Here is a 72,089-nt window from a genome sequence, read left to right as displayed (position 1 = left end):
TGCTCATACAATGCAAGGATTGCAAACTAATTTCTTTTTATTTGAAATAATGAAGAATTTACATTCAGAACACTTTCATTATGATCTCTTTTAAAAATGAAAAAGGTAATATTTTAATTTTAGTTTCTTGTGTACAATTTGGAAATTAGTATGGCGTTTATTATCACTGAACAAGTATATATTTGTTTAGGGGCCAGTTGAAGGACGCCTGCGGGTGCGGGAATTTCTCGCTACATTGAAGACCTGTTGGTGACCTTCTGCTGTTGTTTTTTTTTCTCTTTTTTCTATGGTCGGGTTGTTGTCTCTTTGGCACATTCCCCATTTCCATTCTCAATTTTATTAGTAATTTTGAATCAAAAGGATTTCCTGTTTTTGATAATTTCAATCCTGTCTTGGTCCATTATTCATGAACATTTTCGCTACACCTTGTATCAGTTTAGTAGAAATTTATTTCTGTGTTAAAATAATTTGGTTACAGCAGTAAAAAAAATTACTAAAATATAAATATTAAATTAACTCTTGGAATAATAATATTATGGCACATAGGGCCTATTTCACTGAGACTGAGTTCTGAAAAGTGATGAAATTGTGTTTCTCTAAAAAAAATTTAGTCCTTGGTATCAAAATATATTTTATAAAATTATTTTAATAATATCCACATGAAAATAACAGCATATGGTGCTTAAGGTGGAACCCAATACCTTAGCTAAAATTAATTTGGATCGTTTAATTTTCATAAAATTTTAACAAAAGTATTTACTTTGACCCTTTGACAAAAATATAAATTTCAAAAAATTTGAACTAACCGTTTTATCAGAAAAATTACACTAGTTATATTGCAGTTTGAGAAACACTTATTTTGATCATTGTGAAGCTGAATATTCCCGTTACAACACAACGTAATTAAAATGTTTAGCTGATTTAACAGAGGTATCTCCCTGTAGTGTTATGTACCACCTTAATATAATAATAGTTTGTTCATGCGAGTGTCAAACAAAGGGACGTAACTCGTAAATTACTATCGGCCCCGCTTCTACAGAAATGTCGACACATCGAAGTGGCAAATATGCGTATTACAGCGTATTAAGTGGCACACTTTTGACATATCATAGTCCAAGTTATGTTACATAACATAATTTAAATTCAGCAGAGCTTCCCGAGAAGTTAAGAAAGAAAATTAAGATTTTAAATTCCTGTGACCGATTTGTTTGGTCAACACCTAGTCCAAATAATTATGACGTCTTGAAAGGCTATTATATTTTTTTTCTTTGACGCCTTGCTTCGACGTCATAACGCCAAACTCATATTTTCTGTTTGACTTTGAGAGGGAATTTACTGCTTTATTAAAACGTTTAACTGATTCCTCCTCAGGATGCTTCATTTTAGGAGTATAAAATATATTTTTGAACCAAACTCGGTACATTTTGACGGACTTGAATTTCCGGATAATGTACAACAAAGGTTCCGGAAATTCGGGTCTGTAAAAATTTTACCGAGTTTGGTGTAAGAATTATTTTATAATCTCCTAAAAAGAAATCAGATAAACGTTTCAAAAAATGCAGTCGACATGTTCCCGCCTCGGATGGAATTGTTACTTATATTATTATTTCTGTAGGGATTAATAGGAAATATTTTGATCAAACAAACACATTAAAGGTAAGAATTTTTGTATATGCAATTTTTATTAGCCTTCAATGAAAATTTGATGGCTAAATTGTGTCTCAAAGTTGAGAGCAAAATATGCTCTCAAAGTCCAACCAAAAATGGCGGCTTCAGCATTATGACGTCGAGGTAAGGCGTCAAAAAAAATATAATAGCCTTCCAAGACGTCATAATTATTTGGACTAGTTAACACCTAGCCTTTGAAGACACATTTTGAGAGAAAAAATTAGTTTAATCCATAATTGAGTGGATCAATATATATTTATTATATACTTAAGAATGTTAACTTCAAAGCAAATTAGTTTTAATTCATGCAAAAAAGTACAAATTCCAAAAAAAAGAGCATCCCTTTTTTGGTAAAAAAAATGCCAATATATGGTAATCACATGACTTCCATTGTTGCTTTAAGAAATGGGATAAAACCGGGGTCAGCTTTCCGACTGTACGAGAACATTACAATTACACATACATCATTTAAAGGCACGCTTTATTTCCAGCGGTTTAAAGATTTTGAGTTATACTCGGATTCTAAATGATACATGTCAGTGCAAAAAATATGAAAAAAGTACAATAAATTAGTACAATATTCTGAAAATTTAGATCGGTTTAAATTTCAACTTATTAGAAGCACCTCATAGAAAATCTGCGTCCTAAGGGAAGATGGTGTTTTGACTTGCGCCGTTCTGAGTCTTTTTTCTCTCGTAAAAAATCTAACGATTGAAATTGATCTCAAGTTATACTTAAGACTTACGACTATGTTTACTCTTCAGATATTTTGTGAAAAGGGTCTCTAGAACAAACCCGTTGAAATTCCGGAAGAGAGTACGTGAATTGCGAGATATCCGATCTCACCACAAGTAATGGATTAAAAAGGTTCAAATTCCGAGCAAGGGTGATTCTTACAAGGCACTAAAATCTAATTGGTTTTCCTTAATCTAAACAGGCAGTTTTCTTGGCCCGTTACAAATTAACCTACATGTCTTGGTATTTGACCATCTTTACAAGAATAATTTATTTTATTATAGTTTCTTTTTAGAAATAATATTCCTAATCTCATGCTCCCCATTTTTTCTCCTCCATTTACCACCTTTACATACTATTGGAGTTTAATATAAAGAAGCAATAGAATAGTTGTAAAAAGTAAAATATTCTAATATGACGTGCTCCCTTCGCTTTGTTAATAAATCCATGCTCTAAATCCAATAAAATTGGTTTGCACATGCGTATATTGAGTACTGCAGACTAATGAATTTTATCAAATTGGCATGGACTTGATATGTTTCGTTGACTTAAAACACTTCCAAACTCTTTTAAATTATGCACATGTTGATACTAATTCATTTATTATGACTGTAATGTGTTGCAATCGGAAATTGACATATTTGACCTAGACACGACATCCGTGCATGCTGCCTGCTCAAACTCCTCCCTCTGTAAAATCACAATGCCAGTCATTTGTTTGTTTACAAACAAAAATGGGAGTTTAATGGAAGAGCCTACACAAACCCTCTTCACTATAAATACACATCGGACATAGAAATTACCTTACTTGTCCTAATCAGAATCGAAATAATTGATACACGATATTCTTTATTGTAGTTTTAACATGGGTATGCATTATAATGGTGTTATTTTAGCCCTCACTATTCACCTTCTCTAAGGACGCAAAAAAACAATCACGAATATAATGCCAACCCATGTTAAATTAAGATAAAGTATAGCTTGCATCAATTATTCCTTTAACAAACAAAACAATTCTCTAATGAATATTCAAAATTTATAGTACCAATTCAAAAGGCAAAATTAAAGGCTCACACACATTTAAAGGAATGGATAACAATTGCTATATTTCTGACTTGGTATAGGCATTTTCTTATGAAGAAAAAGTAGCAGATTTTAGCTGGTTTTATAGTTAGCTATATCCCTTCACTTGTTTGGCAGACTCACACAATTCCATTATATTGACAACAATGTGTGAACAAAACAAACAAAACATAATAGGTTAAAACTTGAAAAAGCTGTACATCTGTAAACATTGTCGTGTAATCTTATTCACTATGAAAGCAAACAAATATGTTAACAAAAAGGCATATACATAGACAAAGCAAATAAGCATAAACGAAAGACAGAAATGCACAAACATAACATTGGTATCAATAAACAGTTAGCAATTAAGCTGAAATTGGATCACTAAGTGCCGGAACTTGAACAGGCATATAGACAATGCAATTTTAACATGAATACTAAAACATATATACATATTTAGAATCTTATTTCCTATTCCCAATCATTTAGTAGAAAGTCAAAACTAAATAAACTAAGTTCACTATCCATGGAAACATATGGTGTCAGTTTTCTTATATACTGTGAGCCCCCTCCCCTTTTACTCCCTTTGCAGGCTTAAACATATCTTTGGACAAGAATGCCAATGAATATCAGACATAAATTGTTTCAACACTGACATACAGCCTTCTCGAAAATTGGATAAAAGTGGGTGTTTTTTCTTTCATTTTTCTGCAAACTTCCTTTCAAAAGTTCGTGCTTAATTCACATCTTTCCAAAACAGTCAACAAATGCTAATATAGTTTCAGAGTCATTACTGGAATGGACATGAATATGAACACGAAATTTACACTTCCTAAGAACAAAACACAGTTTAGTCTCTTCTCTGGAATCATACCTTTCCATTAAAACAACTTAATAGCAACAATTTTCAATACTAAAATGTGAAACTAACAATTCTTATTGTGTATTGTTTCCAAAGCACAATAAACCAATGACGTGATGTATGAGTACCGAGTCACATTAAATGGATTCTACCACAAATAGACTTAACCTAAAAAGAAATAATTTACCAAGAACAATAAAAGAACACTTTAAAATGTAATTAAGACGAGAAATAACGTCAGTTCCTAGAATCTTAACTTCAAGACCTTCATGTATTAGTTATGAAGTTGAGACGGAATATTTATCAAACAAGGTCTTGGTCAGGTATCTTACGATGAAAATGATGGTCTTTACGTTATTTGATAAAACTCGGGTTCGTCTGCTTTCTACTCATTCACTGGTGAGTTTTACAAGGTCTGAGTAGCAGCTGAACCATTCCCTATGTGAAATCATAATTTTGAAAATACTTTGAACGACACAATTATTTTATATTTTTCCTGTGTGACGTTTACTTTCTGACGTCATGCAAACACGCGACTCTACACTAGAGTTAATGTGAACCTTGTCATTCAGTCACATGACTTAAAATATTTCAATCCTTTATAGGTTGTTTTTAAAATATATCTTTAAGTAAGCAATGAATGTCGTTGTTAAATTTGAGAGATGCTTTTTGTGCTTCGTTGTTAAATATTTGTTTGTTTTTGTTCTAATTGAGATTGTGACAGTGAAGACTGCTGTACCCTTATTTAGACAATTGTACCTATTATGTCTTTTTTTCACGCATCGTTGTAAATTTAATGGAATTTGGTGCAACTGTCAAATAAATGAGATGTTCAGCGCTTTAAAACCAGGTTCAATCCATCATTTTCTACATTTGAAAAGGCATGTACCAAGTCAGGAATATTACAGTTGTTGTCCATTCGTTTAATGTGTTTTATCATTTGATTTTGCCATGTGATTAGGGACTTCCCATTTTGAAATTTTCTTGGAGTTCAGTTGTTTTGTGATTTTGCTTTTTGAATACCGAATGAGTTGTGAAATATACATCGCATATGCAGATGTATTTGTTTTATTACTACTAAGGTGGGACAATTGGTAATTTCGAAATTAAAATCGTCGTAAATGAAATTAAACCTCTTGATATGAATTATGTGCGTCCAATGAGCTTTCCTGAATTCACTTTCTCCAAGGACGCTCAAAATAAATCAGTTTTACCCAGATGGTGCATTCTTATCAAGTTCCATGCCAGAGAAGATAGTGGGTTTTTTTTGCAACATTTTTTAACGAAGTTTATTTCAGCAACTGAGATCCAAACACCCTTCAAAAATGAGAAACAAGTCAAACCGTATAGTTAGATATGTCTGGCAATGACATGACAAAAAAAATAATTAAAAAACCCCAGATAAATAACAACGACAACAACTGAAAACAGATATTAAACATATTTGTGAGCGCTCAACCCTTACCTTAATCTGGGAAAGTTGTTCAAATCAGTTGCAAATTACCCGGTAAGTATGAAGCACACAAGCAACTTATACAACGAAACGACAAAACACAGAGGGTATCGATCTCAGAGAACTCGAAAAAAATACATGAACATATAAGGAACTTTACTGTTCGATGGAACAACATATCCAAATTCATATAAGGTCAACTGTGCTTCTGGAAGATGGAACCTACATATATGACTATTTGGTTAGTTAAATCAACGGTTATAAAGTTATGAATCAAGTCAATACTGATGCAATAACTATTGATTTAAATAAAATATGTTGCATCCTAAGGAAATAACACGCAACAAGTTCTAGTTATTGACTCGACGTTTGAACAAATACACGAACAATCTAAGTAGACAACGCAACACATATTGAACTGAAACAGAGGTGAGAGACAATGATTAAGATGCAAATGAACATTCCGTCAGTTAAAGAAACCATCCTCTTCATCCCTCAAAATGTATTTGGACATAAGGCTACATGTAATACAAGGCTCTGATATTTTTCCTGTTCAATATGTTGGTTATTTTCCTGACGCGTAAGTGGTGTTTCTTTTTCATTAGAAGTTTTTGGTACATATGCATATCTGTTAATTTTTTCACCTCTTCGACTGTTTCGGTTCTGATAATACTCCGTTTTCAAATATTTGGTTTGAATGTACCTGATGAAAATACTTATAGAAACATATATCGGACGTTTGAAATTATTTAACGTGTTGTTTTTACTTTTATAATCAATCAGCTTTTGAACAAGGGTTCATGAATTCCTGTAGGTTTTTTCTCTAACAATTGATACTAGGAATATATGAAATAATGACTGATTATGTGTGATTATAAAGCCATATCGATAATTAAACTTTGCGGGTTTAATTAATTTTCAACAGACATGCTGGAATCAAACAGTTCAAAAATATTTCAAACATTTCTCTTATTTCTCGGTCGTTATCACACAACGTCAAAATACGAGAAATAACATTCACACTGTATTGCATAATCACGGACATATAAAAAAAGGTCACAGGCAATTAGCTTGCTTGATCGGGTTATTTTATCGTCATTTTTATTAACATCATTTACTGACGGAGCCACATGGCGTACATGCATTAACTGAATTTTGGCAGAATGACGATTTCGTATCGAAGTTTTTCCCTGAACTACAGATGTAAGTGTTGAGTTTCCATTTACACAAGTATAGTAGATATCAAATCGTCTCTGATTGTTTTTGTAGTTATCGTTTGGCCGACCAGAGCAATCAATACCATATCCAACATTTTGTCCAACCTGATAATTAGGTTGTGGTATTTCAAAAAGGTCTTGACATTTGCCATTGTATGGTGCCATGTTGGATTGACTAGGATTTTCACAAACATAAATATTTCTTTCATCCCGACATTCAAAATAGACCTCGTATTGATCCGATATATGTATATTTCTTTATAATCCGTCAGAGAATCCTTCGCAGTTAGGTGTGACTGCAATGCATGCTCTGCATGCATGCTACGTAACATACACAACCATCCGCAAGGTAGTCACCTAAATTAAAAAAAAATGTTCAATGCTGTAAAATATAACAAATAGCATACATCATCTTATAATGCATGATATAGATTTTTGTAATTCCTAACCGTTAAATCCAATCAAAACGATAATTATGGTACAAATAAACAGACTTATGTTTAAATGATAGGAACATTTAACTGTTTGCATGAACTTCTTTTATGATTTTTGTTTTAAATTTATTTATCATTTTTGAATATGCATTCATATAACTTTTAACATTTCAGCACACTCAGAACTTGTAGTTTCTCAGAAAAAAGTAAAATCACAAACATACTGAACTCTGAAAATCTAATCGGAAAGTCCATAATCACTTGAAATCAAATGACAAAACACATCAAAACGAATGGACAAGGACTGTCATATTCCTGACTTGGTACAGGCATTTTCAAATGTAGAAAATGGTGGATTAAACCTGGTTTTATAGCGCTAAACCTCTCCCTTTGACGACAGTCTTATCAAATTCCGTTATATTTATAATGATGCGTGAACTAAACAGGCATAATAAATAAAATAGTCAAAATATTGGTACATCAGTCATCATCGTGTAACAATTTTAAAAGGAACAATTTAACAGAACACAAACACACCTATGTACAAACACGTTCATTGATTAGCGCCTTTGACGTCAGAAAAATTTTAAACGTCGCATATATTTGTCGTTCAATGTATATACAAACAATTTTAAAAATTCACATTGACAATATTGGCATACAGGGTTAAAAAATCAAAAGTATGTATAAAGTAATTTCAGAAATGGACTATTATTTGAAATAGTCCAAAAGCAATAGAATCTATAAGAATCCACAAATAGTTCATTCCACTACGCGATTGAATAATTTTGACGTTTGTGGTTCAACGTATTTTCTGATTCATAATAGAAATATATCATAATGACATATAATAGAACAATATCATACTGACGGGTTCTTTGAAAGTACAAAGTCAAGTTACAAGAACCAAAGAAACACAAGAAGTCGCATATACAAAACACACCAGCAAAACAAAAAATGAAAGATAATACAAACACATTGACGGGATGTTTAAGTACATGCTAGAGCAGTATTTTTGTTCGCTTCTTTTCAAAAAAATCCTACACACAGTGATATATATTCATTTGGGTATATATTTTTTTTTACTGTCTCATCGAAATACACCCAATATTTCTTTCTATTCATATTTACTTACATGTATTTTTGGTTTCATATCTGGATCCACATGTTACATCTGAATCATTTTGACATGACCGTCACGGAGTTGTTGTTGAGAATAGTTCGGGGTAATGGCATTCTTGAAGGTAGGCAGGTCTTAGAATTGCTAGGCCTCGTCTGTTCTCTTTCGGTAGGGGAGACACTGATTGACTGCAGTTAAAGTAGAGTTGGCATGTATTTGGGTGTGGTATTGATGTGTCGGCGTTAGACTTGCATGTTTGGTTGACATCTAGAAAAAGGAATATGCTTGTAAATAAGTGACAGATTCACAACTTGTTGGTCTTGAACTCCTGTTCATAAAATAATGTCAGTATTCTAATATTCTGTAATGCCGTTGTGTGAAGATGTTAATCAATCAGTAATGTTGAAGAATGCCAATGAGTGTCATTTTACATATGGAATGGTCTAACTTGTTATTATTTGTTTGGGATTATTTTTTATCGGAAAGAAGGTATCTGGCATTTCAAAATAAATTCGAAATACAATATTTATAATAAGCAAATAAGCTTTTTTGTATAACCTACTTTTTTGTATAACCTATCCAAGTTTTTATTAAGTTTTTGATTTAAAAAAAAACTAGGCTTCCAACATCACTGCAGAACAATAAAGTGTTGAAATGTGCATCTTCTGTAATTAAATTATTGTCTAAAACTTTTTTAACCCACGATAGCTTAAGTGATTTTATAAAGGATTCAATATGTGGCATTTTTACACCACCATCCTCGTAATTTGAGATAAGTATATTTCTTTTAATTTTGTCCCCTTTACCATCCCACACAAATCTGTATACCATAGCTTGTATCTGCTTTAATATATCAGGGGATGGGTCTGGTAAAACAGTAAAACATTGAATTAGAATTGGTAGGGCAAAAGTTTCACAACTACAATTTTTCCATATATAGTTATTACTGTAATATTTCTGAATGACCAATCACTCAAAAGATTTTTTACTTTTTGATTTTTATTCTAAGTAATTATCAATTCTTTATCAAACGTGACTTTATAAAAAAAGAAGATAAATGGTAACACAGAAACAGACTAAAATTCAAACATTCGACCAATGAAAATTTGAATAACAATTTCAGGTCGTGTGTTTTCTGATACATTATTCTCGTTAATGAGGCGTCTATTTCGATGTTAGTTGGAGTACTTATAGTGACATTTTGACTGAGTGTGTATTTGAATGGCTGAGGATGCATGCATTGCAGTCGACGCTTACAATGTCGACTCACCCGATCTCGATCATTTTGGAGTTCGTGCGATTATTCCAGTTTCTGTTTGTTATCTTGAATTGTCTCTTCAGAACCTATGTACGAGATTTGAACATCAGTAAACTACTGTAGCCAATTTTTTTTTCTAATGTGGATTTCGTCATATTATAATCATTTAGAACCTTTCCAGTTCATTAAATTATGCAGTAAGAAGTTTATGAAAATGTTCTTTTTCATCCGATCATAGCTTTAGATTTCATAAGTAGTGCCGATCATACCACACGAAACTACGGTTATTTGCTGAATGGAAACTTTTGTAAGGTGTACAGGTGTACAAAATCATCATTTCTTCCATAAATATATATTGTGTTGTTTTGTATCCATGCCACATAATCTGTTCTCATTCTTGGAATAATTGCGCATGTATGTTTCTAACTATTGGCACACAGAGAAAAATTATTCTTAAAAGTTCCTTGGATTATTTAAACGTAGAAACGTCCAAAATCCCTATTTAAGCTTTTAGCGTCCGTCTTCAATATTTATATAACATATTCTTTTATTAATATACATGTACGCATATAATTTATAATTATTGCATTCTTGGTGTTTATCTATACAAAAGTTTGGAATACTGTGTTACGTATCATATTACTCTTAAGGTATGTATTTTCAATTGTCACAGTTCACAAAATAGAACGTGGTAAAGATGCTTTATGACCTATATGTTGCAAAGACACAGATATGCATAAAAATAATTTGTCAATATTTAATATGAAACAGTTCCTTACAATTTTCCGATTATGTAAAAGATAGTATATGTACAGCTTTGGTACTTTCAATGTGAAGTGGGAGTTGAGTACTCAATAAATCAGTTGTTCAGGGCAACATTGTTCAGATGCCGTTTTCTAATTTATGTAAGTGTTTGGTTGCTTTTCGAATTTATGCATACTTATACTTTATGTATTCCAAAATCGCTGTATTCAATTCATTGTGTTATTTAATACAATTTTTGATAGGTATTGGCATTACATTTGCATTACACTTAGCTTGCAAACCCTTAATATATATCAAAGATGCTAGAACCATACCCTGTTACCGGCTACAGGTACACCAGATGCAATCGTTATAACATTCATTGGACGTAGTGTTTTAGTACGGAGTGACAGATATTCGTAAAACATAAGCAAAAAAAAAATAGAGAAAATGTGAACAGATCTACCTACCGGTCGTTCAGAACAACATTTGTTGGATTTATTGTATCGATTACATCTACCATGAATATAGCCGCTAATAGGATGTGGTATTTATTCAAATGAACTGAATACAATGGATTAAATGCCTTTTTATTTATAATGTTAGCCGTTTTGATTGAAATTGCCTTGTTTATTCCGTTGGATAGACGGTCAGCAGAATAATGGCATCAAATGTTTATCAATTGTGTACCACCATTTCCTGATTTTTTTTATAGTCTGATGCAGCATAAAAGGATAAAAAAAATTGTTAAGTAAAGTCTGTATATTTTATATTAACCAGAGCTACATGTGTATAGTTGGTGTGCTTTCTTCGATAATAATACCTTTTAAGATATGTGACGGTCATGTTATCTATTCCAATCACCTTGAAATTAAAAATACAGAGGAATCAAGACAGTATCCTTCAACAAGACACCAATCAACATATTTACTCTACAAATAAAATTTAACGGACTTAATACATTTTATGCATATTGGAAATTTTCCGCCTCAGCGTATATAAAAGCGAATAGTTTACAGCTCTGTTTTTGAAAATGAACAAAGTGAAGATCAGCATCGCATGCGTGGTGTCAGTGACTTTAATGTATCGAAGACGATACATATAACATGTATAATATTCCAGTCTTATCCATCATAACCTGTTTCATTATATTTTCCGTATTTGCGTGAAAAGGCAAATTATATAGTATCCCTGTGTTGTTTAGTTCACAATACGAGCACTGATATTTATCTATGTGATAAATGTGGTAATTTTTTTACCGATACGTGTATTCATGCAATCTCTTCGTGTGACTACTTATCCGATATTCGCGATGAATTTTGTTGTGTGTTACTATGTATTAACAAGGAATTGTATATTTGAATATACAATTCGTTGGTATTAACCCGATCTCTTTTAGTACTTTTATTGGTTCCTTAGCTGATGAAGAATTATGTTATCATATACTGTCATGCGAAACCGGTTACGAACCAGAATGTAAGCAGAAAAAACGTTTTCATTTTTTGTGCATCACCGACGTTTAAAAATTTAGCTAAATATTTTATCTCTCCTAATTGACACTATGAACTACGTTTAAAATTTAAAAAAAATCTGTTCAAACTTATATATTGTGCTTTTTTTTTTATAAATATTATATTTGTATCACAATATTTCCTAACGGAGGATAAATAAAGATATATAACCAGCTTCTATATAAAGACTAATACGATTGGCTGATAAATATGTACGATAAAAATTTTTTCAAATATTTCAGATTATAGGACAAAAATGTTATAAAAAAATTATCTCTCCACAACCAAACATTTACTTATTATAGTCAGCTTGTAATTTATTACCTTGTTTTAATCTTTGGATCTGTATTAAACAATTACGAAGTCATAATAGATCAGCTAGTTTTGTAAGTACTCGAACCTTAACTTTTCTTAATTATCAGTAGTATGTACAGAGCTGAGAAAAAGCGTCGTAAAAAAAACCACTCGACTTTAATAATATTGGTGTTACTAGTTTCTAATGAGATATTTCGAGAGAATGTTTGTACATTGTAATACTTACAAAATGCAAGCAACCAGTAAAACGAACTTACCTGGCTACAGGATGTTTGTAGATTGAACAGTTAAAGACTTACCAGTTTTTTTACCTTATTATGTAATGAGTCTTTTTCTGCTGAATTAGATATAATGCGACTTATAAATGCATGTACATTTCCCATTATGCATATCTTATGTAATCTTATTCATTAATACCACACTTCCTCATGTGAACGTGACAATGTTGTGGAAACGGGGGGAAATAGAGTTGAAATTGTAGAAATAATTAAAAAGATAAAATAATTGTAGTTATAGGTGAAAGTGGTACAAAATGTTGTTGAATAGGTAAAATTGATATAAAACAATAATATTTCAAAAAACTTTTAATATTGAGAAATATGTACAATATATATTTAGCCCCTTTGTGTGAGTAAAGGAAATGTGTTTTCTCGGTCAACTTACATAAAACTGCTACTTTGTTTACAAGACCGTGCAAACGCCACATTAACTGCTTTCAGTCCTAAAATATATTTGCATTAATCGAATTAAAAGCAAAGGGAGGTATTTATCCCCGGGAATTGAACTGAAAAAAAATTCTTATGACCAACTTCGACTATACATTTTCAACACCAACGTGCCGTGCGTTGCCGAATATTATCTATTTTTTTTTGTTGTTGTTGAAAAATTTGAAAATATTATTATTTATGAAATATTGGAGAAAATCTTTTTTTTCTTAACCTGCTTTTTTTTGTGTGCCAAAATTCAATACATTCTGTAAAAGCATTGACTTGCATCTCTGCCCTGATAACATTATTTTGAAAAAAATCTTTAAAATTCGTAGCAATCTTATCATATTTAAAAAAGTAAAGGTACACCTTTTATATTCAAGCTTGTCAGGGTCACCTGTTTCGTGCTTTAAATGTTTTATACAGAAACAAAGAGTATATCATCTCGCTTCAAATTTCATTATTTTCTTATTTTAAAGCTATATGTATATATCAACATTCAAAGCGTGTTTGAATATAACAATAACATTGTGCTTGCATTTAATTTCATTTGACATACTAATTATTTTATTCATGAAAATGTTCTTTGAAACAGAAGTCGGATTCCCTTTATATACCGAAAAACTTGACGAGCCTTTATTTTTTTTAAATGAATAAATATTTTCAGTAACTATTAGCCTACAACCTCTGACATTTTCTTGTCTACCCTTTCATGCAATATTTTCATATAATTTTTGAGAATAATAATGTTTAATTAATTTTTGAGAATAATAATGTTTAATTGAACTTTCTAAAATTCGTCGTGACAAACAATTATACAATAACTTTAAGTTTTATAAAGACATGTTATAATGCTTACATTGATTGGTTGAGTTAAACACAAAACTTTGTGGGTATACAGATACGTTGGAGGAACATACCATTTGTGATGTTGTTATTTCGTCAGCTGTTCGATACGTATATAAGCTTCACAGGAAGGTTTCATTTTACTAGTCGTGCTAATCAAGTGGACCTTGCTCGGTTTCAGTGTACTCGTATTTTACCTTGTCAAGAAATTCTATACACAAGACCTTTTGGCGAACGACAAAACACTTCTGAGATTAAATGTCAGAGTTCGTATGCAATATAAATAAATAAATAAAACTGCTAAATAAGCAATGCAGTTTAAAATTATGATCTTTTATATAAATTTTCATTTTAGAAGATATAAAATCCAAACGGTCTCTTCAGGAATTTCAAACTTTGCCTTAGTCGTGAAAAAGTTCAAAGAAATACTACTTTAAAACAGTACTACACTTATCGAGTGGCACGTCTTATTTTTACACATCTTTACTCCTTCATGTAAGGACAAGGGAATGAAAAATCGTATATATTACGAATACATGTAATACTTGTTTTAGCAATATAAAGAGCTTTGCAAATGCTGCATACAAAACTATTCATTTACATATGGTCATAGACAATTATAGTTCTTCATAGTCATATTGAAATGTATTGTAGCCTGGAAATTAGATATTTTTCATTTTGTTCAAATATTTGCTGTGGATAGAGCTGATTTACGGAACATATGGAAACTGAATGACAGTTATAGCTCAAAATTCTACAAAACGTTCAAATTTCATCCGATCATTAAGAAAATTCAGAAACCAAATTCGATACATCGTACAGTAAAAACAAACGAACTTCGATATAATTTATAATTTTGTGTTTATTGTAATATTCTGCAATAACTATTTAATAATAAGTAAAAATAACTTTCTCTGAAACTGCAAAAGTACAAACAAAAGTACTTAAAAAACAACAAACCACGTACACACAATTATCATATATGCTTCAGAATGTTCGTAATCCTGTAAAGGAACTGAAAAATTGCGCACGATGTATCTATTGCTTATTCGTGCTTCTAAAACGATTAGTTTTGAAAGGAAATGAAAATGACTTTAAGTAGTGAATAAACGCAAATTATGATAATAAAAACGATCCAATTTGTTTTAACACATCAACAGCTGTGACTTCAGTGCCTATTTAAGTATTTGTTCTGTTGGAAGAGGACAACTTCGACGATATATTTCTACAACTTTTCACTATAACGTCAGAAAAAAGGGTAAGCATTTTTGTAAACCATTTACACTGTTATCAGATTGTAGTACAAGAAAAAAAATCAAAAAGGGTGTAAAGATAAAACACTGCTTACATTTCATTCACGGGTATCTAATTAATGAAGCAATCATTTGACCTATTTGTGCCAAAGGTTGCATACTAGTAAGATTCACTTTGAATTGTGACATGGTAGTTTTGACATTCGTATAACATGCTGATGTAGTTATATATACATTGGACTTCCTCTTTTTGAATTTGCCTTGGAGTTACTTCCTCTTTTTGATTTTGCCTTGGAGTTACTTCCCCTTTTTGAATTTGCCTTGGAGTTACTTCCCCTTTTTAAATTTGCCTTGGAGTTACTTCCCCTTTTTGAATTTGCCTTGGAGTTCGGTATTTTTGTTATACTTTGATTGTATAAATAATCGAACGCGATCTGGGTAGTACATGTATAATGGACGTTATTGTTACATTTTGTTAAATTTATTTATGTGACTCATAACGTTAATTTGAATATCATTATTTTAACAACTTTATTCTATTTGTATAATAAGTATAATAGCACACGTGAACTTTTGGACTGGTAAGCATTGTCGTGTAAAAGATGGTTTATTGATATAACTAAGTATTATGAAGATGAAAACAGCTAACAGATGTTAATTAAAAGAAAGCGTGATCTTGTTACTTAAAAAGAGGTTTCAATTGACACCAATTGATTTAGTTTTGACTCAATACTTTAAAATTTAATGAGGCCATTATATATTTATATGCATTGGTTCGTTCCTATTTTCAAAAATACCGGAAATAATACGGTATAGATTATAATTTTTGTCATTCCTTATTTCTAAAGACCTAATTCCTTCGAATGTTGTACTATTTACGAATGTCATTTTATTTTCCCAAACAATATCAAGTTTCAGTTGTATTTATCTTATGTTTGGTGAGGATACACATTAATTCAATATTTACTGATAACATAAGCAGATATTTGACAATACTTTTTCTAACTTTATCTGTTTTTGGTAGACGGAAATGAACCAGATATATAAATAAACAATGTTACTCGGAAAGGCTGTGCAATCTTTCACTATCTCTCTCCTGCTTAAGGTACGATCATAAGTGACGTATCGGATATTGGACATGTTTAAAACAGCTCTTGCTGTACAAGTTCACCAGCCGAAAAGCTGTATTAGTATCAGCACTTTTATCGTATAATGTGTGATTTTATTATTTAATTTACTTGATTTAATCTTATTTATAGTTAGTCGATTTGGGATAAAAAAATTCAGCTTCATATATCCAGAAATATGACAAAATTATCAGCAAGTCTACTTATTTTACTAGTAGCCGTTACCATTACGGAGAGTAGACTACCAAGTAAGTATTTATTGAAAAATAAAATAACAATATACAAGCAGTATAAATACACCGTTGACAGTTACCTTATGATTAAAGGTCACTTAAAGCACTTTCATTTTTTGTAACTCGCTTCCCCGAAAATAAGGAAGTTTTTCCTTAGTTTTCCTATCATTGAAACGGTGTTATGTAGAACACATGCAGTCATATAATGTGTATTTTATTAGAAATTAAAATACAATTTTGAAATGTCTCCTGATTGTTTCCTGCCAATCAAAATTACGGAATCTTATAAACATTTATATAATGTAAATATAAGATGATAAACATCATATCTAGTATATTATTCATGATTATAGTTTAGTTATATAAACATTGTATGCTATTAATATGAAATGCAAAAGTTAAATGTATTATTGAAATAAATTTGGATGACACAAAGTTGAACTCATAAACCTAAAACAAATTTTAAAATTTTAAATGTCAAGAATGTAATAACCAATACATATCATAGCTCGGTGAACATAGTCAAAATTTTAAATATTTAATCGTTAGAACTACTACACAGCTTTAACATATATCATTTGATTCGAAAGTGTGTGTATTCTAAAATCAATTCGGTTGCCAAAGAAAATATTGTGCATTTTTTTTTCAGAAATCATGACCAAAGTCAATAACCATTTTCATGAGAAAAAAAAATCATGGAATATTTAATTCCAATTTAAAAACCATTTTGTTATTAGAATAATTCCAAACTTGCATCTATTTTCCATTAAAAAAAATAAGTGGAAAACCATCATTAAATGAGTTTCCCGAGTAAACGTCTTTTAATTTTACAAACAGAGGGGTGATTTTCATTTTTAAATTAAAGGATGTACTTGTTAAAATAATTTAAAAAAAAGTGTATCAACAAATATGAAAACAAAGAGGCAAAAAATCTTTCAAAACAGACTTATATTTGAGTTTAAACAATGTCACGACTTTATTTTAATTTTACAAACAGAGAGGTGATTTTCATTTTTAAATTAAAGGATGTACTTGTTAAAATAATTTAAAAAAAAGTGTATAAACAAATATGAAAACAAAGAGGCAAAAAATCTTTCAAAACAGACTTATATTTGAGTTTAAACAATGTCACGATTTTTTTTTAAGTAAAATGTATCAATAGGAAAATAAATCTTTATAAAATAGCAATTTTTAAAAGGCATTTTGAACACATTAAAACCGCCTTTTATCCGTTTAGAAATTGTGTAAAAATCTCTTCGAAATAGGATAGTTTAACATCAAACTAAACAAACAATAGTCAAACTAAAAACTTTTACTTAAATAAATAATTCAGACCTCAAATAGCTTCTGTATTACGGAAAAGTTATAACAAGTTTCTAACTTTTGGTTGAAACGTTTATATTCGTACATGCAAGGTTGATCTAAATTAATCCCTAATATCAACATTGGTCAAACATTTCACTATAGTGGTTAACTAACACAACACAATTCTTTACTACAAATCTTAATAATATTGCGTTCTGCAATGGAATAGATCTGGTTGAATGTTTGTGTAAACATGTATCGTGCTTTTGTACAGCTTCATAGGTCATTCCAAAATATTTCTTCATTGCAGAATGAACTTTGTGCATATAAATAAAAACTTGTGTATATGAAAAGAGAAATATTTTGTACCTTTACAATTTGTCATCAAAAGGCTTTCATGATTATCTTTTTCTATTAATGAATAAAAAATCGAGTGTGATGTTTGACTAAAATAAAAACAAGAAAGATATTCGAATGCAACCTTTAAAAATTAAGTCAAACTACATGCCACCAATAATCTGCATTTTCAATCAAATTTGCAAGCTAAACGTTAAAATAAAAATTTAAAAAAAATGCACCAATCGACGTTTTTGGTGACCAACCTTAAATTCAAGTAAAATCATTTTTCGAGGACTGTGTAAATTTTTAGCCGTGTAAAATGAAGTGAAATTAAACTCTTTTCCTATTCCGTCACCTCCTTTCATTTTCAGTATTATGTCATTCTATTTCAGAAAAATTTACAGGAAACGGAGATGTGATTTTTATTCTTGACTCGTCAGGCAGTGTTGGAACCTCAAATTTTCTAATTATGAAAAGATTTGCAAGGTTTATAACTTTGTTTTTCAAGATTGGAAAGACATTGACACAAGTCGGCCTAGATGTATTTTCCTCAACCGTAACGACAGAAATAAAACTGAAAGAATTCAATACATGTGCAGGCTGTCTCAGAGCGAAAATATTACGTGCTAAGTATAAAGGGCAAAATACAAATACTTTTTTTGCCTTAGACCATGCACGATTTAACAGCTTTTCAACACACTATGGTATGTAGATAATTTGTAATCACTTACTATATGTAGATATAAGGTCTTCAACACGAAGCATTGGCTCACATCGAACAGCAAGCTACAATGGGCACCCAAAATGACTAGTATAAAACCATTCAAACGGGAAAACTAACGGTCTAATCTACATAAAAAACGAGAAACGAGAAACACTTATGAACTACATCAACAAACGACAAGTACTGAGAACGGGTGCAAAAAAATGCAGCGGGTTTAAACGTTTTAATGGGTACCAATCTTCACCCTTACCTGAAACAATAATGTAACATCACAACATAGAAAGATACACTTTAAAATATCAATTGAAATAGTGTTTCTCAATCAAAAGACATATTAACACAAGTGAACATACACTGAACGAAACAAATTGATATATGACTCAATGTAAATACAAAATCAATAAAATAAGGGGTGAATAAATAAAGGCAACAGTAGTATACCGCTGTGAGATGTTAAATAATTTCAGAACGTCAACTATAACCTTGAACAAAAAGCCGCCAAATAGAATAATGTACACAGGTAAATGAAAATAATTTTGTTGTGAGGTATACAGTATAAATGGAGAACCGAAATATTTTTTACAAAATAAATAATTTATTTGTTCATAGTACGAGGACAAAAGTGAAAATGTATAGTCATACCCAACACTTATCAAAGCTGGCATATATTAAAAATAGAAAGACGAGATATAACCCTAAAAAAGTAAACATTAAATAACAAAAAACATTACAAATTGTATCAACAGCTCAAGTTAACACGAAAGTACGATTTGAGAGTACTCGCAGTTATTGAAAGCCAAAAACAATTAAGAAGAAAAAATCATGCATCAGATACTAAAATCAACTAAAACACATCCCAAGGATTTAGTATTTTAACGTCATGGACAGTCAAAGAAGACATGACGTGTGTAATGACAAAAATAAAAGTATCGACAGGCAGTAAGATAGTTAGGAGTTAACCTCATTTTAGAAAAAAATAAACGTTTGAAAAGAATACAAATTTAGTTATGTTTTAATTTGCTGACAACAAAATTGATATTTGTGCCAATGTAAACTATATTCAAAGATCTAGTTACAACATTTGTAAGGTAACCTTTACTAATAAGTTTGTTTAAAGGTTTGATGAGTTTACATGGATCACATAGTGATTTCCGCACTTTTAGTATAATGTTACCGTAAAGTTCAGGTTGTAAAATACCGCTTTTGTTTTCTACCGGTACAGCCAAATTTAATAATCAAATCTTTGTATTTTTTAAAGAATTTAGTAAAGGTTTAAGTAATTTATGGTAACGAAATCCCTGACTTAATAATTTACCAGTGATGCATTGATTATGTTCGTTAAAATCTATGACATCAGTACACACACGGGCATACCGAACGAGTTGGGATATATAAACACTGTATGATGGAGCCAAAGGAACATCGCCGTCTAAAAAAATGAAAATTAACAATATGGAATGAAAAATCGTCTCTTTTGTCGTAAGTTTTAGTATGGAGTTTCCCTTTAGAAATTGAAATGTCTAAATCTAGAAAAGGACAACTAATGCTGTTTTTGTTAGATTCAGTTAAAGTAAGTTTGTTTGGGTTAATTTCGGTAGTATATTTAGAGAACTCTGGATTATTTAACGAAAAAATATCATCAAGATAACAGTAGGCATTGTTGAATGTATCAACAAATGTAACAATGACGGGTCTTTACTGAGTTTGGTCATAAACCGAGATTCATAGCAATACAGGAATACATCTGCTATTAAAGGGGCGCAGTTAGTGCCCATAGGAATACCTACTACCTTTCGATACACTTTATCGCCGAAACGTACTTAACTGTTGTCCAGGAGAAAATTTAAAGCTTCAATCATATTTTCACATTTCCAGTTAGTGTATCTCGCATACTTTCCTCTTTCGTTACAAAAAAGGCTTTAAATGAGTTACAGTAAATAATTTTGCAATGAGATTTTTCAAAAGACCGTTTAATTAAATATGAAAACTTTTTCTTGATAAGATTGTGTAGAAGTGTAGTGTAGAGAGTAGAAAAATCATAACTGTCAACAGAAATAAAAGAACCATCAAAAGTATGTATTTTATCTGAAACTTCTAAAGAAATTTTAACACTCCAAAAATAATTAATACCATTATTTCCATAAGCTTTATTACAAAAGTTAATAACAAGTTCTTTGATAGTAGTAAGGGATGTAGTACGAAGCACAGATATATTAGTATTAGAACACTTAATTACCAGATGCGGAGATGAAACGGAATTTAAATGGTTGTTTGTGCCATTTAGGTAACCAGTACATGTTAGGGACTTTTATGTACATGAACATGTACATGTTTATCCTGTTGGTAGCTTCACCGTGTAGGTTTTTAATTGGGTACGTTTATTTTAGGACATTGTTTAGATTGACAAAGGGTGGGATGTGTATGCATGTAAAACCTTCACATTTTCGGAGGTCTGTTGTACTGTGTGGTATTTTTATTTTGACAATATCATTTGTCCTCCTTTTATGTATAATATACAAACTTTTTGAATCAGTCAAATTTTAGAGAATTTACATGCACCGATGGTTTATAAACTTAGAGCAGAGGCGCTTGGGGCATGGATGCCCTTTTCTAAACAAAAATGATTTAGTGGTGGGTTTTTTTTTAGTAAATATTCTTTATTAGTATGGTGTTCATTATCACTGAACTAGTATATATTTGTTTAAGGGCCAGCTGAAGGACACCTTCGGGTGCGGGAATTTCTCGCTACATTGAAGACCTGTTGGTGACCTTCTGCTGTTGTTTTTTTCTATGGTCGGGTTTTTGTCTCTTTGGCACATTCCCCATTTCCATTCTCAATTTTATTTTAAATTAATCTTTTATATTATTTTCACTTATCCAATATGTACGATACATTGCCCCTCTGTTTTTATTTTCACGAAGGCAGGACAGATTGAAAATCTAAATATCGAAGATCTGCTTGGCTCCGGCATATTTTGTGCATCATATTTCTAGTCAATAAGACAAATAAGAACATATGTATCAACTCAAGAAAGACTCACCTTTTAGTTTCGTTTCGTGGTTGGTATGTACAATCACTCAGCGATCCAGAAATTAAAAATTTTTAATCTTTGTGGTAGCTTTGATTTCGTCAAGCCCATTACTTGTGACGGAAGTAGACGTCAAACGCTTGCGATTTTGAACACATCGGATTTCAGTGCATTACATTTGGAGTTCTACAGCGCGTTTGACGTCCACTCCCGTCATAATTTATAAAAACTACTGTAATTGTTATATCATACAGATACAGCAATAACTCATTAAATACGTCAAATAAATTAAGTATTAAAGAATATTTACTACAAACACATTTTTTTAAATATATAGAAAAAAAGGGGAGTTTGTAACACAAGCGTCTGTGCGTTAGACATGAAATATTCAATAAGTCTAATTCGGTAGGTCACATTCATTGAAAAGAGGACGTGATTGTGGTTACAACAAATTGAACATATTCGCCGTCATCTGTGAAACAGATATTCCATAACGGTTAACCAACTCGGGATTGCATGCACGTGGTATTAATATATAAAAAAAAATGTGTAATGATAATAAATGGCAAAAGATAGGAAATTCTTTTAACTAAGGTACATTCAGAGTTTTTACACCTTTTTAAATTTTATTTAGCATTTATATATACATGCATATAACTGAACATCATTTGTTCTTCAAAGTGTGTGTTCAAGTGTCCGATTGACCTTTACAGTAGAGGAAAGACTAATAAATGATAGTTTTGAGAAATTCCTTTCATAATCTGTTTGCAGTTCTAAGAAAGTGAAAAGCTATTTGCATGATTTGTTTTTCATTAAATGAAAGATGACACATTCAACTGAAATTGACAAAAATATTTTGTGCATATTTCACGTATACAACACAGTTATTTTCATATCTGAATATAAATAAGAAGATGTGGTATGAGTGCCAATAAGATAGCTCTCCATCCAAGTCACAATTTGAACAAGTAAATACAATTTATTACAGGAGCTAGAATTGGTGTGCCTAAAATCGCCATAGTTATGACTGACGGGAAATCTCAAGAAAAAGATAAAACTTGTGAATCAGCGAAAAATCTGCGCAATTCTGGAGTAATCATCATTGTTATCATTATTGGCAATAAGGTTGATATGGAAGAGATTCAGTGTATAGCATCTGGTCCATCGTTCATATTCTCTGTACGAAATTTTTCTGGACTGAATAACCGTGGGTTCAGGGATAGAGTTGCAAGGAAAGTGTTTAGTGGTATGTTTTATTTAAGCTATTTTATTGACTTATTTGTGACCTTAAGAAAGTCTTTATTCATTTAAACAACATAACAACAAAAAGTCCAAAAAATCTACACAAAAAAGCGTTTCATGGGGAGGAAAAAAAAATCCTTTATTGTTTAATACTATCAATTTGATTGAAACGATACATTTTCTTTGGGAAAAAAAAGAAACTGACTACAAGTATTACAAGTTCAAGTTTTCTTAGGGAAAGTAAGAACACTCTTAAGAATTGTCTAGAGATAACTCAAAATTATAACCTCAAAGACAGGCAGGTAACAAAAAAAGACGACCACATTCCCTCACAATTTTAGCACAAAATGTACATCAAATTTAAACTACCTATACAATCGAAATAGTATAAATAAAACAAATTCGTTTCACGCCTTTTAGAGGTTCCCTGATTTGCTACCGTACCAACCGTAGTACGAAATAAGAGCCGTCATTGAAAATAATTAATATATACTCTTAATATTGACGTATGTTTTATGAATCATAATCAAAAGTAGTTGGAGAATTTTTAGCTGCAACTTGGTATTAATTTCGCGTGGATATTCTAAGTATTTATAGCAAACAATATTGTGTGTACTTGATTATCCTTTCAAGTAACCGTATCACGAACGGTTTATGACTTATGATTTATTTCCCATGAAATTGCGAATGCCAAAGGAAGCTAAAATATAAGAAACTTGTATGTTCTTTCTGATTTTCGCCTGTTATATTATTATAAAAAGTAAAATTATAGTGAAAATAGCAGAAATATCGAACTCCAAAAGAAAATAAGAAACGGAAAGTCTTTCATCAAATGGCAAAATCAAAAGCTCAAACACATCAAACGGATAAAAAACAACTGTCATATTCCTAACTTGGTACAGGCATTTCCTTATGTAGAAAATGGTGGATTGAAAATTTACAACAGTATCAAATGAATAGGTTGGAATTTTATGATTAGGATTTTATTAAACAGGAAAAAATAAAAGCCATTTTAACATACAAAATTAACCTCCTTAATAAGGTATTAATGATTAAATAAGTGTAAAACGATTCATGGTCGTGCAAGGGATATATCGATTTAACCAAACATTAAAATAAGGAATGTAAGTGTATTTATAGAAGTAAAGATAACAAAATGTCAGATACTTTCATATTATATTCTCATAAATATCATACCATAAAGGTGTTTAACAAATATTCTAAATCAGTATCATTTTTTCGCACTCTTTAATTCAATTAAATATTGCCACCTATTTACATAGTTCAAATTTTAAACAAAATTATTAGCTTTTCCATTCGTATATTTTTCTGAGTTTTCGCATAAATCGTCTTGCACATGTTTGAGAAAATGTTACAATAATAAAGTACATGTACGAAGAAAGGATCAAATTATAAGATACGCCAATAATTTATTCATAGAAAACTAATTTCAGTGCAATTTAATACAATTAGATGATGATGATGAAAGGCTGCTTAACGTCCAGCGGCAAATTAAATGCATATTCAGGACGGGAACATATATTTTAAAGTGATATGAATATTAAACCCTGCTTTGTACTATACCGACACGCTGAGCCTGGATTTTTAACGTGATAGTTCACAAGGCAAGAGTCCGTAGGAAGACATCGGATGCAGATGCAGAGATTTTAAAAAAAGTGGAGGGGCCCCAGGCCCGCAAACTTTGCAACGTTTGGAGTAGAACAGGTAGAAAATCTTCATTTATCATCAAAGTAGATCCACAAGGGTGCCTGGGTCACCCCGCCCTACCCTAAATTCGTCTCTGGACATGTCATCCTATATAGCTATCCGGACGCCTTATTCTGATTTCGAGCTGATCAGTCTATGCTCTTACTACTTAATATTGCGTGCTCATTGGAGACGCAGCAAATACCACTTTTAAAGTTTTTGTTTTGACCCAGCAGCTGTTCGAACACATGACCTCCCGCACTCGAGGCAAACATGCTACCACGACTCACCGAACATTGTTCTTGTTTATTTTTATAATTCAATGAGTCTAGCTAATTATTTATTTTCATCGACACAGAATAGTAAAGATTTGTTTTTCAATATTGATTCGGGTTTTTTTTTTGGAATGTATTATTAGAAAACAATCTTCAGGTGTAAAAACAATGATAAAAGGGCGCTTTTCTTACTGGAATATTCTGCTGTAATGATCGAAATAGATTTCTTAAATGATAATAACTAATTTCAAATTCATGCAAGAACCAATGAGAAATCAACAGAGTTTTCATATGTTGGCGTCTATAACCAACATCAGTAATATGTTTTCAAGAAAGTCGTTCATACATGTAGATCGTATTCTAATTATTCCTTCTTCTGTTTAGATATAAGAGAAAATTTCTCCTTTTTTTTTTAAATATGAACAAAACAAAAACAATACCAATAGGCTATAAAAACAGAAGCGCAAATCTATAATTAGAATATTACGTCGGTGTCAACTCGTTCGTGTAAGGTCTGTTTGATCCATGCACCGTTGCACTAACTAAATAAGCTCATATAGAATCATAAACAAAGTGTTCTAGAAGTTAAGCTAGTTTTTTCTGATATGCAATTTGATTTATTTAACTTTATCACAAAAGAAAAAATAATATCATGCATTAAATGATACCTCCAAAACAACAGTAACGGTTGAGTTACGTACCAACAATATCTGATACGTCGCAAATCGGGAAACCTCTAGTGTAACGTTTCTAGCAAAGAGCTACGATGAATAGTATTCAGTATCCTCGACGAGTCGTGAGAACATGTCAGGTTGTCATTTTGATGGAAAACTTTGTTCAGTCCTAACTAACGTGCATTTAGTTTTTAAGATTACGTGTCATTCATCTTTTAATAATCAAGTTGTATAATGCTGGTGGAACTCTTGTTTTTAGTGCAAGGCCCTCCAGGCCCTGTAGGCAAACGGGGAGTGCCGGCCAGTACAGGATAAAAAAGGTATGTTTTTATATTAAAAATGAATAAAGAAATGTTTGCGGTAAATGATTATAATAAAGCATCCAACAAGTAGACCACATCTAGTGGTCTTATTAGCAATATTTCATATTAGGATGTACCTTTTACTTGTCGACTATGACATTGCTCAACATTGTGTTTACATAAGTGGCGTAAAATAAAAACTTTATTTCTATATTGCAGATAAGATATTTTTGAATATATTTGAACTGTTAAGTGAACTTATCTGCAAAATACTACTGAACAGTCTATATCTGCATGTTGATGGTATCGCTTTATTTTTGTTTTTGGTGTTTAATATAACTTCTTAGATTCTTACCCTTCGGGATCACCTTAGATCACCCTCAGTTTTTTGTGGTTTTCGTGTTGTTCAGTCTTTAGTTTTCTAGTTGTGTTTTACGTACTGTTGTTTGTCTGTTGGTCTTTTTCTTTTTTGACCATGGAAATGTCAGTTTATTTTCGACTTTGTTTGAATGTTTGAATGTCCTTTTGGTATCGTTCGACTCTCTTTATCATAATCTTCGAATTTTATGTTTAACATTCTTATGACATACGAACAAAGGAAAATATTGTTTGATTGCTGCTTGATTAACGTCCAGTTGCAAATATTTCATTCATATTTAAGAACGAGAACAAATCGATATTTATAACAAAGGTAGACATTGCAAGATGACCTAACCGAAATGAAGGGTTGAAGTTTGATCTTTCACTGGAAGAAAAGGGAATGATGGATAGGGACAAATATTCTACATTGCAACAGGCCACGTATTCGGACCCCTCATAGAGTTGCTGCAAGGGTTCTTCACAACGCACAGTGCTTGATACTAACCCAAAAAGGAGGCATATGATTAAAGCCCCCTTTCCGACCGGATGTGACTACATTTATACATCCCGCACAACAAAATAGACGCCCCACTTAAGAAAATGTGTTATTGCCTGGCGTGTTAACGTCTTTGATAAGGTCAGTTTAAGGGAACCACTTATGATAAGTAATTGATAGTTGGTAACCAGTTGTAGTAGCATTGGCAAATATCATTTCCATGGCGATTATTTGGCCCGACCCTTCAGTCATGGTCTATTGACTTTCAAATATATGCATTATGAAAGTTTACATGGTAAAGTTTATGAATAGGTCAGTTGAAGGAGAACCACTTATGATTACTCAAAGATATTTGGTATGGAGTTGTACAAGCATTGGCTCATCTTATATCCGTGGAGATTACTTGAACACACTCCCTCAGTCATGGTCTTTTGAATTTAAATTTTTTCCATAGTTTACATGTTTAAGTTTATGTTTAGGTCAGTTTAAACAGAATCAAACATGATAAATTAAGGATATTTGGTATGAGTAGAATAAGCATTTGCACATCTAAAATAACATACAGCCGAGAAATATCACTGTGCCACAGTTTATTAAACATATGTAGACTGATTAAAAATTTTAGAGCCGAATTTCTACGAAAAAAAACTAGTCAAATATTTTAAGTGTAAGAGATTTGCCTCATTTGCACCCTGTTTTCTGGCCTATATTTATCTGTAAGAACATCAATTTATTTCCAGTCAGTATATATGTACAATCAACAAGAGCATGAGCGTAGGCTTTTTAAGTTTAATATCTGTATATCAAAATTTTTATTACTTTCTGGCACATAATTAGTGCGAACGAATACATAGTAAGAATTTGTTTTAATTGATATTTATATTTATATATATTTCAGATAAAATAGCTACTGTATGATAAAAGCATACGTTTGTGATATGTTATTCTAAAAGATACACAAAATAAATTTGATAAATCAAAGAATGGTTTAGTTTGTATATATATTCATTAACTGTTAATTGTCTATATTACTAAATGAATAGAGTTGAAATTGGGTGTCGCGTTTTCTTCTTTCACATAAAATCAACGAATATTGTTTTATACCACAAAGGGGTAATGACCAGCCGAGGGTAGTTTATTATGTGTTCATTTCAAGATCTTTTTGGGATATTTGGGGGTTCAAATCGGAAAAAAAGCCAGTTCGGATCGACCGTCCTTTACGACGTTCGGCTCTGAAATTTACGTGCCGTCATCGTTTCCGTCATTGCACGTCTGCCTGGCAAAATTAAATTTTATTTCGTAGCAGATACGGTAAATATTGACCTTACACTGAAACACTTTGTGATACACATTCCCCTGACGCTTTTAACAACAGATTTTTAAGCGTCAAGATTTTTTTCTTCCAGGGAACCGCATCCATTCAACATGTAAAGGGTGGAAGGATTACTTCGGTCTTGGGTACCGAAGTGCGGCTGGAATGTGACCTACCCCCATTCATATATTAATGCATACAATTTTCAGCCCTTTCATATATGGGATGGTTCTTAGCACAGAAACATCAGAAATCAGGTGCGGATCAAGGATTTAATGTTAGGGGGGTGCAAAAAATATTGTTCTGCGGAGCGGACACTACAAAAGTCTAAAAGTCTGAAAAGACCAGTTTTTGTCTTGATTTGCATGAACTTTTACTCGACATTCTCCAAAAGTATGACTTGTGTCTTAATTTTTCTTGACAAATTCTCAATTATATCAAATTTGTATGAAATTTACTTGACATATTCTTGACATTCTGAATATGGTCTTAAAAATTTCTTGACAAATTCTTGACATTTGAATACTGTCTTAAAATTTCTCGACATATTCTTGACATTCTTATTTTTTCTAAGTATGGCTTGACATATTCTGAACATTTGGAATTGTGTCTTAAATTTACTTGACAGTTCTGAGTTTTACAAATCATGACCAATATTCATGATTAAACTTTAATCTTTATTTCTCTTTACATAATATAGTGTTGTTTCAAGTTACACTTCTTACAACAAAAAATGAAAGTTGGGCATGTAAAATAATTGAAAATTTGGGTATCAAAATATTTTTACAAATGCAAATGTGGTTATAAAATCTGAATGTAGGACAGAAAGTCACAGGACAAAAAGTCACAGACAAAAAGTCACGGACAAAAAGTCTAAGGACAAAAAGTCACAATTAATTTTTTCTGATTATTTTCTTTGAATAAAAAATGCTTATTTTTACAAAAATATTTTTTGTGTTTTTCTTGATGTATTGAATGTTAACCAACTTTGTAAGCAAAATTTATCAAAAAAAATATCAAAGATGATCAAATAATTGTTAAGAAAACAAAATGTCAAAGTAGATTGGCACTCAAATGGCTTCATGGTGCCAAGGAATATGTCCTTTGCATGATTAAAATAAAATAAATCTTCATTTGTCAAGTAGAATGATAAATTCCATTAACTTTAATATGAATATATGTATTAAAAAGTAAATATTTTCAAGATATTTTTCTTATATATTCCAACAATTGTCAAATAATTATTTGTGACTTTTTTTCCTGTGACTTTTTGTCCTATCAAATTTGTGACTTTATGTCCTGTGACTTTTTGTCCTGTGACTTTCTGTCCGTTTACCTAAAATCTAATGTATAAAATAATTTAAATGTGGGTGTGTTGATATAAAACAATTTAAATGTGGGTTTTTAAAAAATTACAAATTTTGATTCCTAAATCTTATAAATTAAATGATTTAAACAAATCATACTGTAGACATATTTTATTCTACATTCATAATATTCAATGTTAATATGGTAAATAATTATTGTAACATAAATTGGATTTTTTCCTTTTATGTTTTTATGAAATAATTTGCTTAAAAAGTGGGGTGAGGGAAAACCATGGTATATTATATGCAAAATTATGTTGTACCATACTTTGCTAATTAAGTATGCAACTCGACTAGAATCCAAAGGAACAAAGGCGGAGTTTCAGCCATGGTATAACATATTCATTTTCATGTTATTCCATGGCTGAAGCTCCACCTTTTTTTTAAATGCATCCGCCTCTAAAATATTTAGGAAACTGTAAAACGTACTGAAAGGTCAAGATCTTCATTTGTTTTCATTTTATAAGAAAAAGCACAAACTATATAGGATTATTACGAACTCCCTTAATTTTGGAAACAATTACTAAATGTTTCTTCTTTCAGTTTTGAAAAAAATAAAATGTAAAACTATCATTTCCTTTGCGAAAATTCAATTAAATTTCGATTTAAAAAGGGGGGTACCTATACAAAAAGGAATAAATATCGGCTACAAATATCTGTGAAAAAACATGATTAGGGGACGTACACTATCTACGCCCCTGGATTCGCCACTGTTAAAATATTGTTTTAGTTATTAAAATTGTGTTTTAATAAATAATGTAATAAAATAACGGAAGAAAAACATTTTTCAATTAGATGAAAATTCTGTAAAATATGATTAATTTGTATGATATATTAAAAAAAAACAAAAAAAAACAATTCTTACCGTCATTAGAATAATTATTTAATCCTTGTCGCTGGAATCCGACATTTTTGTTTACCTCAGTCTGATGACATTATGAAATTACCTGCGCCTACAATCATACACGGGGCGCAAAACTAAAAAGAAAATCGGGAAAATCCGACATTTTCTTTACTTTCTGCAAATTCAGGGGTTCTATTACATGAAATACACAGACGATCATACACGAAGCGCAAAAGTGACTTGCACGCGCTTCCATTTCATTGGATAAAACTGTAACGTCACCAATTTCCAATATTAGTTGAAGGTCTTGAAGCTGTCAATCATTTTATTTATATTACAAATTTTATATACCATGTGTCTTACTCATTAACATATTTAAACAAACTCATCCTTCGGATTCGTATGTTTAAATATTGTTAACTCGTAAAAACCATGGTATATATAGTACTTGTACAAAAATGTGGTTTATATAAATAGCAAATTATGATGATATACAAATCATTCATTAACAGAAGAAAAATTTGTGTAATGTCATCTGTTGGAATATATATTAAGTATTACACATTGACAGGATGTTCCCCATAAAATTAAGGTATTCATACCCCAGAATACACACAACTGTTAAATAGAAATTACTGATTTACCTGTAATCAGCCATACAACTTATCAATTGACCAATCATGCCACTACAATTTCAAAATTTTGTTAATAGATGAAAATCATGAAAATCATCATTTTGATGAAAAATTATAAAATTCAACACTCAAATTTGAATAAAAAATGTTTTTGAATTGTTCTAAAAAATGAATAAGTTTTTTTTAATCAAGATGAGAACAAATTTTTTTACCTACACGTAACCCCCCCCCCTTCTCCTTCTTTTTTTTAGCCACATAAACCTAAAAGATGAATTGTGGGGTCCAAAAAGAGACACATGGTCATATTATAAACTGCCTACAAGACACCTATTTTAGTAAAGCATATTTGACTGGCAGTTTTGCGAATTGCAAAAATCTAAATGCTGTTTGTCAGTTTTTTCGACTTATATTCGAAGTGAAAACAATCAAAACTAAACTACATGGGGGGTTATTCAGGGTATTCCAACTTAGGTGAACCAAAAGGGTATTTTACTATACCAAATTAATCCTTGATTCTTCAAAGTTTAGTTTAGCCATAATAAAAAGGAGTATATAACAGCAATAGAATGTCATAAACAGTGCAGAATAAATCTGTACACATTTCAGGCGAAGTGTATACTGTTGAGAAAGTGTCAAGACATATTTAAGACTGTCAAGAATGTGTCGAGACATATTCAGACATTACGTAGAATGTCAAGAATATGTCAAGACATATTAAGACATTATTAAGAATGTCAAGAATATGTCAAGACAGATCGAGACAAATTTAAGACAGTCAAGAATTGGTCGAGACTAATCCAGACTCTTATCAGATGATACAGGAAGTGTCGAGAAATTTTAAGACAATGTTCATACTGTCAAGACACTTGTCAAGAAAAATCAAGAACCTTATTAGACAAATTAATACTATGTCAAGAAGTTTTAAATATTATTTAGACAAATTAAGAATGTCGAGTAAAACTTCATGCAAATTCAGACAAAAACTGGTCTTTTCAGACTTTTTGACTTTTGTAGTGGGAGCATGTTGCGAAATATTTTTTAGTAAATTAGCAAGAATTTACGTGCCGTCATCATTTCCGCTTTGTTTGCAAGAATTATGGTCTGCTCAGCAAAAAGTATACCCTAAAGGGTCGGGGGATTACTCCGGTTTTCGGTTAAAAATGAGTACAGAAGTGCGGCTGGAATGTGACCCCACATTCATATATTAATGCATAAAATTTCCAGCCCACTCATATATGGAGCACGAAAACACCTGAAATCTACCTTACACCGAAACACTTTGCGGTACACATTCCCTTGACGCTCTCAGCAATTTAACAACAACTGTTGTACACGTCAATAGCTTTTCCTTCCGGGGAACCGCAGCAATTCAACATGAAAAGGGTGGAGGGATTACTTCGGTTTTCGGTTAAAAATGGGAACAGAAGTGCGGCTGAAAAGTGACCCCCCCCCGCATTCATATTAATGCATAGAATTTTCAGCCCACTCTTATATAGGGGTGGTTCTAAGCACGGAAACACTAGAAATCAGGTGCGGATCCAGGATTTGTGGGGGCAACCAGGGTTCTAGACAAGATATTCCATCAACAAAAAAACATGTGATCAAGATTTGTAAATTAGCAACCAATGATTTAAGATTTCAGTTTAAAAACGTGTAAACGAAATAATTTGCCGATCGATGGGAGGTGGAAAAAAATTTGTTCCCGGGTTTTTTCTAGTCACCTATTATTATGAGGGGCTAGCAGAAATTTCAAAACATAACAGACAGTACAGCAGAACACAACTACCTCCGAGCAAAACGAAGTAAAAAGAAAGACAATAGCGAACAGCAAATGGGTAAGACAACCCAACTTGGCAAAGACACAACAATATGCAGGGGTTAGTCTAGTTTAATGTGCACAGAAACCTCCCCATTCGTATCTCTAGATCATGAGTCGTAAAACTCGAAATAAAAAAACTTTCCCAGTTTAGCCTCTAATATGATGACATCACATACATAATGTAGGTAAATAAACTCATCATAGATACCAGGATTGAAATTTGGTATTTGCGCCAGACGCGCGTTACGTCTATAAAAGACTCATCGGTGACGCTCGAATCGAACAAAGTTAAAAAGGCCAGATAAAGTACGAAGTTGACGTGCAAATTATTTATCTAGTATGATTTCTGGTTTTCGAGGAGTCAATTGACCATTTCATTTTTTACTTAATTGTAGATCTGGTCTTGCTGTTCATTTTTGATATTCCTGTAAAACGGACAATTTATCAATTAAGGGCAATAACTCCTTTAAGAAGTCGTCAAACAGTTTTTATAATGTTGGACAGTAGGTAGATCTCAGCTTTTGAAATGTTAACGGACGATGGACACCTAGTTATGATCTAAGATTAGCTAACTTTAACCTCGGGTGAGGTCAGCTAAAAAGAGACCTACACCATTATTGTTGGAAAAAAGGGACGAAAATTTGAAGAAAACATAAACCAAACATAACACTTCGCAGAAAACTAAAGGTTGAGTGACAAGAACCCCGCAATTAATCGGACATGCATTTAATTGCTCCAGGACGATAACCACTTCCTCATTTGCTTGTGTCATGTGACGTGTTACTAATTGCATGGTAATGTTCTGCAAAAATGTGTATTCGGTGGTTTCCTTGTCCAGGAAAAGAGGACGAGGTTGTGACTAATAGAAGTGAAACATATCATTTTAGTAAGTGAGACTTAGATGCTTCATAACGGTCAATCGTTCATGATAGCGTCTTTAAAAAATATCTACGAGTTGACACTAACTTTTTCATAGTCTACTCTCTTGGTTAAAACATTTGCTTGTAGGCAGCAATCCTTTAGTAAGGATATCATGATGGCGCAAGCCCTTGCATATTGTATCAATAGAAAACACATACACCTGGAAAAAAGTATCGTACCACACTGCAATATAATATATTTATGGGAGCAAAATTTTGCAAAAGAATGTTGTTTTTTTTAAGTTGAAGAAAGTAACAAGTATAATGAAGTACAAATTCTGTCAAACAAGAGGATATCTTGGGAAACAAAAATTGACAATGTTTAACTTGAAATGCTTACAAATGCACAGGTTTAACAGCAAAATTCCTTCTGTTTTGGAAAACTGAGTATGTGTCTGTCGAAATTAACACAAAAATATTCATTACCGACTGCCTTTCACACAAATCAAGGATGCTTTACCTATCTTCTCATTTATGAACCAAAAGTTGAATATGTTATTTTCATAGTGTTTACAATTCCTAGTGAAAAGCTTAGAATAAATAATTTATTGAACATATCTAGGGCCTAATTGGTCGTTGTGTACGTGAAAGAGTACAATAAGTAAACTTAAGAATCTCAATAATTTGTCAAAAGCTTTGCCCCAGAAATAGTACAGACGCCTACCACAACAACAAAGTTGGTGTTTGGTCCATATAATTACAAAACGGTTACCATCAGTGATTTGTGTGAAAGGTGCCCACGGTTTCAATATGTCTTTGACATTGTCGTGTTTATTGTAACTTCTTACATATATTCTAATTTTCCTAACAAAAACAATTGTGCTATTGAACTTTTCTACTTAAAAGCATTCAAAGTTGAACATCGTGTATATTAAATACCTAAGACATCCTCTTTTTTTTAACAAAAAAAGTAGTTAGGTAAATCGTGGTCTGATCAATATCAAATTACTCAGATTTGTACCATTTAACGTCAAAGATAATATTATGTGTAATGATATTTTGGTTTGGTGTATATTTGCCTGTACAGCTAAGGAAAACTGAGAAGTTATGTAATAATTGTCCATGTGACAACTATCAACCAGAGCCCATATGACATTAATGTTGATGTTAACAACTGTAGCTATATCTCCAGGTTTAATCAATCATTTTCTACATAATATGACAGTTGTTTTCCATTCGTTTGAAGTGTTTGGGCATTTGATTTTGCCATTTGATAAAGGACTTTCCGTTTCGAATTTTCCTTGGAGTTTGGAATTTTTGCTATTTTACTTTTCAACATACGGCCATCAATATTGTGCATAACTCATACCGTATGGTATGTTCCAGACCATATGAGTATTTGGACCGTATGCGTACTTTTTCATAATACGCATACGGTCGGACTGTACGCGTACGGTCTGAAGGTCAGCAAGTTTATTAGATACAAATGTATATTACAGATCAACATATCTGAAATCTCTAATTAATATAAAAAGTTCAATTGTAAATGAAATAAAAACTTAATATTTTAAAAAATTTCGTTAATTTAATTTTGTATTTAGCATGTCAGTAATACACGAAATGTAATTGGGATCACTGAAATTGAATTTATCGGAAGTAAACATAATGTTGGAAGAAAAGTTTTTAGAATATTTAGGAACTTTACTACAAAAACCGGCAAAGATACTAGACTAATATGGGTTATATAGAACGTTTGACACTCAAGATTGAAACTGCACATTGGAAACAGAAGGATTGTCATTGTCAGCTGTCGCAAAACAAGCAAGCTTTTTGCTGGCAAGACATGCAAATGCAAAGGAAAATGCATGAACAAAACATGTAAATGTAACAAATCTGACGTTCCTTGTGGCAGCAAGTGTCACCCTGGGCCAGAGTGCCAAAATAGGATTCAGATAAACAATTAAATAAATACTTAATTTCAATTGATTCAGTGAATGTTTACTTATTCACGTTATTCATCTAATTATAATAATATTAATTTTACGCGTACGGTCCACATACTCATATGGTCTGCAACATATATATAATAATAAGTTCTGTAAGAGTTAAAGAAATGTTTTTATCATATCAAGATAAAAAAAAAACTAAACACTGATGGAGCGTATTCGCCTGTATAGTGAGGAATATATACAAGTGATGTCATGAAGTGCTTATACATTTAGTAACTTTTGGCTGGTATGAAACTTAAATATGAAATAAGACTGATCATACAACAGTGGAATCATTTAAAATTTATTTTTGCTTTTATTCCTAACAATTCTTATGAAAAAGTATTCTGAGAAATGACCTAAAAACTGAATACCCCCCTTAAATTTTTTAGTGAAACATAAATACAAAAATTCCACTGGGAACACCCAAAGAGGGTTGGGACACCATTATTTTATCAATAAACACACTTTGAATCTTTAATGCTGTAATGTTGTAAATTTTGCATTATGCGTGAACTGACCAACACTCAGTCTGACTTGGCATTTGGCGCGAGTTTAACGTCACAGATTTGACCGACATCTGTGATGCAGTAATTAAATATAAACAAAGCTCCGCCTCTGTCCAGGCAATCTAAGATAAGAGACTAACAGAATTGACCAGCTTCATATAATCATTATTTAACATTATTATTCTCACCGTAAAGAATGATTTTCATTTTCATTTTAAAAAGATAAAAAGTATGACTGAAATTGAATATAACATTAAAATTTTTTCATTAAAAGACATGTTATTAAAAAATAAGGACCATCTTCTTGAAAATAGACGGTCCCACATGATTTTTGAGTTTTATGGAATTGAAAAATACACATAAACTTAAAATTGGTTATAAAGCAAGACCAAAAGAAGAAAATTATACAGGCAGTCAGAGGCTTTAAAAGATACTTTAACACTCTTACATATTTTTTTTTACAATTTGGTAGATTTTTTCCCTTTATAGTTTTTTCTTTTCATATTTTTTTCTTTCTTTCTGTTTACTACCATGTTATATGAATTACTTTAATGATATAAGACACCAATATTTATCTTGTGATCAGGGATTAACAGCTGGATACTGGTATCAACAGATGATTGATATTTACGCCCCTCCCAAATGCCTATATATTTAGATGAATTACCATGTGTTTTTATTTTTATACGTTCATTATCAATTTACTCCCTATTGTGATATGATAATGAATTTGGGATTTTAAGTAGTGCTACCTTAATGTATTTACACACATTAGTTACAATTTATATCTAAAACGAATTGTTGTTAATTTTTCAAAGCCGTTCTACAAATGATTGAATTGTTCGACTACGAACAAAACAAGATTATCCTAACAATAGTGTGGTGTTATCTATAACTGTAACTCTTATCTTTAGGAAAATAGAGCGTTCTTGTCATTTGGTACAAGGCAATGTTTTTCCTTATACACATTTTCTGTAAGTATTATGCCACTAAGCTATGATTTAATGACAAAACAGGTTATAACCTATATATATGTATAAAGCTTTTCGTATTGCTTTTAAATAAAGTTCGGAGATACATGCAACGAAAAACGTGGATGTGATATTTGGTGCTTCGGAAATATAAGAGCAAACATGGTGACTATGCATGCTATGGGTGTCCCTTGGTGATTACATAGGCAACACAATTGAACTGAAACGACTCTCATGATCTCAAGAGCTTTAAAACATCTGAATAATAAATTCCTCCGCGATGTTAAGACTTGAGTCAAATTTCTGATTTATTCAGAATGGTTAATGTTGTCAATAATGGTCTGGTAATTTGATAGCAGTCCATAACTATCATTTCGCAAAATATTTTTGTCAAATGTCTTATCGTTTGCAGTGGTAAATATTATTATTTTTCTGTTGTATTCGTGTGTTATGGTAAATATAATTAATCACCCAGTTCATTTATTAGATTTTAGTTTTGATCAACTAAATTTATACGATATTTCTGGTTTACAGTTTGATTTAGAAGAAACACCGACATGCATTATCTAATTACTACCACAATTTTATATTAATTAGTTTTGTAATTTTCATTGTTATTAATAATTGTCATATAAGTATTACCATCCTAATTCCGATTTTTGGGGATTTTTTAGAATACAAAGGTGACATCACTTTGTGCGTCGATCACTTCGGCTAACTCGGCTGTGTCTTTTAATGTGCAGGTTTCCGCTGTTTTTATGTATTCGTTTCTATTCTGTAGTTAGTCACCACTTCGGTGTTATAATGTACATCTATTATATAGTCATTTTTATAAATTTTCTGTTTGCAAAAGTATTTTAGTTATTCTAAATAATTATGATGTTCTTATCCCAGGCAGAAAACATTAGCCGTATAAGGCACAACTTTTTGGAACTTTTGGTCCTCGATGATCTCCAACTTTATACTTGTTTTGGTTTTCGAACTGTTTTATCTGAGCGTCACTGGTTAGTCTTGTGTAGACGAAACGCGCGTCTGGCGTACAAAAATATAAACCTGATACCTTTTGAAAGCTATTATTCGTGTGTTTCTCTATCCTATATATTCCCCATTTATTTGTATTGTAGTCCTGTCTTGTAATGTTGTCCTTGTAATGTTATATTTACCATTGCCACAGCAGCAGCAACACGAATAAAACCCACCATTGTTTCTATGGGCATTGTTATAATAGTTCGTTTCTGTGTTTGTTGCATTTTAGTGTTGTGTTTCTGTTGTGTCGTTGTTCTCCTCTTGTATTTGATGTGTTTCCGTCAGTTTAAGTTTGGAACCCGAATTTGTCTTCATTTCTATATTGATTTATTAATTTTGAACAGCGGTATATTACTGTTGCCTTTATTAATACTGTTGAGTAATTTAGACTCACTGATAACATCAATATACTTAATCGTCATAAAAGCTACCAAGACGAGACCCGTTCCAAAATTTCTGAATAATTCTGAATAAGCAACAATGAAATATCTGTAAAAAAAAATTAAACAAGTAACAAGACTAACTTTTAAGTTCACCATAGTTAAAATGATACATCGATTTATAAAAGCATAAACCTGTTAAAGAAAAAAGCATGGCGATAGATACTTAAGGAATATTCAAACTCACAAACTTGTTGATAAATGACACTGCCATAGCAAAAAACGAAGAAAGACGGAACGACAAACAACAGTACATAAAACAAAATGAAGAACGGATAAAAATGAGTACACGAACCCAACCCGATTCGAGGGTGATCACCGGTGCTCCAGAAGAGTAGTAAATCCAGCTCTTCTTGTGACAGAGTTTTGGGTTGCTCATATAAATTCAACCCCGGTGATCAATATATAACGGTTGGTCACTCTCGAGTAAAAAGGACTGGAATGTTTTTATAACAATAATAACAGACCGTCGGCATATGTGAATTAGATAATTCATGACGGTGAACGAACTAGTGATGGCATCCATAAAGATGTCTATTGTAATGATCATATATTTATACTCCATATGCACAGGCTGAAATGTTAATACAAAGATATGTATCTTTATTATCATTTATTTTAAGTTCGATGGAATATACTAATATAATATTAACATAATCATCAAACTTATAATTATTTTGAGTGATGATATCATCATCTATATAGCAGGACCAATCCTTTTTGTCTTTTATTTTGAAATGAGGAATACTGGGATAAATTGGAAAAAAGTCACGAATTTAACATTTTGGTCAAGAGGACAGAGATCCAGATTGTATGTAAAAATTTAAATATCAACATCTGATTCACGGCAACTCTAAAGACTTCATGTCTTTCATTGCTTATAATTAATATAAATAATTAAGACCCAACAAAATAACGTTGTTTGGAAGGACAGCACAAAAAGATCCAATTTTCAACTCTTTGTTGAAATTCAAAGGGAACATATAATAAGATTTCCTCGATTGTAAGTGTCGTTGGGAATATGTTTGAGTTTTCATATACCAATTACTTTATAAAGCAGCTTATGTAATGTGATTAACAAACACATTCAATGTTGTTAAAGGCTTTATCTGCGGAGACATATACATATTTGTCATAGAGGAAGGACAGGTGATAAGCAACATTTTGGCTCTTTAAACATCCATGTAGAATGTGTATGCATAGACCCATTCATTTGTCCTTAATACTATAACGACCATATAACCATAATCCATTTGGAAAGAATATTTACAAAAATAAAAAGATGCGGTATGATTGCATATGAAACAGTGTCCAAGAACCAAAAGACACAGAAATTAACAGCTATAGGACACCGTGTGGTCTTTTAGAATTAACAAAGTCTACATCGCATATGACGTGTTAAGAAAATTGCCTCACATAATCATTGACTGGATCAATAAAAAAACAACTGTCTTGGTTTCCAATTAATGTGTTTAGTCTCAGGATATTTTGGGACCTTTTGTCCATTTTGGATAACAGGTTTTCGAGAAAATTGTCATTGACAATGTTCCAGTGGTGAAATTTAATTGTCAATTCAGTTTCATAGATGTATATTAATTTTTACATATACAAACCCCAATAAGTATAATTTCGTTTTCGACATGCATTCTATTTCATTTTTTGTCATTATTGTTATATTTTCAACATATATTAATGTAGCATATCCTATTAGTTATTGCTTATGTATTAAATTTCAGATTGTTTAACTTTGATACTGCTTCAGGGACATCAGTCAGAAAGTGAGTAAAATAACAATTTTTCTAAATGCAAAAAAATATAAAATAGCATAAATTGTAGAAACTCAAACTCAATTATTTCAAAAATATATAGGGCTGATGAGTTATTTACTCATTATTTACTTATATGGCCAAGAGATACATCATAAATCACCTTCCTCGATACTTGCAGCTCTATTACAGATGGCCTGCAATATACCAATGTTTAAGGAATACTGAAACTCACAAATACCTATTCACTGTAGTAAAATCACCTAAAGACAGACGGACACTCATTTTTCATAGGAATATGTAGACAAAACTAACAATTCGATCAACTCGGCAATGGCCACCGCTCACTGTAATAGGATCAACCCAACATAGCCAGTCACTCAGAGTCAAGCGAATATGTTCAAACTAAAATATAACAGCAGTTGCGTTATCTGTTATCATGAGATTCTTAATATTGGACCGATTCGGTCACATATAACAGAGGACGGTTGAAAAACGTAAATATACTCACTGATTACGTCACGAATTGATGATTGTGGTGCTTTAATGTAAAATTTTGATATTTCTAGAGTCTATTCAAACTAGTCAGAACACTGCTGTCAGGCTAGGAATCCAAACCAAAAATCCAATACTTTCGACTCTTCATTGGTTTTTGGTTTCAATTTAAATTCCTCTGCTAGTAGAAAACTGTTGCTGTACACATTCAAAGCCTTAAGGGAAGTTCGCTACTCATTTTCAAAATAACAAGCTTTTCATAACACTAGTAGATATTGATAGGGGATTAAGGTGGTACCAAACACTACAGAGAGATAACTCTGTAAAAATCAGCTAAACGTTTTAATCACGTTGTTTTGTTAAGGAAATATTAAACTTCTCAACAATCAAAATAAGGGTTAGTCATACTACTATCTAACCAATGAAATATTTCTGAAAAAGTGGTTGGTTCAAATTTTAAGAAATTTTTGTATTTTTGTCAAAGGGTCAAATTAAACATTTTATAAAAATGTTAAGAAAATTAAACGAGCCAAATTAATATAAGCCATTAAAATTTTGGAGGGAAAGTGTTCTCTCGTGATTTTTCATAGCTTTACCATTGACAAGTTTAGGTGCTCAAAAACTATCCACAAATAACAACGATATTTTAAGCCTTTTACAGATGGCTTATAATTTTACATGTAAAAAATTTATAAAAAGAAAAATAGGGGTTAATTTGCAAAATGTTCTAAGGCATTCAAATGGATAAAACCAGAGGATTCCAAAAATCTGACAAAATTCCAAAACATGACAAGCGAACTTTCTTAATGAACTTGCCCCTTCTTATCTCAGAGAACCCATCAATTTTTACAATGGGTAAAGGGTTTAAGTATTGGTCGGAAGAAAGCAGGTGGTAAACATATATTTACGCCAGTCAGTCTTGTTGATTTGCCTGATAGGTCACTTTTCCAGTAAACCATATTTTCAAAATGTCGGAGAACTTAATTAACAGAACTGGGTGAACTATTTGTTGATGGAACAGAGTATCCACTGGTGTTATGATCAACAACATTATGGAACTCTATTGGATATAATAACTAAATTTACATGATACAAACGTCAACAACAAGAAGTACAAGCAGTTTAATAAAGGGATCATCTCAAAATAGCATATAATTTTAAATGACAATTAATAAGTCACATAAAAGCATTTATAAACTTAAGGATATCTAAGATATATCATTAAATATCTAAAGTTCAAACTATTTGTATTAATGAATAAAATATGTATGTGTTTGCAAAGTGTTTTGGTTTGATACTTTAAAAAAACAATCAGTTTTAGTTTTGACTATAACTTGTTCATTATATTTATTTGCAATACTAAAACTTAAAACAAATACTCTTAAAAGCAGTGGATAAAACACAAAATCAAAAAGATCTAACAATCTTATAACCATGTGTTACAATATATTGTTATTTTTCCCGAGCATAAAATATAAATCATATTATTATACTGTAAATTCAGTACAAAGGCGACCTGTAATTCTTTATTGAAAAAGAAGATGAATGGATAATGAGATTGTGTGTGATTATGAAAAACACATTACGTAGAAAACGCCTACAAATCAAACTTATTAAAAAAAAAACAGCCGTGAAATTCTTTTGAAATGAAAATAACAGCCCTCTAGTTAATCTGTATTAGATAATAGGATTCGTACACGACAATTAAAGAGGGACGTAACTTGCAATAATTTCTCTTGCTTTATCAATTTCTTGTAAAATGTCTATTTTAAGTGTTCACTATAATTTGATTTGTATAAATGGGGGCAAATACAATTATATTTAAATAGATGTATACGCTTAGTCTATTCTGCATGCTTAAAAGGAACTTTTTCATGCGTTGATAGTCACTTTCGCTGTAAACCCGTTTTTACTTGTTCTATGACCGTTTTTCATAATAAAAAATACTGTTTTATTCAAACTTACAGGTATGTTATATCATTAATATTTCAGCGAGAGGACCAGTTTGTTTACAATGTGATCAGGTAGCTCAACCTTCGGACTGCAAGAATATAAAACGATGTGGATACCAAGAGGTAAACATATTAAATATTATGTCAGAATAATTGCTTTCATTTGTTTCATTCGACAACTAGATATCTATGAAAATAAATGCCATGCGTAGCTCTTTTTCGTTTGAATAGATAACATTTTACTTTAATTGTATATTTGTTTGTCTTATGTACGGTTTAAGGAAATGAAATATGAATTACATTACTTCATACGTAAATGATTTAATTTATGGTGTCTCCCTCAGAAGAAGCTGACCCAATTGTTCCTATGTGTTCTTTTTGGTTATATAACTCTTCTGCTGTATCAATTCTTGTACATCCTTATCTTTCAAATATTCGGCTTTGAACACTCCAGATGAAAGAAAATTCAGAAATACGCTTTAAACGCAGGAAATTTATATGTCTTATCATCAACTCAGTCATCAGCACTTCGGTACGAAATGAATCATACTAATCCTTTTTAAAAGTGTTGGTTTACATTTTCTTATATAAATAAAATTAGGTTCGAACTCTCAAGGCATGTTGACATTAAATGGATGTAGTATTGTTTTTATTTTAAAATCTCAACAGATTGGTTGGTTAAGAACTTATCTTTACGACAAAAGAAAAGATTTCAATGAAATAAACACTTTTATATATTTCGTGCTTCCAAATCGGTTTCCAGGATTTGAATTTATTCGGAACGCATCCACCTATACATTTAAAAGTTGGAATGCATTAATACGAGGAAAGCGATATGAGCTACATGTATGTGAACAAAAAGGTTTTCAATGAGAACACCATATTCAACTAAGGACTGATTTGCCTGGTGGAGTTTAAATCAATAAATTCATTTTTACAACCTTTTAGTCGCCTGTATCTCTTCGTCATATAAAATTAAGTAAAATCTCCCTCCCGTTAGCGCTTGTGTTTCACACCATCATAAAAAATGTGAAATGAACATAATTCGTATAGTGCCAACAACTGGTATTAGAAGCTTTACTGGGTCTTAGCTTCCATCCTATATTCCCATGTAATTATCTCTCTTTAAAAACTTTTTAATTGATACAATACGTGAAAACATCCTTGCCAGCTGAAGCAGAATGACAGAATATTCTCATTCTTTTTGTGACTTGTTATGATAATGAAAACGACTGCAATTTCACGCAGTAACACATATGGATATCAAACATTTAAAAAAAAGAAATAGAATATGCCCTGTTTGTCATAGCTAACTTATTTGTAAACATTGTAACTTCTATATTTGCTGAATTGTATGGTAAACAAGCTCAAGCATTAAAGACAGTTATGGCACAGATATATAGGAGAAACGTTTGAAACCTATAACATCAGGCTTCAACATGTAAATCAACAGTTTTCTACATAAGGAAATGTCAGTTCAAAGTCAGTAATATTACAACTGTTGTTTTGTCCGTTTGGTGTGTTTAATCGTTTGATTTTGCCTTTTGATTACGGACTTTCTGTTTTTAACATTTTCTAGGAAATTGATATCTTTTATTTTCTTTTTGTATCGAGTAATGTGATGTTACTGTCAATTACAAGACCCTAGCTAACTAATATAGCTTATTTGAAAGGTTTCCTTGTTACTAAATAATGAAACTCACATTTTTAGTTATGTATAATGCGGAAATACGTTACAGATGACGGCCACATTTGGTTCGATGTTGGCTGCAGCAGCTCTTTGGTAATATATAATAATTTGAGCACATAGTTATGCCTAAAAATACCCAGATACAAATAAAATTAATAAAATTGACAAATACGCTATGGTCTCTCCATGGTCTCTTCAGCTGAATCTATTTATGAAAATTCTGAAAAGAAATGAACTATTGTTTATCATGGTTTTGATTACATATAATGCGGATACAACACAGTGTTCGTTATTTCAATATATTTTTTCTAAAATTAGAAATGTTTGACATTAAGTGTCATTCAATGTCGTGCACGTTTTAAACTCAGGATCACTTTAACTTCACATGGACGTCGAATGTAATGGACAATATTTCACTTATAACATTATAATATGTATATTGTAAACCAACTTATTCTCGCAGATACTTTATTTCGCGTAATACCAATTCTAGTCCATTTCACAGTTTTTAAAATTCGCGATTTTCTTATTTACTTAATATTATTTTCTCCTCACGAAAGTCGCAAAAATAAATCGCTCGCGAAAATAACTTGGTTCACATTGTGTCATGCTGGTTTTTACATTTTATTCCATTTTTAATTCATCATTAGGCATATGAGAAAAAAGTAAAAAGTAAAATCACAAAAAAACTGAACTTAAAGGAAAATCAATTAGCAGAGAGAGATTGCATTTACTGGTTTAGATATATTTTAATATTAGTGAAGCAATGATATTAATTGTGAATACACAGCCAATGTACCAAAATAGTACTTAAACTTGTAACTGTAATAGCAATTATTCTGATTCGTCCTCTCATTTAATGCAATCAAAGGTCGAGTATAACAAGGTACATATGGGACAACATGTGGATAAATACAGGTACAATAACAAGTATTTTTTTTAAAGAAGAAGGTCTTTTAAACTGAACTTCGAATATTGTTATTAAAAAGTAGTAGTTTTATGAGTTCCTTTCTGTGTAATAAGTTATAAAATTTATGACTGGCTATCAAACATTAGCGTTACCGATAAATCCCAAAAACGCCTCTGACCAATATTTTTAAAAGTGACAACTTAAATATTACTTTTAGCTTCAATTTTGTGTTTTCCTGCCGTTGTAAATATTAAAACTTTTTGTATTTAAGCGATGCTTTGTATTTAAGCGATGCACCCCGATTACATCTATACTAGGGAAAAGGAATTATGATGAAGGATTATTGCCAATTGCATCATCAACATTAAGAAGAAGCTCTATACATAATGTTATATCTAGCAATGTCCGATCAGCGGTGGATACAATAGTGTGTGAAAAATGCTGTTTTGGTGATATATGTAATGCTGGGTCATTGTGTGGAACTGTTGGTATGGTTAATTAGTAGTTTCATTCAGACATATATCAATTTTACCTTAATTAGGTAATCTTAAATTGCCTTAATGGGGGTAAAGCAATGTTTCAGAAATATTCTAAAAGTTCTTAATCCTGAGTATTCAAATAATAAAACATTCCGTCAAAACTGTATTAAAGCGTTTTTTTCAAAAATATCACTCTGAGATCAACAATTAAACATACGAAACATTTTTTTAATTTAAGAAAACGCACAGAGATTTACAAAATTTATAAATACACACTTATAATTCAAATTAACATGCCGACATTAAGATATGGAAGGAAGGTTGTTACTGACTAGGAAGCTCATTTACCAAGTATTGCAAGTGATGAAGTTGAAATCATCCCTGCAAAAAATTTATGGACGCATCACGAGTTACCTGTTGTATCATATATGTTTCACAGATGACGACATATATGTTCGAATTGTTGTACTTTCGATCACATCCTCTTCGAGTGCAGCCTTATTCTTTATACTTTTCATTTGGTTGTACTAACATGTGCAGCACGACATGTACCATAATGAGAGCAGAATCTTTTAATTCTTTGGGGGAACTGTGTATGCTGCTGTTTTGCTTTCTGTGTTGTATTTTGTTGTGTGTCTTCCATTTGTTGTTCTTAATTTTTAACCATTACATTGTCTACATTGTCTACTTTTTTCGACGTATGAGGAATATTCATGTCTTTAGCTATAGGGTAAGATGTGTATTTTATAAAAAAAAAAATAAACATTGATTTAAAAGTATATACAATTACATACATTTGTGCTGTAAAAGAAATGTTTTTCAACAATTTGAGAGTTAGATGATTGTAGTTTTAAAAAGATATATCTGAATTAGAAACAGATAACATAGAATTCTTTTATGTACTTAAAGATTGATGTAAATGCATTGACATATTACGGATAATTGTAAAACTTTACAGGATTTCTGCATGAAATGGTCTGCTTGAATTGTGTCTCTTCAAAGATAAACGAATGTAATACAATCGCTTTATGTGACAAAGACCAGGTAAGTTCCCTATTGTATTGACAAATAACTTCTGCATAATATCTTAGCTTACATCACTTATGTATATGTTCAGAAATTTGTAGTGTATGCCAATGAGGCAAGGACAACAAAACAAAAAGACATTTCGAGGTCAATAATAGACAAGTTTCTGTACAATATGACAAGATGTATACCGTTCGGAGTCCTTAACATTGTAAATCAATTTGATACAAAATATTTATTATCTGTTACAAACACCACATTCTTAAATTGAAAAAAAGTAAACAGACTTTATTTCTGGACAGACAAAATAAATACGAATGGTGAATTAACTTATCAAGGCAAACATTTAATGACTAAATTGAATTTTTTTCTACGATGACAGATAATGGATTAAAATTAAATCAATTCCTGATATACCAAACATTTCCCATATTACAAATATAATGCATCAACTTAATTCGATTACAAGTGCGAAATAACATATGATCACTGTACTTGTGTGTACTTTTTGAGAAATTCTCTTTTAAATTATACGGTTGTTTCTTAAATCTGCAAAATGTACAATTATTTTATTGTTTCCTCTCATACATCTGAATTTCAAGAATTTCAAAAACCTTATATATTTAAAACAAAACATTATTTCCGACATTAACTTTAAATATATAAAGTGCATGTATATTCCGAAATGATTGCCCATTCTTTTTGGAATTTTAATTGTTTAAAAGTATTACATTTTAAGCTATTCACAAATATTTTCAGAAATGTTTTATCGAGAAAGTTGATAAGAGTATTGCATGGAAGACTGGATGCCGACATAAAGATGTGGTATAAATATGTATTGTTTTAAAAATGAATTTCACATTTTTCAACACAAAGAATGTACGACATCCTGCTTTTTATTAATACTATTTGTGCACAATACTTCATGGAACCGTTTCAACATTTATGATTTATAGTGCCTAACAATAGCACTTTTGTTTAGGATAAATTGTAATTATTTATTTTATTTTCGATTTTTATGCCCCACCTACGATAGTAGAGGGGCATTATGTTTTCTGGTCTGTGCGTCCGTTCGTTCGTCCGTCCGTTCGTTCGTTCGTCCGTCCGTCTGTCCCGTTTCAGGTTAAAGTTTTTGGTCGAGGTAGTTTTTGATGAAGTTGAAGTCCAATCGACTTCAAACTTGGTACACATGTTCCCTATGATATGATCTTTCTAATTTTAATGCCAAATTAGAGATTTTACCCCAATTTCACGGTCCACTGAACATAGAAAATGATAGTGCGAGTGGGGCATTCGTGTACTGAGGACACATTCTTGTTTTAATAGAAATATATTACGTGGTTATATTTAATATCAAAATTAGTTGTTAAAAAAAACAAAGTGACTTTACAAAACACCTTCATCATTATTCATTCATGATATTTGGACAATGGTTACAAAACGTCCTCGTGTACATATTTTGTGTCTTTCTTTTCTACCTGTACACATACAATGCATTATGTATCCAGTATTAAAAATGAGCGACAAAAAACAAAACATAGGTAATTTAAAAAAAAATAGGGAAAACCAAGGCATTTTCCTTAAAATGAAATCATACGCACAACTAAGAATATCCCAAAAAAAAGAATTATTAGTTTATATTGACGCCAGAGTAACCACGTTTTATACCCTTTTAATTGTTTCATAGAATAATTTCCGTTGAATTTAAGGATTACCAATACGTATGTTGTATGTTAAATGGGCCACATTGTAAAGAAATATATAAATAGTGCTGTTTTTCTGGAATTGAGTTTTACAAAAAGAAACAGTTCATATAAATCAATAGATATTAACATTCTAATTCCTACAGGACATGATATATCAATGATCATTTTTTTGTCAAGAAAGTAAGTGTCTCATGTACTAAAAATTTATATAACAGAAGTGAACATTTCTACATTAAGGATGTTCACAACTCTGTTTTAAAAGCTTGTCAAATTTATATTCTGAATTAATTGCGTATGAATAAAGAAATAAAAATGCTGAAAAAAATGAAGGGTCCGTTGAGATATATGTCATTAAAAATTTCGCGGGAAATAATTATTTCTAATTTGTCATACTTTTTACCATTTCACAGAGATACCTTTTTTTCAAAGAAGATGGATGATAAACAAGTTAGGATTTTACAAGATTTTTAAATATGATATTTCATACTATACATAAACAAATTATTCATAGAAAAGTAGGGATTCATGGGAAAATATTATATGGCACTACATGCTTATAGTTAGAGGTTTCTGAATATCTGGCAAAACTTTTAAACCAAGAGGAGCGAGCATCTTCAAGTATATGCTAGACTGTTGTTTTGTACATTTGCATTTTACTTCAACAAATGCACATTTCAATTAAAGTGTCAACAACAACAATCGCATCAAGGGACAGAGTGTTTGTCATCCTGTTGTACTTCAGATTTATGCAATATGAAGTGTGCTAATAATAATACAGGTAATACATTATATAATAGATTTTTTCATAGTTGATACTTTCGTTTTATGTTCATGGAGTATTTTGTCCAAAGGATTCAGCAATCTTTCCCTATTTGTCACCATATATACAAAAGAGACAGACGTAAACCCTCTGGGGAAACGTCTATGAGACACCAAACTAAAGACACAAATAACGAAAAAAAAACACCTATAGAACTCAATTAAGTGTCTCCAACAAAAAACAGGTGTCTATACACTATTGACTTTTGTAAATTGTCCCCATCTGCATGATGATGTGAATAAATCAAACATAAATTATTAATGTCAACATTCGCAATCTATTACAATTCATGAAATATCAGAAATAAAGTGAGCATAGTGCAAACAATATTATCAGATTATTACATGGCATTTTTCATATCGCATGTATTATCAGCCCTAGGTTCAATATCAGCCCAAGAGCCGCACGGCTCGAGGGCTGATATTGACCGAGGGCTGATAATACATGCGATATGAAAAATTACATGTTATGATCTTTTTATCATATGCTTCAACAGTAGAGAAAAATAACAGATTCATATATTGATCCTTTTACGTGGTTCCCGAAGTTTAAAGAGTAAAAGAGTTCACGGCCGTCGGGCCTAAAATTTGATACATTCAATATGAAATCTTTCTATCATATGCCTCAACAGAGAGAGAGAGAGAGAGAGAAAACATTTTAATATGGACGAATCAGCAAAAAAATAATTCAACAATATACCTAATGATCATTGTTTGGAAAAGTCAACTTTTTAAAGAAACTTTCTAAATTATGTTTCAGAAAAACTTAAAAAATGCATTTATTAAATAATTTGTTTGTTTTTGTTTTTGTTTTTTAATTTTAATTTTTTTATTATTTTAAACAATATACTTTCCAGTATTGAAATAATTGTTTTGTACACTACTTTGTAATGTTTTTCACTGAAAACGTAGCATTGAGGTGTATTTTCCGGAATTGACCGAGTATTACCGGAATGTCATGTGATAACGTTACGGAAAGGCATGTGATAACAATCGAAGCATGTGATAAACTTTTCATATCAGCCCGTTAAGCACCGATTCAAAAAATATGGAATTTACGTCAATTGCATGCTATTATCATACGGTAAAATTTATATGTTATTTAGTCTAAGTATATGATAATATGCGAAATTGAACATTTCATTTCGTTTTCTATTATAATATTAATCTAGCAAAAATGCCTTGGTAGCTGTTGTCACCATTCAATAATGTTTTACTATGTCTGTTGCGTTTTATCGGAAGCTTATGCTATTTTTGATATATTTAAGTTTGCTTGCTTGAAGCAACATTTATCTTGCAATCAACTGATCTTAAAGAACGAATATATATTTATGATGATAATTAAATATCAATTTTGCATGTTTATTGCTCATACAGAGTAAATAGAAAACCTTTACTTCAAATTCAATAGCTAAGTCTAGATGGATACATTTTGTTATAACATTATCATATTGTCGTATTAATTGTGAACTGTGCAATTTGAGTGATATAAATGTGTAAAAACATATATTTCGACATCATTTGTGTCTATTGCTTTAATGGTAAGAGAACTTGTTTATCTTCTTGATTTTTTTGTAGAAGCCAGGTGTGTTGATAAGTCCCTGACATGTTCAAACAAAACATTCCAGTCGTTTGTTTGTTCACAGACTCAACTTCAGAATACCTGCCCTAGGTCTTGTGGACTATGTCGTGAGTTATAGATTGGATTCATTTAGGGATATATCTCCTTCTTATAAAAAGGAATTTCTTGTACATATTTAACTTTATAGTTGGTCCTTCACGGTTTGATCCACTCTCCAAGATTCGTGATGTATTTTAGCATACTAATAAGTTGGCCGCTAGGATATCTGACAAAATATGAGTACTCGCAGTACCTGAAATCTAGCTTAAAGCCAGCTATAACAAATAAATGAATTATGTTCACCAACAATATAGCACTAATAAGTACATACATATATCTCACGTTATTGTAATGGCGACATAGACGGTCTTGGAAACCTTGTGACCTTATGCATTGTCAAAATATTCAATAGTATCCTGTTTAAGATCGTAAGCATGTAGCTCAGTAGTTTTCTTCGGATAAGTTTATTTCATTATTGCTTTTTTATACATATACAGACTGCGATCCAAACCCCTGCATGCATGGGACATGTACAAGCACCCGACAGGGCTATAAATGCACGTGTGATACTGGGTATACAGGATCTATATGTAACAGAGGTAAATATTGTAATGGTAAACAATAATAATATGCTAAAATATTGTTTATGTTTACTTTGTCTATCTTATTTAAGATAATTTTATAAATTATTTGAACACGCTTTTGTATCTTGCGAACACTTGTCTGATTAGTTTAAATAACAAAAGACACTTATTTATCTATTTCGTAGTAATGCATCCGTTAGCAAATATGACCGTTTTATAAAAAAAAAACCATTATAAATGGCAAACGTCCACAATTACTATAATATTTTTATTTACCTTCACCAGGAATTGACCGTTCAAAACTGGACATGTAAAGACAAAACTTTAATGATGCACGAGAACCGAAAGAGGTCAAAGGGTAAATTAACACAAAGGACAAACAATTTTTAATTCTATTTTGTCAATTCTATTTTGTCATACAAACTAAAAAATGAATAACATTTAATTGAAATACAGCTAAATAGATGAATAATAACTATATTCTTATGGACCAGAATTCGCTGTTGATATGTAGATTTTCGGTTTATAAAACTAATCAAAGGCAATGATGCTTTATGAAATATCATATTCAAGTTAACTTTATCTAAAAAAAAAATCATTTTCTGGCGATGCTGCAAACATAAATAATAATGATTGATTGGGAATATATAAAATATGTTTGAAAGGTTTATTTGCCAATATTTAATGTTATTACATTACCATGTAAAATTGTCAGGTTTTTGTATTCGTGTACATTGTTATTACATAATGCCACTCAGTATTTTTAGAATAATAAATCCTCGTGCAAACTTTTGTTATAAAATTGTAGGTTTTACGTTTTTAAATTATTATTTTTGTATATTTACCAATTTACAATTATTTATTTAATAATTTGATTATTTTTTGTTTTATCAGGGTTTTTTCTTAATTGTGTCATTCTTTTACCTACAGTTATAGACCGTAAGTATACATTACGTTTAGTGACTGATGAATAAGTTATCTTTGATCAGGTCATTACAAAAATTAAGTATTTATAAAACTTTAAATGTTAAAAAACAGTTTAATATACCAGAAAAACATTGCCTTATGCATTTTATCGTCTGATATAGTGGACGATAAACATGAAGCAGTAGAAAGGTAAATGGACATATCGAGAAGATTCGTAATTTATCTCATCTATAATTTCAACCAAAAACAAAAACAAATCCCCGTACGTCATTCACATGTACACGTATAAAATAATACGTAAATAAGTTATAAAATTACAGAACGCATAAACCTTATCGACACGTTTGTACTGACATGATCAAATTGATGATTGCCATGTTTGTAGCAGGATCTGCTAAGCCTTTCAATGCACATGAGATCAATTCGGTGTCCGGCGTGGTCCATGTTGCTCAGTCATCAGTTATCTTTGTTGTGATTTGTATTATGTTAATTGCTCTGGTCTATTATTTTTGTCAAGGCGTTGTTAGTTCGTTTTCAGTTTATGAGTTGGAATATCCCTTTGATATTTTGCATCCCTGTATCAAACAATTTAATCTGCTCTACAAAAATATAGAAAAATAAAATAATAAAACTACCGAACTCAAATGAAATTTCAAATCGAAAATTCCTTAATCAAAAGCCATAATCAAAAGTAGAAACACATCAATCGAATGGAAAACAACAATTAAATTCTAATTTGGTACAGGCATTTCTTTATGTAGAAAACGATGGATGAAGCCTGGTTTGATAATAAGCTTTATCTCTCACTTGTATGACAGTCGCATCAATTGTATTACACAACAATATGTAAACAGATAATATAGGTAAAAATTTCAAAAAAAGGGATACAGCATTCAACATTGTGTTACTTTCTTAATCACTATAGCAAAAATAATAATATATCAACATATAAAAACAAAATAGCATATAGACAAAGAACATAGTCAAAAAACGATAGACAAGAATAGAAAAAATGGCCCCCAAAAACAGCAACACATTATTTGGATGTATACTATCGAGCCACGCCAAACATATATCACAAAGAAACAGTTTTTATAATTAACAATTAAACATAACATAACACTTTAACACGTAGTAATTGTGATAATATGTACTAAGAATCTTTACTACAAGACCATCATGTATTAGTGATGTTGAAATGGAATATTTATCAATAAAAGCCTTGGTATCTTTTTTTAAATAACCCTAGTTCATCAGCTTTCTGCTCAAATATTGGTGTAGTTTTAGTAATTCTTATTATTATTATTAGCTGCCAGCTTTTAAAAAACGAAGAATATGCGAAATGCATATTCCATATGCAGGTGAAGTTGTTTTTTGCTAAGCTGGCGGGAAATTATAACTCAAAAATTAAAACTGTCTCGTTTGACATTGTTTTTGGGACAGACAAGACCGCTGATGTCTATTTTGAGGTATAAGTCTGAAAACAGATGGAAGCAGTGTTTGTTGTTTCTTCAGTTTCAGAGGGATACATTAATGGAACACAATCAGAAAAGTGGGTTGCTAATCAAAATAACAAGTAACAAAAGTTTGACAATCATGCAGAAATGAGACAAAATACCAAATTAGAATAGGGAAAAGTGTGAGAACATTAAAGTAATAACGTAAGGAATCCTGGAAGCTTATTTAAACTCTTACAAACATTACTTCTTTAGTTCGGCGATTTTGTTCACTGAAAATTACAAAAAAAGGTAAAGGTTTAAAAATAAATGATTATTTATATGAAATCAACTAACAAATCCTATAAATAACTACGGCTTATTTTCCTGAGACGTACAACTGTTCACATGTGGAGCAGGATCTGCTTACCCTTCCGGAGCACCTGAGATCACCCCTAATTTTTGGTGGGGTTCGTGTTGTTTATTCTTTAGTTTTCTATGTTGTGTCATATGTACTTTTGTTTGTCTGTTTGTCTTTTTCATTTTTAGCCTTGGCGTTGTCAGTTTATTTTAGATTTATGAGTTTGACTGTCCCTTTGGTATCTTTCGTCCCTCCTTTCAAGAAAAATCGAAAGAATTCAAATAAAAATCATGAAATAGTAAAACATGCAATACGAATATTCAGATTTGTATAATGGTCCTGATGATAAGAAAATATGAACGATTGCATATTTACCTTCCCGGTACAAACATTGTACTTATAAATAATATGGTGGTCAACATACTTCGTCTACCCACAACAGCAAGTGCGCAAATGCACCAATGTGTATTATAAAGTAAACAAAAAAAAGTTGGAACTTTTGAAAATAAATGTATACAATCATTCATTGCCGTAAACGTGAAACTTGTATGAATCTTGTGACCAATTTGATTTAATCTCCATGGGTTTTCAATTTATATTTTGTTCATTTATGTAAATAAAAAATACGAAAAAATAAATATAGTTTTCAAGAAGCATAGGCATTTATCTTTTGAATTACAAAGGTTACTTCGCAAATAGAATTTCTAAACACGACTTTATATAACTAAATAAAATTAAGAAAGTTATATGTGAGTATTACATGATAAAATCAGAATCATGAGTCGAAACATCCTCACGCCAGTATATCAAATACAATATATTAAAAGCAGTAATCAACGCACTTCACATTCAGTAACTACACTAAAAATTCCCCCAAAGTAATGGGATAAACTAAGGTGCTTAAGAAGATAATGATGCACTGGCAAAACTACAAACATTCTTTTCTAGTTTTCTTGTCTGTTACATTCTACATGTTTTACGTGTTTTGTTTTTTGTTTTTTGTTTGTTTTTTTTGTTGTCAAAAATACAGATTGCATCTCTAATCCCTGTGTAAATGGAATATGTAACAACAGTCCACATGGATATAACTGTAGCTGTTTTTCTGCCTATGTGGGACCTACGTGTGCAGGTAAAAAAATTAGAATATATCAATCCTTCATATGTCATATCACCAACCTCCTTTCATTCTCGACAACTATGTTTTTTAACGACTTGTAATACCAAAGACGGATTTCACGGTCATTTTTTTCATAATTCCTTTAAGGTTTTATACAAATTGTAAAACATTGATAGTATATAAACAAACGAATTTAGAGATTAGAAAGACAAATATGCCCTTTTTAGCTGACTTGGTCCAAAGGGCCAAGTTTTCTCATCACGTGTCGTTCATCGTCCGTCAAAATTCTTCTCCTCTGAAAATACTGGGCAAAAGTTGACAAAACTTGGTCACTATCATAATTGGAGAATTTAGTTTTAAAAACGTGTCCGATGACCCTGCCAACCAACAAAGATGGTCGCCATGGCTAAAATATAACATAGGGGTTAAATGCAGTTTTTGGCTTATATCTCTGTAACCAAAGCATTTAAAGCAAACCTGACACGAGAAAATTGTTAATCAGGTTGAGATCTATCTGCCCTAATATTTTCAGATGAATCAGGCAACCCGTGCTTGGGTTTCTTCCCCTAAATTTGTAGTTTTAATGAAACTTTTGCCTTTTTTGATTAGTTATTATCTTGAATATTATTATGTATAGAGGTAAACTTATTCAGCAAAGTGAGATCTACAAAAAAGTCAACATGACCAAAATTGTAAGTTGACCCCTTAAGCTGTAATTGCCCTTTATAGTAAATTTTTAACAATTTTTCGTAAATTTTTGTGATCTTTTACAATACTTCTCCTTTGAAACAACTGAGACAAATTTAACCAAACTTGGCCACAATCATCATTATGGTATTTAGTATTTGAAATGTGTCCGATGACCATGCCCATGAACTTAGATGGTCGACAGGGCTAAAAATTAAATTTTTACAAATATTTTCCTCTGAAACTATTGGGCCAAGTTTATTATAGATAGATATAACAGTAAGCAGCAAGAACGTTCAGTAAAGTAAGATCTACAAACACATCACTATCACCAAAACACAATTTTGTCACGAAACCATCTGTGTCCATTGTTTGATATGCACATAGACCAAGGTGAGGGACACAGGCTCTCTAGAGCCTCTAGATATGGGATATAATTGATCGATAATTTGGCGAAAAATTATACCCCTCGACTTTTTTTTATTACATTTAAGCTAGCTGCCTTTTTATCTGCAAAACAAATATGAAAACAAAAATATAGAAGATATGCACTGTGTATGATTTATAATTTGTTAGGGGTTCGTTTTTGTTAGAGTGAAAGTGGAACCACAAAAAGTGTTTGATTTCACTTCCTAAATAATAATCACTCTGCATTAAGGTCAATGGTTGTTAACGCGCAAACAATAGTAACAAAAAATACAACTGTCTAACACGTTCATTATTTGAAACTTAAATCTAAACTGCTTCTAGTTTTATTTTGATTTTTAATAATATCTCTCTTTTTCGTATAGCAACCAGCCGTGAGTATTATTACCAATGCCATTCTTATAAGTGCTAATGTCCATAGCATTTTGTCTCTGGAAGGTTGTTTTACTGGTAATCATACCATATTTTAGTATTTACATACTAAAGCATGTTTTACTTATTTTTTGCGGTATTGCAAAACTAACAGGGCTAGACATACAAAAAAATTATATGGGTTGTAATTATCAATGCAATAATTTCCCATAAGAGACCATTTCAAATGTGTTTTTAAAGCAAATGCAAGTCACCAATAAGACATATGAAACTTTGAACATTAAGAGACAATTATATATATTTTACGTGAATACGCAATCCAAATATATATTTTAACCGAATTTTTAAATGTGTATAGAATCAATCTGTCAAGGCTGTGCTAGCCGATACAATTTTAAACTCGATATGTGGTTACCTTAGCTGTATTTGGCAAAACTTCAAGACATTTGGTTCTCAATGCTCTTCAACTTCGTACTTTATTTGGCCTTTTTAACTTTTTTGGATTTGAGCGTCACTGGTGAGTCTTTTGTAGACGAAACGCGCGTCTGGCGTATATACTAAATTTAGTCCTGGTATCTATGATGAGTTTATTCATAACTTTCAGAAGAAAAGAACATTTCAAAAAAGATGCGAAACCCTGTCTTATCATGAAAAGATGGAGCCAAAGTATTTACAGTATCTTTCCTTCCACTGCAATATATTCATTGCACCAATTTGCAAGTTTGTGGGCACAAATAATCATCCTTTGAAATAATTCGTTCTTTTCCTCATAAATCGATTACGTTGAGCACTTACGTCTGTGGACCAACGAATTAGAAAATTTTGATAGAGTAAAATTATATGCCGATTTTTGTCATTTTCCCTACATCTTTTGTATTTCTGTCGTAACATGCTTTTAATTTCAACAGCTTGTATCTGAAAAACGAAAACGGGTACCTTCTATTTTATTTTATTTTATTTTGTATTTTTTTTACAAGAAGAATCTACATGTAAAATAAAAAAAAAAAAAAATCTATGGACTAGTTAAATATGTTTACTATGCCTTAAATTAAACTAAGTGAAAAGTAAATGAAACAAAAAAGGAAAAATCCAGTTTGCTTTTATAATACGGACGTCATATTTAAGTACACTGTCTATAGTTATTTTTTTTTAGACCTATGAAAAATAAATATTAATTATAACATTTACACCACAGCTTGTGTGTCAGGTCCTTGTATACACGGCTTCTGCCATAAAACTCATAGTGGGTATTACTGTACCTGCGACAGTGGATTCACTGGATCTATATGTGACACAGGTAAGAATATTCCAGTTGTAAAACATAGGGGTTAAATGCAGTTTTTGGCTTATATCTCTGTAACCAAAGCATTTAAAGCAAACCTGACACGGTAAAATTGTTAATCAGGTTGAGATCTATCTGCCATAATATTTTTAGATGAATCAGGCAACCCGTGCTTGTGTTTCTGCCCCTAAATTTGTAGTTTTAATGAAACTTTTACCATTTTTAATTAGTTATTATCTTGAATATTAGTATGTATAGAGGTAAACTTTATTCAGCAATAATGTTCAGAAAAGTGAGATCTACAAAAAAGTCAACATGACCTTAAGCTGTAAGTTGACCCCTTAAGCTGTAATTGCCCTTTATAGTAAATTTTTAACAATTTTTCGTAAATTATTGTGATCTTTTACAAAACTTCTCCTCTGAAACAACTGAGACAAATTTAACCAAACTTGGCCACAATCATCATTATGGTATTTAGTTTTTGAAATGTGTCCGATGACCATGCCCATGAACTTAGATGGTCGACAGGGCTAAAAATTAAATTTTTACAAATATTTTTCTCTGAAACTATTGGGCCAAGTTTATTATAGATAGATATAATAGTAAGCAGCAAGAACGTTCAGTAAAGTATGATCTACAAACACATTACTATCACCAAAACACAATTTTGTCACGAAACCATCTGTGTCCTTTGTTTGATATGCACATAGACCAATGTGAGGGACACAGGCTCTCCAGAGCCTCTAGTTATGGGATATAATTGATCGATAATTTGGCAAGAAATGATACCCCTCGACTTTTTTTTATTACATTTAAGCTAGCTGCCTTTTTATCTGCATAACAAATATGAAAACAAAAATATAGAAGATATGCACTGTGTATGATTTATAATTTGCTAGCGGTTCGTTTTTGTTAGAGTGAAAGTGGAAACACAAAAAGTGTTTGGTTTCACTTCCTGAATAATAATCACTCTGCATTAAAGTCAATGGTTGTTTCAGTGAGTTGACTGTTAGTGTTGCTCGCCACCACTTGCAACTCATTCAAAATTTTGACCAAATTGCAATTTGTTTTATTAAACCAAATTGTTCAACTGGTCAAAAAATTGAACAAATTGTTCAGTCAAAATTTGAAAGTGCAAGGTGATAAAATAAAATATACTTACAATCCTATAACCCTTTAACTCCACTTTAATGATGTTGTGACAAAAATTAGTTTATCAGTTTGTATAGTTATATTATATTCATTTCCATGCTGAAGGGGAACTGTTTATTTTGAATTGCTATCAAATTGTCCAAACTAAGCTTTCATATAGTTTTTCTTTCTAAAAGTATTCTATATTTATAAGAATCAGATATCATTTTAAATAAAACATCATATATTCAGTAAAATATGTGTGAAATAACAATATGCTATTGATAAATTTTCAGGGGAGATAACCTAAAATATTATTCTTTTGAATAAAGACTTTTTGAAAGAAAAGTTATTATCTCCCCCATGGAAACTTCCTACAAACATATATTGCAATTTTTAATATTAAATATGACGTCCGTATTATAAAAGCAAACTGGATTTTTCCTTTTTTGTTTCATTTACTTTTCACTTAGTTTAATTTAAGGCATAGTAAACATATTTAACTAGTCCATAGATTTTTTTTTTTTTTATTTTGATTTTAAAAAACAAATTGCAATTTGGTCAAAATTTTTAATGAGTTGCAATTGGTGGAGAGCAACACTAACAGTCAACTCACTGTAACGCGCAAACAGTAGTAACAAAAAATACAACTGTCTAACACGTTCATTATTTGAAACTTAAATCTAAACTGGTTCTAGTTTTATTTTTATTTTTATTAATATCTCTCTTTTTCGTATAGCAACCAGCCGTGAGTATTATTACCAATGCCATTCTTACAAGTGCTAATGTCCATAGCATGTTGTCTCTGGAAGGTTGTTTTACTGGTAATAATAGCCAAAGTTTTTACAGTATCTTTCTTTCCACTGCAGTATACTCATTGCACCAATTTGCAAGTTTTTGGGCACAAATAATCATCCATTGAAATGATCCGTTCTTTTCCCTTTAAATCGATTACGTTGAGCACTTAAGTCTATGGACCAACGAATTAGAAAATTTTGATAGAGTAAAAATATCTGCCGATTTTTGTCATTTCCCCTACATCTTTTGTATTTCTGTCGTAACATGCTTTTAATTTCAACACGGGTACCTTCTATTTTATTTTATTTTATTTTGTATTTTTTTTACAAGAAGAATCTACATGTAAAATTAAAAAAAAAATTCTATGGAGTAGATAATTACGTTCACTTTGCCTTAAATTAAACTAAGTGAAAAGTAAATGAAACAAAGAAGGAAAAATCCAGTTTGCTTTCATAATACGGACGTCATATTTAGGTACACTGTATATAGTTAATTTTTTTAGACCTATCAAAAAGAAATATTAATTATAACATTTACACCACAGCTTGTGTGTCAGGTCCTTGTATACACGGCATCTGCCATAAAAGTCATAGTGGGTATTCCTGTACCTGCGACAGTGGATTCACTGGATCTATATGTGACACAGGTAAGAATATTCCAGTTGTTTATATTTAACAAATCGTCACATGTTATCCAACTGCTACATTATTGTTCAAACACATACATCAACAAGAGAAGATGTGGTATGATTGCCAATGAGACAACTCTCCACAAGAAACCAAATGACACAGAAATTAACAACTACAGGTCACCGTACGGCCTTCAATAATAGGGATGTTTATGTTTATAAACGTATAATGCATTACAAAAGACCGTAGGCGGGTTAAATTATTAGACATGCTATATTTACAACATGTAGTAGTCAATTAGGAATGCAGGGTATCTTATGGAATAATTAATACATTGATTTAATTTGTTAGCACAGCAAGTTAAAAGCTCATTATTATTAATTGCAAAAATATCAAAGTAGTCCTGTTGCTCCTATACATATTTTCTTTATTACTATCAAAACATAATATACGTACCCATATAACACTGTAGATTATATAATGACTGTTTATGCTTGATAGTTTATCTTTAAAAGGGTATCTGTATGTTGTTTTGTTAAAATATTGAAAAAATTACAGAAGATTTTGCACAGTACATTTATATTGCTAAAATGTACTGGTCCAAACGTGCTAGTGCAAAATGTAAATTATAGTTTTCATTGACGATGCATAATTTTCATTGCTTCAAAATATTTACCTAAAACACGTATATCAATAAATTGTTAGACAATAAAATGGTTTAATTTATATTATAGTGAAAAAAATCAGAATCACAAAATATTCCTTTGACATAAATCACACGCATGCAAGTTGAACATTTTTATAATACTAACAACAGTATTTCGGATTTCAATATATCTTTCATGATAACTAATGCTTACTACATCATTTCAGAGATAAGAACATCCAGTAAGTACATAAATTATATTTTATTTACAATGTTGTCTTTAAAAAGACATTTGATTTGATTGTTTTATTGAGTAGTCTATTGTCTGTTACTTTATATTTAATTCAATACATTTCTATAGCGTCGGAACTATACACGTCTTGACAAGTGTCTTATATTGAATATAAAAAAGAAGAAGTAGTAGGATTGCCAGTGAGAGATCTCTCCACAGGAGACCAACATGACACATAAATTAACAACTATAGGTCACTGTATGGCCTTCAACAATGAACAAAGCCCATACCGCATAGTCAGTTATACAGGGCTCCGACGTGACAGTTTATAACAATTCAAACAAAAAAAACTAACGATTATGTACAAAAAAATGAACGAAACACAAATATGTAACACATAAAACAAACGACAACCACTGAATTACAGGCTCTTGACCTGGGAAAGATACATACAAACATAATGTGACGGGTTAAACATGCTAGCGGGATCCCAACCCTTTCCCTAACCTTGTACAGTGGTGAAACAGAACAACCTATGAACGAACTATAAAAATCAGTTGAAAACTGCTGAACTCATTAAATTGATAAGACTGTTTTTGCACTTTTTTAACCTTTATACATGTTATAATTGTATTGCTTCTATATTCATCCCGATGAGGTACTAAATCAATATGTTCATGCGCCAATACATATTTGTTGAACAACTCAAATATCGAACTATACTTGACTTTGGTCTTGCTATTACTTAACCCCTTTCCTTTTACACCAGTACGGATTATAGGTGAATCAAATTTTAAGATACTTTTGGGACATTTAGTCTTGTTTGTATCGCCTTTTGCTGACGTACAGATGTGGTTAAGGGCTCAAATAAATCCTCTGAATACAAGTAATAAGATTTAATATGCATCAAACTTCTATGATTATCAATTTATAGTCAAGTCGCTTCTTAATGACACATGTTTTTTTTCTGTAAAAACCTTTTTTTCTCGAATTTTAAAGAATATTTTCAAAAAGAGGTGCATGAAAACTGTTACTTTTTCTTTTTCTTGGGGGGGGGGGGGGGGGGGGAGGGGGTTGAATTATGACCTTTTTAATTACTGTGCAGTGAGATTTTAAAGAATAGTGTTAAAATAAAAGTTCTTACTTGTACACTAGTTCAAATGAATCTTTTAGTGTACATTAGCAATCCCTTACTTGACAAAAATGCTTGACATGTGCTTATTTTGTCCTGGTATCTATGATGAGTTTATTTACAACCACTGGGTCGATTCCACTGCTGGTGGAGATTTATTTTCCCGAGGGTATCACAAACCCAGTAGTCATGAATTGTCATTGATATGGTTATATTTATAAATTTACTGTTAACAAAATTTTGAATTTTTTGAAATACTAAGGCTTTTCTACCTCAGGCATAGATTACTTTAGCTGTATTTGGCAAAATTTTTAGCAATTTTGGTCCTCAATGCTCTTCAACTTCGTACTATATTTGGCCTTTTTAACTTTTTGGGATTCGAGCGTCACTGATGAGTCTTTTGTAGACGAAAAGCGCGTCTGGCGTATATACTAAATTTAGTCCGGGTATCTATGATGAGTTTATTTACAACCACTGGGTCGATGCCACTGCTGGTGGAGAGTTATTTCCCCGAGGGTATCACAAGCCCAGTAGTCAGCACTTTTTGTGCTGACATGAATTGTCATTGATATGGTTATATTTATAAATTTACTGTTTACACAATTTTGAATTTTTTGAAATACTAAGGCTTTTCTACCTCAGGCATAGATTACCTTAGCTGTATTTGGCAAAACTTTTAGGAATGTTGGTCCTCAATGCTCTTCAACTTCGTACTTTATTTGTCCTTTTTAACTTTTTGGGATTCGAGCGTCACTGATGAGTCTTTTGTAGACGAAAAGCGCGTCTGGCGTATATACTAAATTTAGTCCGGGTATCTATAATGAGTTTATTTACAACCACTGGGTCGATGCCACTGCTGGTGGAGGGTTATTGCCCTGAGGGTATCACAAGCCTAGTAATCAGCACTTTTTGTGCTGACATGAATTGTCATTGATATGGTTATATTTATAAATTTACTGTTTACACAATTTTGATTTTTTTTAAATACTAAGGCTTTTCTACCTCAGGCATAGATTACCTTAGCTGTATTTGGAAAATTTTTTAGGAATGTTGGTCCTCAATGCTCTTCAACTTCGTACTTTATTTGGCCTTTTTAACTTTTTCTGGATTCGAGCGTCACTGGTGAGTCTTTTGTAGACGAAACGCGTGTCTGGCGTATATAATAAAGTTAGTCCTGGTATCTATGATGAGTTTATTTACAACCACTGGGTCGATGCCACTGCTGGTGTAGATTTATTTTCCCGAGGGTATCACAAGCCCAGTAGTCATTAATTGTCATTGATATGGTTATATTTATAAATTTACTGTTTACAAAATTTAGAATTTGTTGAAATACTAAGGCTTTCCTACCTCAGGCATAGATTACTTTAGCTGTATTTGGCAAAATCTTTAGCAATTTTGGTCCTCAATGCTCTTCAACTTCGAACTATATTTGGCCTTTTTAACTTTTTGGGGATTCGAGCGTCACCGATGAGTCTTTTGTAGAAGAAACGCGCGTCTGGCGTATATACTAAATTTAGTCCTGGTATCTATCATGAATTTTTTTTATTTGTATGTGTATGACCATTGGTGTGAATGATGTATTCATTTGGACTTTGATAGTATCTTTTCGATAAGAAAAGTCTAAAACGCCTAAACGGGAAAGGGTTCATAAGTCTGATTCAGTACAACATGATATTGATGTAGTCTAAAATGGTCTCGACTCAGTTTGACATTCAAATTTAGTCTCCACTGGTCTCAATCAGCCCATCTAACTAAAATATAAACAGATCTTATAAAAATCCAGGTTATTTGGTAGTTTGGGTCGATGCTGAGACATTAAAGAATTTATAAAAGATAAACAAAAAAGATTAAATTCAGATAGTCATCTTTTATTATTTCTATAACTTTTTCAAATCAATTTGGATTTTCATAAAACACTACAGCTATCGCAATTATACTTTGATCTTACAGAATGCCAGGTTGTTTTGTAGTTTGATTAATTGCTGTCAAATTTGAGGATTTAGGTAATAACTAAAAAAGCTAGAACGTTTATTCGGAATAAACGCAGATAGTCAACACTAAATTTGTTTATTCATTTTTCAAATCAGCTTGGATCTTCATAAAACTATATAGCTATCTAAGTTATATATTGATCTTACTGAATCCTAGTTCGTTATGCTGTTTGGTGTATTGATGTCAAATATAAGAGTTAAATTAATCTAGATAAAAAAAGCTAGAATTCGCATTTTGGACTTCATTCATATAGTACACTTAAATATTAAATATTAAACTTTTCCAAATCAACTTGGATTTTCAGCAAACTATGCAGCTATCTCAGTTATATATTGATCTTATTTAATTCTATTTCATTATGTAGTTTAGTGTATTTAAAAAAGTCAAGCATTGTCGAGACCATTTCATACTACACCAAGATCATGAAATTCTGAATCAGACTTATTAGGTAAAGTTAAGACCAAAGTCGAGGACAGATAAGTCGGTTACGTACTGTCAAGAAAATATCGAAACTAGTAAGTCGAGCATAAAATATGGTCTTTTCAGACTCTGAGCAGTTTGTAGTGCTTTATACAGTTAACCTCTAGTTCATTATATGCATTTTCCTTCATCAACTTCAGACTTAAATGTTAAAAAGAAATATTTTACAAAGCTTCTAAATTATTAGAGGCTATCAAAACTAGCAATATTTTCCGGCAAAACGTTTCTACATAGAAAATACTTCAGTCAGTATATAAATATTTACACTAAATAATATGAACCAAATACAAACACTATTTATATTTGTTGTTATATCACTTTTAGTTTCTTAAAAGCAACCAAATTGCTGTTATAAGCACTGAAAAATGTTTTGTTTTCTGCAGCGCTATTGTATTCAAAATAAGTCCATTATTCAATTAAGGGATAAGCCGAAAATATAACTTGTGTAGTTTTCGTTGACTCCTCAACTTTAATTGAATGTAAAAGTAAAGCAATAATTTTGTAATGTTTTAATTTAGAAAATTGGAAATGGAAAGATTGTGGTATGTATACTTAAAAAAATCTTTATGATTAATAGTAAGTATATTCAATGTAAATTATTTTAAGCAAATTGCATAACGGTAATACGTGCACCTCCTTTTTGAATATATACCACATGGCATGGGTGCCTTATACTATTTCTTTGATAAAAAACTGTTTTTAAAAGAAACCTAACAAGTTATTGGGTCTTATTGGTGAGACTATTGAACCAATGGTTTCTTTTTGTTTGTTATGATACAATCACATTATTCAGTAGTTTGACGAATGCTTCGTGATTTTGCAGTTTAGTATCACGTCCAATTTCACTAACCAGTACACCTCCGGTGTGGGATTTGCTCGCTGCGTTGAAGATTCTATGGTGACCTTCGGCTGTAATCTGCTCTTTGGTCGGGTTGTTTTCTCAATTTGATTGTTTTTGTTATACAAATAATTATTCTTGTGCCTGTAGGTGATCCAGCAACACGTGCATTCTCTATTTCTCATGTTGACGTCTTTCCGAAACCTATAGTCATTCCAGGAAATATCACTACTGCCTATGATATCACTATCCATCGAAGGCTTCCAATTTATAGTTCTTACAAGTTGAACGTTACTATGGAAAAGACACTTTTGGGAAATTGGCATAATGTGCCTTGTCAGTCTGGCGTAGGTACATGGTTAGTATTTATAATCTTAAAATAGCTGTTTAGCACACGTTTAGTGTACTAAGATTATATCTGCAGGTGAACAAAATTTGCTTTACCTACATTTCGGTAAGCTGAAACACATCTTCAAAATTGGTATGATTAGTCATTTCCTGTAAGCAAAACAATAAAATCAAGGATGTTTAGTAAATTTCTTTGAGTATACGGTTTTAAATGAAATTAGTACTATTTATAAACGTGTACATGTATTTGTTTAGGGGCCAGCTGAAGGACGCCTCCGGGTGCGGGAGTTTCTCGCTGCATTGAAGACCTGTTGGTGACCTTCTGCTGTTGTTTTTTTTCGGTGGTCGGGTTGTTGTCTCTTTGGCACATTCCCCATTTCCATTCTCGATTTAACATAACCAAAAATTCCAATTTTATATTATTTATATAACTGTTGAGATTACTTCATCACCCAAGGGAAAGGGTCATGTATTTCATGACATCAACAGTTCTTAATTTACTGCTTTGGCATTTCAACATTTTATTAATGTGTTACGATGAAACAATTTAAGCCTTCAGAAACCAATACAAACTTTGAGAGGCTGATATAACCGTGAGGGACCAAAACGTTCAGCCATACCAGACAATTTAATCAGAATAATTCGTAAGAGATATACAATAAATATATCCATTTCCAACTTTATTTTTAGCACCTCCAATTTGACATACATGTACAATGTAACACAGTTCCAACTTGACATGTCTCAATTGAAATAGTAAACAAATGTAAACAACAGTATACTGCTCTTCGAACATGTAACAGTAAACAAATCCGGGATAAAAACTACGTTGATCGAAACGCATCACCTATAATAGAAATTAAACGAGTAAATGAAAATTCAGCCGATCTTTTTTTTAAACGTATTGAGCATGCTAAGTGAGAGGTTTATCGCTATAAGACCAGGTTCAATCCATCATTTTCTACATTTGAATGCCAAGTCAGGAATATGACAGTTGTTGTCCATTCGTTTGATGTGTTTTATCCTTTGAGTTTGCCTTTTGATTAGGGACTTTCCGTTTTGAATTTTCCTCGGAATTCATTTTTTTGTAATTTTACCTTTTACTTTTTTGAATAGATAAAACAGTTTGGACTGCTTATAGTTATAACGTATTAAAAATGTCCAATTATAATAACTGTTCTAATAGTTATACGAAATACGATATAAGTTGCATTTCTGTAAACATCGACAATGCAATAATATATAGATGCTGGTAACATTTATTAGTTGCTCTATGAAATGAAATAAAGAGAACATGTATGGGAACAAGTACGCATACAAAGCAAAATATTTGTGTATGGAATGTATCTTCTTACAATTAGCTGTATTTTCACAGTGAAGCCTAACCTATCATTTTTTCAAATAGAAAAGTCATGAAAAATCTATTTTTTCTCTAAACAATATGTTTTTTTTTAGTATGAAATCGAAGAGAAAGCACTGCGTATACTGTATCTTGTGTTTAACAGTCTATTTTATACCCCTTTTCCCTTTTAAAATTTGAAATGGAAAACAAGACTTTAATTATTGTCAACTTAACCTATGTCCATTTTTATGACACGTAATGTCTAGAACGTGTTTAATAAAATTAAGAATGGAAATGGGGAATGTGCCAAAGAGACAACAACCCGACCATAGAAAAAAACAACAGCAGAAGGTCACCAACTGGTCTTCAATGTAGCGAAAAATTCCCGCACCCGGAGGCGTCCTTCAACTGGCCCCTAAACAAATATATACTAATTCAGTGATAATGAAAGCCATACTAATTTCCAAATTGTACACAAGAAACTAAAATTAAAATAATACAAGACTAACAAAGGCCAGAGGCTCCTGACTTGGGACAGGCGCAAAAATGCGGCGGGGTTAAACATGTTTGTGAGATCTCAACCCTCCCCCTATACCTCTAGCCAATGTAGAAAAGTAAACGAATAACAATACTCACATTAAAATTCAGTTCAAGAGAAGTCCGAGTCTGATGTCAGAAGATGTAACCAAAGAAAATAAACAAAATGACAATAATACATAAATAACAACAGACTACTAGCAGTTAACTGACATGCCAGCTCCAGACTTCAATTAAACTTACTGAAAGATTATGATTTCATCATATGAACATCAGGCACAATCCTTCCCGTTAGGGGTTTAGTATCATACCATCATAACATATATGAGAAGAACATAACCCGTGTCATGCCAACAACTGGTTTTTGAATAAATGTGTTTAGTTCCGATGCAAAGACCCTATAAGTGAATCAATATTAACGCCAAAATATGCAATCTTTAATGACCTGACAACAGTATCGTAACTATATCCCTTCTTAATAAGTCTATTCAAAGGTTTTGTTAGTTTTTGAGGTGAATACTGACACCTTTATGCTTTATAAAGAATATTTCCATAAAAAATTGGATGTGAAATACCTGAACGTGTAAGAAGTCTGCATGTTGAGCTATATTTACGAATGATGTCCTTATACCGATGATAAAATTTAGTAAATGTTTTGACTAGTTTGTGATATCGAAAACCCTGGTGTAATAATTTTTCAGTAATACATAAATTTCTCTCGTTAAAATCTAAAACATTGTTACATACACGAGCGAATCGTACAAGTTGAGATATATAAACACCGTAAGATGGTGACAAGGGAACGTCACCATCTAAAAATGGATAATTAACGATAGGAAATGAAAAATCATCTCTTTTATCATAAATTTTAGTATTCAGCTTTCCGTTAGTGATATAGATATCAAAATCGAGGAAAGGGCAGTGGTCATTGTTAGTATTAGCTTTATTTAAAGTAAGTTCAACAGGATAAATTTCTTTAATATACATACTGAAGTCGTCATTATTGAGAGCCAAAATATCATCCAAATATCTAAAAGTATTATTAAATTTGTTTATCAGATGTTGTTTCGATGGGTCTTTGCTTATTTTTGTCATAAATTGTAACTCATACCAATACAAAAACAGGTCCGCAATAAGTGGTGCACAGTTAGTCCCCATTGGAATTCCGATAATCTGACGATATACGGAATCCCCAAAGCGAACAAAAATGTTATCTAGTAAAAAATTCAAGGGCGTATATAGTATCAAAGCATGTCCAATTGACATAGTTTTTTTGTTTATTGCTACTAAAAAATGACCTAAAAGAGTTTGAAAATATATATTCACATTCTGACTTTTTAAATGCCAATTTAATTAGGTGTGTGAATTTTTTCTTAATGAGAATGTGAGGCAATGTTGTATACAGGGTAGAAAAATCAAAACTTTGAACAGATTTAAAATCACCAATATAAGCATTAAAACTGTTCTGATAACAAATTAAAAGTATTTCAGAATACTATAAATGTAAAGTTAAGTATCTAATTCTTCCAACATTCAATATTATATAAAGTATTCAATTGTGCATACGTCTCCAGTTAACATCTTACAGTATGGCTATTAATCAATTAAATTTCATAACTTCTGTCTCAAATTGTCAGTTTAAAAATCATGTCACAAAAGTTTCATCTGTCACTATAATAATATAGTATATATATATATGATTAAGGTAATATATGAAATAAAGAGTATAAACAACGCCAGATTTGCAAAAGTTGAATGTGTGAAATTACTGGTCTGATGTACATGTATGACTGATTGTTATTTTTTTTGGCATATCTACAGAGCAAAATTATTGTTTACTATACAAAAGACCTTTAAACAATAAAATCATGGCATTTACAGTCTAAATCAACTGTTTAATGACCAAGGCCTAGGCATTTTTCTCGGGGTTTGTTTGCTCTCTATAATGGGGTGTTTTAGTGCCGAAATTTTACAAAAGCTTGCAAATGGTGATACAAGCATAGGATTTAGCACATATATTGTTTATGTTGTCAATTAGCATAAAAGAAGGATAGCCACTATGTTTTTGATTTTTTTAACGGCATCCATCTTGAATTAAAAATTTACATAATTTTTGCTAAAAATTGGGGATCGAAAACAGATCTATAAATTTTGTTAACGTAATATAGGTGATGACAACTATTTGCAATACAATAAAATGGTCTAAAAACAAGAGTTACAAAGATAAGTCTTCACTTCTGGTAAGGGTTGCAAAAGTTCATACAATCAATAAATTATAGAGGCAAGGATATGGGATAAAATGATCCTTTGATAAATAGGTATTTATCAAAGATATGCATCAAGGTCGACTTATATATTATTCTATCATATTTTCCTATGTATTTCCTTTAACAGCTATTATTATAGGAACACAATGCTATTCAGTTTAATTTCATGCATCTATAAAACTGTAACTGTAACTCCTGACAAGATGCTGGAATGGCTGCTTATTGCGTCCCATTGGGAATCCACAACCCAGCTACTGTCGCCTTAATCCATCCGCAATCGTGCAAACTAGGTATAAGTTATTTTTTGTTAGACTGTCTGTCCCCATTCATGTCCATTTTAAATGCAGTTCGTCTGGTGTGTTCAAGCAGTTTAACATATGTTTCTGCCTACATCCAACTTCAATCCAACAATAGATCACCCAGAACTTTACCCCATGACGTTTCAATTTGTAAACATCACTACAAATTTTACACATCTCTGAAGAATGAAATGATGACCATACAATATGTTCGTAATATCTTCACCCATCAACTATATACTTTACTATTCATACTAATTTTGTAAACTCATGAATAGATAGTAATGGTTTATAATGCAAATTACATCCTTGGGATCATTGGATGATTAAAAAATAAAAAATCTTGGGTTTTGATCCATGTTGTGGACCAGAACTGTTGAAAGCAAGTGTCCTTTGATGAACCCTCATTCATATAACGTTCATGTACAGCTTGACCTATCTGAGTTGATATTTCATGAACCCGATCATGAGAGATGAATAACCTATTTTGAAAGGTATCTATAAACTGTGCCCTCTTGGTTTTTGCAAAAGGTTATATTCCCAAAACAGCACTCAAAATGGTGTCTCAAGCTCAGCTGATTGTCTGTGTTGTACAGGAACCTTACGTCTGTTTGGATGGTAATTAAACATCAATTTAATAGTTGGGCCAGTGAAAAGTCGTTTTTTATAACATATTTGTATAACAGCAAAATACTATCAGGTCAATGCTCGATCAAATTTACCATGTCTAACAAAGGATGTGGTATGCTGTCTGAGACCATGTATCCAGAAGATTGTGTCTTCATAGTAGGATGTCATTGATATCACACGTAAAAACACCTCTGCATGTGTGTACGTGTTAATTCAAATTTTTACTGCAAAGCTCGTCTTTAATGCTCGTAGAATGTACCATTCCAAAAAAGAACCAAATACAGTTAAGGTTATCTATTCCTGGGGTAGAAAAGCCTTAGTATTTCAAAAATTCAAAATCTATATACATTTTTTCT

The 72,089-nt window shown here is 31.4% G+C and overlaps 2 protein-coding genes across 2 annotated transcripts; both read left to right on the top strand.

Annotated features, from left to right (window-relative positions):
• Window positions 1–15,090: 15,090 nt before the first annotated feature.
• LOC139491470 (cartilage matrix protein-like) lies at window positions 15,091–27,982 on the top strand. Its single transcript, XM_071279176.1, has 6 exons — window positions 15,091–15,193; window positions 16,448–16,563; window positions 18,585–18,896; window positions 22,934–23,191; window positions 26,103–26,163; window positions 27,900–27,982. Exons 2-5 carry the CDS (start codon window positions 16,494–16,496, stop codon window positions 26,156–26,158), a joined length of 696 nt encoding a protein of 231 aa, XP_071135277.1. The 5' UTR covers window positions 15,091–15,193; window positions 16,448–16,493; the 3' UTR covers window positions 26,159–26,163; window positions 27,900–27,982.
• A 12,509-nt stretch (window positions 27,983–40,491) lies between these two features.
• Window positions 40,492–51,861, top strand: LOC139492829 (protein lin-12-like). The gene is made up of 9 exons (XM_071280982.1): window positions 40,492–40,550; window positions 43,026–43,108; window positions 44,697–44,768; window positions 45,875–46,073; window positions 47,023–47,108; window positions 47,850–47,915; window positions 49,481–49,574; window positions 51,194–51,304; window positions 51,734–51,861. The coding sequence occupies exons 3-9, from the start codon at window positions 44,706–44,708 to the stop codon at window positions 51,859–51,861; spliced, it is 747 nt and encodes a 248-aa protein (XP_071137083.1). The 5' UTR covers window positions 40,492–40,550; window positions 43,026–43,108; window positions 44,697–44,705.
• The last annotated feature ends 20,228 nt before the right edge of the window (window positions 51,862–72,089 follow it).

Source organism: Mytilus edulis, chromosome 10 (genome assembly GCF_963676685.1).
Source record: "Mytilus edulis chromosome 10, xbMytEdul2.2, whole genome shotgun sequence".
Classification (NCBI taxonomy): Eukaryota; Metazoa; Mollusca; class Bivalvia; order Mytilida; family Mytilidae; genus Mytilus; species Mytilus edulis.
This window is presented reverse-complemented; position numbering and strand designations above follow the sequence as displayed.

Excerpts from the sequence above, each read along its gene's own strand:
- LOC139491470 (XM_071279176.1), top strand. The coding sequence starts at position 16,494 with ATGACAAAATTATCAGCAAGTCTACTTATTTTACTAGTAGCCGTTACC. Across the intron at positions 16,564-18,584 it reads TACGGAGAGTAGACTACCAA|AAAAATTTACAGGAAACGGA; the intron begins GTAAGTATTTAT and ends ATTCTATTTCAG. Across the intron at positions 18,897-22,933 it reads CAGCTTTTCAACACACTATG|GAGCTAGAATTGGTGTGCCT; the intron begins GTATGTAGATAA and ends AATTTATTACAG.
- LOC139492829 (XM_071280982.1), top strand. The coding sequence starts at position 44,706 with ATGCGGAAATACGTTACAGATGACGGCCACATTTGGTTCGATGTTGGC. Across the intron at positions 44,769-45,874 it reads TTGGCTGCAGCAGCTCTTTG|CGATGCACCCCGATTACATC; the intron begins GTAATATATAAT and ends TTTGTATTTAAG. Across the intron at positions 47,109-47,849 it reads CTTTATGTGACAAAGACCAG|AAATGTTTTATCGAGAAAGT; the intron begins GTAAGTTCCCTA and ends AAATATTTTCAG.